Here is a 72,089-nt window from a genome sequence, read left to right on the forward strand (position 1 = left end):
AATAGGTTAGAAGATGGATACTGCTCAGGAAATAGTGTTGACACACTGACATTTTGAACATGTCCGCCACATCTGCTGTGTAGGTCTATATCCCGTCATTCTGGGAAGCTACAGTATCTATAGCTGGAGGACAACAATATATGAGGTTATTGTAGGTTGCTTCCCATCTTTACTTATGTGTCAGATGCAAGGAGAACTGTTAATAGAAATAAATCTGGTAGCTGTGTCCCTGCTCTTTGCCACAGAGATGCAAGGTTATCCCCTGCATTAGGCCCCAGAGAGGCTTGGATAGTCAGGTCAGAACACTTGCGTGGTTTGTGGTGGCTCTGACGTGTGTAATGGTGCATTGTTTTAAGCGCTAAACCCCACTTTTTTCCCCCCGATAAATTACAGTGAAATGTGCATTATCACAATACTGTTGCTCTAATCCGCGTGTCTTAAGTAGATAAGCACATCCGTGGATGAACGCTCTTTTCGCAATTAGTAGCCTCTTTTCGAAGTGGTGAATCGGGCCATTGTTTTTATTAAAAGTGCAGCTCGGCCCAGTGACAGTGGACAGATTACACTAGAGCACAGAGAGAGGGAATAACTGGGACTACTGTGGGAGGATGGGTGGGATTCCTATGGCAAATGGAGAATAATGGAATTTGCCAGATTGTGTGTGACGGAGGGGGTTTGGATAATGATAATACGGCGGGCATTGTGCATTATCCCACAGCTCATCCTTGCCTTACAGGGCTCTGTGTGACATGACAGCCAGGCAGGCATCAACATCTATCTCTGTTCTCTGCCATTACATTAGCCGCCTGCCTACACAGCAATACGCCAAATTGCTTCTTCTTGGTTTTTTTTATTGTTTTTCATTTGTTGGTCTGGGTGGGATGTTTTTAAACGGAAACTAGTGTGTTGTACACTGTTCTAATCTGTAACACCCCTCAGTTGTGACTCACAATATCTGGGCCATATTCACAAGTGAACATAGACAGGACAAACTGCATGACATATTGGTGGTGGATGAATATGATCAATAAATGATGAATACTTTCAAACAAAAATAAAGTGGTTTTGGGGATCCTAAAATAACTGCAATTGATTTAAATGTTAGTTTCCATCATGAGGGACAGACGACAAGCAAAATGGGACACACACAAAGAGTAACGTCTGGTACTAAGGACACAAGCAGGGGCTGTTTTCACTGTTAAGCTACAAAGCAGACTGCAGACCAGCGGTGATAACTTTTCACCCTTTTGGAAACAGATGCAGCTCATAGCCAGGCAGCCGGTAGAGACAGGGGAAAATATCAGTGTATCTGGGACTGTACTCAGGCTAGTTTTAATAATAACAGCACCCACACAGACAGCTCTCTTCAAAGCTGGTCATTTCCCCCAACACCTCCTCAGTCCAACAACTTGCCCACACTAGTCTGGGACTTATCTGTCTGGGGCCTGGCAGGCGACACCTTTTCAGTCAAAGATCCCTCGCTATCTAAAAGGACAGTAATACACTTACACAGGGACGGTTGATATGCACATACACACTCCCTCTGTCAGCCTGTCTGATGAAGGTGTGTGTGTGTGTGTGTGTCTATGCAGTCAGTGCCATTACAGAGGGTGTTGGCTTAGCGACAGTCACAAACACTTCACAGCCACTCACGGTTTGAGACCGAGGTGTTTTCATCACTTAATATGAACCCAGTGAAAAAAACATATACCGGAAACATGCCAAAACCACAAAAAAACTACAAGAGGGGAAGATAAAGAGGAAGAACACCTTAACAGTGTATCGCCCAGTTGGGGTCAATTCCCATCTTTGGTGAACTGGTTTTGAAAAGGAATTATACCCAACTCAAGATGGTAATAGAATATAAACTCAGCAAAAAAAGAAATGTCCCTTTTTCAAGACCCTGTCTTTCAAAGATAATTTGTAAAAATCCAAATAACTTCCCAGATCTTCATTGTAAAGGGTTTAAACACTGTTTCCCATGCTTATTCAATGAACCACAAAAAATTTATGAACATGCACCTGTGGAACAGTCGTTAAGACACTAACAGCTTACAGACGGTAGGCAATTAAGGTCACAGTTATGAAAACTTAGGACACTAAAGAGGCCTTTCTACTGACTCTGAAAAACACGAAAAGAACGATGCCCAGGGTCCCTGCTCATCTGCGTGAACATGCCTTAGGCATGCTACAAGGAGGCATGAGGACTGCAGATGTGGCCAGTGCAATAAATTGCAATGTCCGTACTGTGAGACGCCTAAGACAGCGATACAGGGAGACAGGACGGACAGCTGATCGTTCTCGCAGTGGCAGACCACGTGTAACAACACCTGCACAGGATCGGTACATCCGAACATCACACCTGCGGGACAGGTACAGGATGGCAACAACAACTGCCCGAGTTACACCAGGAACTGAGAGAGGCTGGACTGAGGGCTTGTAGGCCTGTTGTAAGGCAGGTCCTCACCAGACATCACCGGCAACAACGTTGCCTATGGGCACAAACCCACCGTCGCTGGACCAGACAGGACTGGCAAAAAGTGCTCTTCACTGACGAGTCACGGTTTTGTCTCACCAGGGGTGATGGTTGGATTCGCGTTTATCATCGAAGGAATGAGCGTTACACCGAGGCCTGTACTCTGGAACGGGATCAAGCTGGAGGTGAAGGGTCCGTCATGGTCTGGGGCGGTGTGTCACAGCATCATCGGACTGAGCTTGTTGTCATTGCAGGCAATCTCAATGCTGTGCGGTACAGGGAAGACATCCTCCTCCCTTGTGTGGTACCCTTCCTGCAGGCTCATCCTGACATGACCCTCCAGCATGACAATTCCACCAGCCATACTGCTCGTTCTGTGCGTGATTTCCTGCAAGACAGGAATGTCAGTGTTCTGCCATGCAGCGAAAAGCCCGGATCTCAATCCCATTGATCACATCTGGGACCTGTTGGATCGGAGAGTGAGGGCTAGGACCATTCCCCCCAGAAATGTCCGGGAACTTGCAGGTGCCTTGGTGGAAGAGTGGGGTAACATCTCACAGCAAGAACTGGCAAATCTGGTGCAGTCCATGAGGAGGAGATGCACTGCAGTACTTAATGCAGCTGGTTGCCACACCAGATACTGACTGTTACTTTTGATTTTGACCCTCCCTTTGTTCAGGGACACATTATTCCATTTCTGTTAGTCACATGGAACTTCTTCAGTTTATGTCTCAGTTGTTGAATGTTGTTATGTCCATACAAATATTTATACATCTAAGTTTAATGAAAATAAACGCAGTTGACAGTGAGAGGACGTTTCTTTTTTTGCTCAGTTTATGTAGTGCAGCAGCACATCTGCAGCTGGCTGGCTATGGCCCTTCGCCTCATTTATTCTGGATGGTACCATGTAGGCAGGCTAGCGTAGCACATCGGTAGCTAGCTGCCTATAGTCTCTCTCCTCAATTCTCAGAAGAGGTGCGTTAACAACAGACACGTTATTCATAGCCACATCACACCGGTGTGTGTATGTGTGTGTGTGTGTGTATGTCAGACAGCCTCCTGTGTTAGTGTGTGGAGGGAAAGAGTGAGTCGTTTCCCTTGTGGCCTGTGGATGTTTAGAAAGGACTGATTAAGGACTTAGTCTGTTCAGAGCTCATAGGATGTACAGTTGAAGTCGGAAGTTTACATACACTTAGGTTGGAGTCATTAAAACTCATTTTTCAACCACTCCACAAATTTCTTGTTAACAAACTATAGTTTTGGCAAGTCGGTTAGGATATCTACTTTGTGCATGACAAGTAATTTTTCCAACAATAGTTTACAGACAGATTATTTCACTTATCATTCACTGTATCACAATTCCAGTGGGTCAGAAGTTTACATACACTAAGTTGACTGTGCCTTTAAACATCTGGAAAATTCCAAAAAATGATGCCATGGCTTTAGAAGCTTCTGATAGGCTAATTGACATAATTTGAGTCAATTGGAGGTGTACCTGTGGATGGATTTCAAGCCCTACCTTAAAACTCAGTGCCTCTTTGCTTGACATCATGGGAAAAATCAAAAGAAATCATCCAAGACCTCAGAAAAAAAGTTTGGAAATTTCTCCCAAGGATGAACCAAACGCCTGAAGGTACCACGCTCATCTGTACAAACAATAGTACACATGTATAAACACCATGGGACCACGTAGCCGTCATACCACTCAGGAAGGAGACGCATTCTGTCTCCTAGAGATGAACGCACTTTGGTTGCGAAAAGTGCAAATCAATCCCAGAACAACAGCAAAGGACCTTGTGAAGATTCTGGAGGAAACAGGTACAAAAGTATCTATATCCACAGTAAAACTGGTCCTATATCGACATAACCTGAAAGGCTGCTCAGCAAGGAAGAAGCCACTGCTCCAAAACCGCCATAAAAAAAGCCAGACTACGGTTTGCAACTGCACATGGGGACAAAGATCGTACTTTTTGGAGAAATGTCCTCTGGTCTGATGAAACAAAAATAGAACTGTTTGGCCATAAGGACCATCGTTATGTTTGGAGGAAAAAGGGGGAGGCTTGCAAGCCGAAGAACACCATCCCAACCGTGTAGCACGGGGGTGGCAGCATCATGTTGTGGGGATGCTTTGCTGCAGGACAGACTGGTGCACTTCACAAAATAGATGGCTTCATGAGGGAGGAAATGTATGTGGATATATTGAAGCAACATCTTAAGACATCAGTCAGGAAGTTAAAGCTTGGTCACAAATGGGTCTTCCAAATGGACAATGACCCCAAGCATACTTCCAAAGTTGTGGCAAAATGTCTGAAGGACAACAAAGTCAAGGTATTGGAATGGCCATCACAAATCCCTGACCTCAATCATTAAGAACATTTGTTGGCAGAACTGAAAAAGGCTGTGCGAGCAAGGAGGCCTACAAACCTGACTCAGTTACACCAGCTCTGTCAGGAGGAATGGGACAAAATTCACCCAACTTATTGTGGGAAGCTTGTGGAAGGCTACCCAAAATGTTAGACCCAAGTTAAACAATTTAAAGGCAATGCTACCAAATACTAATTGAGTGTATGTAAACTTCTGACCCACTGGGAATGTGATGAAAGAAATAAAAGCTGAAATAAATCACTCTCTCTACTATTATTCTGACAATTCACATTCTTAAAATAAAGTGTTGATCCTTACTGATCTAAGAAAGGGAATTTTTACTAGGATTAAATGTCAGGAATTGTGAAAAACTAAGTTTGTATATGTATTTGGCTAAGGTGTATGTAAACTTCCGACTTAAACTGTATTAGTCTATTATAATATGGAAACATAATTAGATATTGTACATAATATTAGCATCAACATTGTCACGAGAATTTTCATCCCAATGTTATTAACTCAAAACTCACTATATCCTTTGACCAATTCCCCAGGGGTTGTAAGGTCCCGGTTAATAGAAGAATTCGACAAAGTCCCAGAAGTCTGCAAAAGGTTAGTTCTTTATTCAGAGAGCTCTGAATATCATACAATGTACACAGCCTTTTATACCTAACATTTGGTCATACCATATGTCATACTCCTTACAAATGCCCCTCTTCTTTAACACTGTCAATGCTTTTTTACAAGTCTTCTCCATCACATACATTGCTTATCATATCCTGCCCCATGTTACATAATCTACTGCAAACCCAATGGTTTCTCCCCTCCCTGGGTGGGGAGACCTCTTTCCTGTTATTAGTTTCACAGTGGTCATAAATTGTCTGCTGTCTGTTAACAGTTCCCCTTTTCCTTGAATGTCTTACTTAGTGCATGTACACTTCTGACCCACTGGGAATGTGATGAAAGAAATAAAAGCTGAAATAAATCACTCTCTCTACTATTATTCTGATATTTCACATTCTTAAAATAAAATGTTGATCCTAACTGACCTAAGACAGGGAATTTTTACTACTATTAAAATGTCAGGAATTGTGAAAAACTGAGTTTAAATGTATTTGGCTAAGGTGTATGTAAACTTCTGACTTCAACTGTATGTTAAGTTTGCATGTTTCTGTGACAGCTTGCACGTGAAACCTGCTAGTCCTAAATGGAGGCCGTTGCAGAGTTGCGGGTTATTTGTGAAGTTATAGAGCTGACAAATTCCTCTAATGATTTTCCAAGAGAATTTCTCAATATTCCTGGAATCAGATTTACTGTGGTTGAAAAAAATGGTTGTTTCAAAACAGATCTTTCAAATAGCCAATACATTTCCTCCTTGTTGGGCTTTCATATTAACTCTAAAGAATACAAATCTGGGTGAAAAAAAAATTCAAAAAAAAATTACAAAAAAATAATAAAATTTAATTGAAAAAAAACAAAAAACAAAAAAGAAAAAAATTGCAGGAAAAAGTTTAATGCCATTTACACTATTACGTTTCTCAATAACTGGTTTCTTACTTTACTTCAATCCATATTCATCCTCATAAATATTTGACCCCGGGATGATACAGGTCACATCAAAACAAACCACCTTATAAGAATATCAAATGTCCTCCATCTTGTTGGCTAAGTCTACCTCCTCAGTGACAGGCGAGGAGGAGAGGAGGAAATGAGTGGCCCGTCTCTCACCTCCATGATTTTCCTCACCTTGGAGGCCTGTGCATGTCTCTATTAAGGAAGTCTGCTCCGTGTGGGTGCACAATAGTGATGTGGGGGGGTGATAGTTACATATTTGGCTATTATTTCTTACAATATATCGTATCGTTTTGACAATATCGCAATATTATTTTTGTGCTAGTTGGCTGTACCTGCACCAAAACTCAAGTATTTAATTTCATAGCCTGTTCTCCATCTTCTTTTTAAAATAGAGAGCAACTTTTTCAACACTTTTATTTCCATGACGATCAAAACTTGTTGTTTTCTCATGGCTCTCTCTTGTCCCTTTGCAGCAGACATATGGTGAGCAATATGTTTGGAACATCGAATTGCAATAAAAATCACAATACATATCGTAGCGGCACCTAAGTATCGTGATAATATTGTATCCTGAGGTTCCTGGCAATTCCCAGCCCTAGTGCACAAAAGGAGCTATGTGTCCTGTAATTGTGGGACCTGGAGAGAGTAGTGTCCTGTGTGAAGCACCCACCCTGCTCATCAAATGTAAACAGCTCTACACTTCAAATGAAATATTTCAACACCCACAACACAAAGACCTGCATTTCATATTTCAACATCCACAACACAGATCCTAGAAAGACCATTGGTGCAGAAGTTGTCAGGACTTGGAATTGACTGGAGCGTTTTAAGAAGAGAATAGCTGTAACACCCTGGTAAATCCTGACATCTAGTGGGGGACAAGTAGTACTGGAAGTGAGATACGATAACATCTCTGTGGTCTGTTGTCGTTGTATGAACATCTTTCTATTGACTTCAACACCAGTTGGTTGTGTTACAGGTGGTCTTTGTTACAGGTGGTCTTTATGTTACAGGTGGTCTTTACTCACGGATATGCTCCAGATTTGCATCCCGTCGGCGTAACCAATCATGAGGCAGAGAGGAGGGTCACTGCTGCCACTGTGCATCTCCAGGAACTCTGGGGAGCGGGACGTATCTGATGGACACACAGGAAAACACACAGGGATGTTATACATTTCTATACGAATAAAAAACATGAGCTGGAGCACACCCAGAAAAATGTGTTTGTGTGGAGGTGCTGACTAATGGCAAATAAACTATTAAAACTACCAAAATAATAAAAATATCTCATCACCTGTTCAAAAGCCTACGTAGTACTAACGAAAAGACAATTAAAACAACGCATAGCTGAGCACCACAGCTCAATCAGGTGTAAGAGCACTGACTATCCAGTAGCAGCTCACTTTGTTGAAGCTAACCATCCCATCTCCTCCCTCAAATACACAGGCATGTTGCTCTACCATGGAGATGAGGTAACACTGAGATCCAACTACTACAAAGGGAGGCTTACTGGATATCCTATCTTAAAACATTGACCCCTAGTGGTCTCAATACTGAGTTTGATCTCAAGCACTTCATATGAACAAGTCTTATAATTGTATATATTCTTTCTACAGCTTATTAGCATACACCTAATATGTTCCCCCTGTTGATGCTTATTATGCATTAAGGTTGAACCAAAAGATTACATGGAACAAATATGAAATGAAATACCAAACAATTAAACATGTGAAATTGAATAAAACAATAATGTATGCTGATGCTAATATTATGTACAATATTCAATTATGTTTCTATATGATAACAATAGCCTAATATATTTCATATGTCATAAACTATTGTTTTTTAACAGTTTTACTAATTAATTCGAATTAACTTAATAATTATGACACACCCCTCACTATTGTCTTTGGTAGCACTAATTGCACTGTTTGTCTACATAACCTGGTTCAAGTATTCATGACATTACCCTGAAGGCACATGATGCGGAAACTTTGGTAAATACCCAATAAATTACTGGGAGTTTATATATGGAGTGTGCGACTCTTTATTTTTGATAGTTTATACGTCTATTCAGTCAACTCTGTAGACTGATTAAAATGTATTTTTATTTGAATTGACTATCAAAATTGAGCTGCCTGACAGTGATATTTACAATATGTTCAAATCAGTGAAGAAAGGAGGGGGGAGGGGGTCTAATCCAAACCAGGGCATTTCTGTAGCGGGCTGCATCCCAGACATCACAACTGTTCTATGTGCCTGTGTCGTGTATGTATCACTCCCCACAAACATACAATGAGAATACAAAACACTAGGAACACCTTAACATTGAGTTGCACAACCCCCCCAGCACCTACAACCATAACCCTTTTGTCTTTCCCATTCACCCTCTGAATGGCACACACACAATCCATGTCTCAATTGTTCCAAGGCTTAAAAATCCTTATTTTAACCTGTCTCCTCCCGTTCATCTACACTGATTAAAGTGGATTTAACAAGTGACATCAATAAGGGATCATAGCTTTCACCTGGATTCACCTGGTCACTCTGTCATGGAAAGAGCAGGTGTTCTTAATGTTTTGTATATTCTGTGTATAATCAGTTTATAAAATACATTTTACTGCTATGTTTGTTGCTGCTATCTAAAATGATGAATCCTGGTCCAAAGAAACATGTTCAAGTTCAACAATATTTTTGAATGAACTGTTTCACATTGTAGAACAATGGTTGGGGTTTAAGTGTTCCAGTGCATTCTTTTAAATAATATTCAACTCTAGCTACTTTCAATGCGTGTCAACTCTAGCCGCTTTTAATGCATTTAAATGATTCCTTCCTTATGGAACCATTTGCTTTACATTGACCATAGCGTAAATAACATTAAAATGGTAGAATGTTTAATAAACACAGCCAATGATGCTGTGTCTAATCAACACATCTGCTGTCAGATTGAGGGAGAGATCTGGTGTGTGCGCACACACACACGTGCCGTTGAGATACATCAGACCTGTCACTCAAAGTCCTTACAAGAAATGAACCATCAAATGGTTGACAAACAATGCCTGCCAAAGGAACTATTAATGTGTCATATTTAAACTGTTTTCTTCCCAGGCATTCTAAGAGGCCACTTATCAGCATATTTGAGTACACTCCAAATATACATACATACATACATACATACATATAGTTGAACCTAATCTGTAGATTTAAAATACCAGATAATAATGAGGCAAGTTATCACTTGTTATCAAAATGTGTGCCCCCACCTCAAGGGTGAACAAAAGACAGTCGAGGGGGGAAGCTTTGAAACTGTTCTTAGACTTACCATTGAGGTCAGCTTTCTCAAATCTGACCCAAACTATTTTCTCTTTTTCATCAGTTGGGGGTGCACCTGTGTATGCCTTGAATAGACAAAATTAAATGAGATGAAATTATTACTGCAGTCTATTCATGTCATAGAATTAAATATAGGAACTTCAATAGGATCTCTGTGGATAATGTGTGATTTAGTTAATAATATAGTTATTACGCCCTATAAAATACCATTGACAGCCTGAGTAAACTAGTCAATCTGGTTAATGGTAACATGTAAATGTAATATACATTGATGTTACTGGAGAAAAGACAACAATCAATTGAAACAGTCTTACCTGAGGGACCACATCTTGGAGGAAGGTCACAACACTCTCCATATATGACTGCTCACTGTAATAACATAAGAGCATTACCTTGCTGAATGTGTACAGTACCAGTCAAAAGTCTGGACACACTGACTGAACTTGAAGAAACTTTCAAAGTTCTTGAAACGTTCCGCATTGACTGACCTCCATGTCTTAAAGTCATGATGGACTGTCATGTCTCTTTGCTTATTTGAGCTGTTCTTGCCATAATATAGACTTGGTCTTTCACCAAATAAGGATAGCTTCTGTATACCACCCCTACCTTGTCACAACACAAGTGATTGGCTCAAACACATTAAGGAAGAAATAAATTCCACAAATTAACAAGGCGCACCTGTTAAATGAAATGCATTCCAGGTGACTACCTCATGAAGCTGGTTGAGAGAATGCCAAGAGTGTGCAAAGCTGTCATCAAGGCAAAGGGTGGCTACTTTGAAGAATCTCAAATACATTTAGATTTGTTACTACATGATTCCATGTGTTATTTCATAGTTTTGAATCTTCACTATTATTTTACAATGTAGAATATAGTATAAATAAAGAAAACCCCTTGAATGAGTAGGTGTGTTCAACTGGTACTGTATACATACCTATAAGTATAATGTTTAAAATGATTGCCATGAAGGTAGTGTATGCATAGGTATAAGTATTGTCTTTGCACTTAATTCAGTCAAATTGGTTGTAGATAACACTCTGTAACGCAATCTCTACCTCAGAAAAGTGGTAAGGAAATATATTGAACCAGATCATATCGATCCATAGCACTGAAGCATGTCTGAAACCGATGGTTAATAACAACCATCATGTGATGTTAGGTAATGTCATGTCTTTGCAAGGGGAAACTTGTATTGGTTGGCAGCCCAGACCCCTCCGGTGGAATAGATGAAAACCTATTATTTTTGTTTGTGTTTGTGTTTGTGTTTGTGTTGTGTGTGTGTGTGTGTGTGTGTGTGTGTGTGTGTGTGTGTGTGTGTGTGTGTGTGTGTGTGTGTGTGTGTGCTTACGTGGCAGCTTGTGCTCGCACCACAACCCCTCCAGCACAGCGGCTTGGTCTGCGCGGGGAGTCTGATGCCATTTTGTCTCCAAGTCTTTATCCTACAGAGGAAAGAACATGACCATAAAACCCTGCTATTAACTGATTGTAATTTAGGTCTCTATTTCCATAAAGGCCGAGACCAGTAGACAATCCATATAGGGCATAGAATGGACACAAAAGGTCTAAAACAGATTCCTACCACTTTTGGTTGTACTAATAGAACATTTTGCACTGCAAAAATGTAGGCCTTCCGGTAACCCTGACAGGCAACACAGTAAACCCCGTCCCCGCCCAAACAAACCTGCCTGATATAACCAAGATTAGGGACAAATCACACTCCTATGAGTTCTAAACACATTACATTCAATAACTAGGATGTAGGTCTGTTTTTATTTTCAATACGTTTCCTGTATCACATACCAATATGAGATATTACCTTTGCTAAATAAAAGTATCTAAAGGTTGTCATTAAAGCAACAAAGAGTAAGAATGTTGTTCATTGACTACAGCTCAGAATTCAACACCATAATGCCCTCCAGGAACATCACTAAGGTAAGGACCCTGAGACTGAACACCTCCTTCTGCAACTGAATCCTGGACGGGCCGCCCCAGGTGGTGAAAGTAGACAACACATCTGCCACGCTGACCTTCGACACTGGGGCCCCTCAGGGGTGCGTGCTTAGTCCCCTCCTGTACTCCCTGTTTACCCACGGCCGCGTGGCCAAGCACGACTCAAACATCAAGTATGCAGATGACACGACGGTGGTAGGCCTGATCACCGATGACAATGAGACAGCCTATAGGGAGGAGGTCAGAGACCTGGAAGTGTGGTGCCAAGACAACAACCTCTCTCTTAACATAAGCATGACAAAGGAGCTGATCGTGGACTACATTCACATCAACAACGCTATAGTGGAGCGGGTCAAGAGCTTCAAGTTCCTCTGTGTCCACATCACTGATGATGGTCCACACAACAACACAGTCATGAAGAGGTCTCGACAACGCCTCTTCCCCCTCAGGTGGCTGAAAAGATAAGGTATCACCCCTCAGATCTTCAAAAATGTCTACAGCTGCACCTTTGAGAGAATCTTGACTGGCTGCATTACTGCTTAGTATGGCAACCGCTTGGCATCTGACCAGAAGACGCTACAGAGGGTAGTGCGTACGGCACAGTAAATCACTGGGGCAGAGTTCCCTGCCATCCAGGACCTATATACCACGTGGTGTCAGAGGTAGGCCCTAAAAATTGTCCAGCTACCCAAGTCATAGACTGTTCTCTCTGCTACTGCACGGTAAGCGGTACCAATGCACCAACTCTGGAACTTTGTTATGAGACTACAATGATCTCCCTTTTGTGTCTAATTTGAAACTGTGCCATGCAAAAGTGACTGTCTTCTAGGTAATGTGTTAGTATTGCTAGTTACTGTTAATTGTAAATGTAGTGGCTAACTGTTCTCTTTCCTTGTGTAGTGTTGTTAGCCAGCTGTCAGTCTGTGAAAGCACTTGTTAACCAGTAGGAGAGTGGGGTAAGTTGAATTTTTTACATTCAGCATCACTCCGTCAAGGGAAATATAGTATTGTTTCTAACAAAGATATCTAGGCTACATATATTTCAGGATGTTGTGTATCCCTGGAAATAATCTGAAATCAAGTAAACGTTACAGTTTTGCCCCAAAAAAGTGGTCTCCTGGCACAACTTACCTTGGGTATGGGATAAGTTGAGCTGCAGGACAGTATACGTTATGCCGCCTAAAAATATCTGTAAATTAATTAAATATTACCATTACCTTTTTAAAACCATGTCCATCTTTATTTCCCAAACACAATTCAACACACCCGCTTTTTGTCTTAATTTTAACCCCGTTTCATGCTAGGTTTAGGACCTCATATTGAAGCTTATAGGAGACCCCAACTGATGTATAGAAATGATCTACTTTGGTTTTGATACAAGTATTACGAAAGGGTCCCGTGTGGCTCAGTTGGTAGAGCATGGTGTTTGCAACGCCAGGGTTGTGGGTTCGATTCCCACGGGGGACCAGTAAGAAAAGAAAAAAAAAGGGAAAAAAATGTATGCAATGTATGCATTCACTACTGTAAGTCGCTCTGGATAAGAGCGTCTGCTAAAATGACTAAAATGTAAAATGTAATGAAACATCTAACAATAAATGAATTTGACTTGGTGAAAATCTTTGTTATTTTACTTGCTGAGCACCATTCCATGTGTTGTTTTCCTTCACAGACTCCATGAAATGATGACCTCTAAACTAAATACTTGGTCAAATGACACCTTTTGTGTATGGTTTCATAGAAGGGTGGCTCAACTTACTTCTTGAGCTCAATTTACGCCACTCTCCCCTAGTAACGTTAGCTAACTTAGAGCCCTCTTGCGGTTTGGTTTTATGTTTGTAGCTAATAAGTTTCCCGACAAATGGTTATAGGAACTTGGGTTAAATTAACGAACTAATAATGAACAGGTAACGTTGCACGAACTACTGTTAGCCTTGCTATTTGCCAAGGATTGCGACATTTGCTATCTAACGTTATCTAGTTAAAGTTGGTTCCTCCAGCTAGGTGGCCAGCCTCAAATCACCAACCGAAGACGACTTAGTCAGCTAACAAGCAAGCTAAATACCTGCTGATATGAATAGTTTGAGGGGTAAAATGCCAACATTGTTTGATAAATGTAGCTATAGTAGCTTGCTAGCTGTGTCAAGAACAAGAGTCAGAGTCCTGTGTCTGAGACAGCAGGTAGCTAACCACCACCAGACAACATAAATTGTCAAACACCAGAAGCTACATCTATTTATTAAATATCATTCGCTTAACAAATAAATGTATATGGTATTCAATACGTACCTAGTGTGTTGTTTTCTAGCTAACGTTACCTTCTTTAGTTCAACGGAGCTCCTTAGCAAATGCAACAAAACAGTGGGAAAACTGTAGAGGTGTTGAAGAGACCAATGGCAGCATTCCTGTGCATTCATCAAGCCAATCAGGGTATAAGAGAGGCGGTGTTGTAGGTCCTCGACCAATCAGAGTGAACAATAATACTGTTTCTTGTGGTCTGTAAGCGTGGTCGCAATATTGGGGATAGCTCAGTGAGATCTGACCTTCCCCCTGAGCCCACTCAGACACTCTTGACACCCATTCCAAATGGGAAATACAAATATGGCGCATGCGCCAAGTGCAACAGCACTACAAAAACATCCTTCTTCAGACACCCACATACGGGTCGAAAAGTCCCTGTGAGGGGTATCATCTCATGCAAGACAACGGGAGTTATATATCTCATCACCTGTTCGTGTGGGAAAGCCTACGTAGTACTAACGAAAAGACAATTAAAACAACACATAGCTGAACACCGCAGCTCAATCAGGTGTAAGAGCACTGACTATCCAGTAGCAGCTCACTTTGTTGAAGCTAACCATCCCATCTCCTCCCTTAAATACACAGGCATTGAGCATGTTACTCTACCAAGGAGATGAGCTAAGTGGAGACCCGCTTACTACAGAGGGAGGCCTATTGGACAACATCTCTAAAACCATTGACCCCTAGTGGTCTGAATATGAACTTTAATCTCAGGCCCTTATGACTTTTTTTTATGAACAAGTCTTATAAATTAATATATTCTTAAAGAAATTGGAAACAATTACATATATGTGAAATTAATTTAATGATGTATGTTTGTAATGGAAATTATATGATTAAAGGTTTGACTAAATGATTTCACCCTGAAAATGTATAACCGAGTGATTATAAGATGAATGTACTAATGTGTGTGTGTGTAGGAAAGGTTTAAGCTTAATGATTTAGCAATGTAAGTAAGACATTCAAGGAAAAGGGGAACTGTTAACAGACAGCAGACAATTTATGACCACTGTGAAACTAATAACAGGAAAGAGGTCTCCCCACCCAGGGAGGGGAGAAACCTTTAGGCTTGCAGTAGATTATGTAACATGGGGCAGGATATGATAAGCAATGTATGTGATGGAGAAGACTTGTAAAAAAGCATTGACAGTGTTAAAGAAGAGAAGAGGCATTTGTAAGGAGTATGACATATGGTATGACCAAATGTTAGGTATAAAAGGCTGTGTACATTGTATGATATTCAGAGCTCTCTGAATAAAGAACTAACCTTTTGCAGACTTCTGGGACTTTGTCGAATTCTTCTATTAACCGGGGCCTTACAACCCCTGGGGAATTGGTAAAAGCATATAGTGAGTTTTGAGTTAATAACATTGGGATGAAAATTCTCGTGACAATGTTGATGCTAATATTATGTACAATATCTAATTATGTTTCCATATTATAATAGACTAATACAGTTTAAGTCGGAAGTTTACATACACCTAAGCCAAATACATATACAAACTTAGTTTTTCACAATTCCTGACATTTAATCCTGTAAAAATTCCCTTTCTTAGATCAGTAAGGATCAACACTTTATTTTAAGAATGTGAATTGTCAGAATAATAGTAGAGAGAATGATTTATTTCAGCTTTTATTTCTTTCATCACATTCCCAGTGGGTCAGAAGTTTACATACACTCAATTAGTATTTGGTAGCATTGCCTTTAAATTGTTTAACTTGGGTCTAACATTTTGGGTAGCCTTCCACAAGCTTCCCACAATAAGTTGGGTGAATTTTGTCCCATTCCTCCTGACAGAGCTGGTGTAACTGAGTCAGGTTTGTAGGCCTCCTTGCTCGCACAGCCTTTTTCAGTTCTGCCAACAAATGTTCTTAATGATTGAGGTCAGGGATTTGTGATGGCCATTCCAATACCTTGACTTTGTTGTCCTTAAGCCATTTTGACACAACTTTGGAAGTATGCTTTGGGTCAATGTCCATTTGGAAGACCCATTTGCAACCAAGCTTCAACTTCCTGACTGATGTCTTGAGATGTTGCTTCAATATATCCACATAATTTTCCTCCCTCGTGATGCCATCTATTTTGTGAAGTGCACCAGTCCCTCCGGCAGCAAAGCACCCCCACAACATGATGCTGCCACCCTCATGCTTCACGGTTGGGATGGTGTTCTTCGGCTTGCAAGCCTCCCCCTTTTTCCTCCAAACATAACGATGGTCATTATGGCCAAACAGTTCTATTTTTGTTTCATCAGACCAGAGGACATTACTCCAAAAAGTACCATCTTTGTCCCCATGTGCAGTTGCAAACTGTAGTATTGCTTTTTTATGGTGGTTTTGGAGTAGTGGCTTCTTCCTTACTGAGCGGCCTTTCAGGTTATGTCGATATAGGACTCGTTTTACTGTGGATATAGATACTTTTGTACCTGTTTCCTCCAGAATCTTCACAAGGTCCTTTGCTGTTGTTCTGGGATTGATTTGCACTTTTCGCACCAAAGTATGTTCATCTCTAGGAGACAGAACCCATCTCCTTCCTGAGCGGTGTGACGGCTGTGTGGTCCCATGGTGTTTATACTTGCGTACTATTGTTTGTACAGATGAACGTGGTACCTTCAGGCATTTGAAAATTGCTCCCAAGGATGAACCAGACTTGTGGAGGTCTACAATTTTTTTTCTGAGGTCTTGGCTGATTTCTTTTGATTTTCCCATGATGTCAAGCAAAGAGGCACAGAGTTTGAAGGTAGGGCTTGAAATACATCCACAGGTACACCTCCAATTGGCTCAAATGATGTCAATTAGCCTATCAGAAGCTTCTAAAGCTGTTTAAAGGCACAGTCAACTTAGTGTATGTAAACTTCTGACCCACTGGAATTGTGATACAGTTAATTATAAGTGAAATAATCTGCCTGTAAACAATTGTTAGAAAAATGACTTGTGTCATGCACAAAGTAGATGTCCTAACCGACTTTCCAAAACTATAGTTCGTTAACAAGAAATTTGTGGAGTGGTTGAAAAACAAGTTTGAATGACTCCGACATAAGTGAATGACTCCGACATAAGTGTATGTAAACTTCCGACTGCAACTGTATATTCCATGTGCTGTAAACTATTGTCTTTTAACAGTTTCACTCAATTCATTCTAATCAACCTAATAATTACGACACACCCCTCACTATTGTCATTGGTTGATCTAATTGCACTGTTTGTCTGTACAACCTGTTTCAAGCATTCATGACATTACCCTGAAGGCATAGTGTTGGTGTTTTACACAATAAATTACTGGAAGTTTATGTATATATAGAGAGAGAAACAGTGTGCGACTCTCTTTATTTATTTATTTAGCTGACTGTAATGTTGTGTCCCATGGTATAGCCTACAATTAGTATACATGGGCTATTTTAAGGGATTTCTACACTGGCAATTTTAGAGGCTTAATCTGTGTCTGGGAAACCGGCCCTTAATGAGCAAGTACCCCAGTACCCCAGGTCAATAGCAAGTGCATTTGACTGCTTGGCATATTGTTTACCCAGTAACTTATATGAACTGATGTACATGTATAGTCTAATCCTTTTCATATTGTTTACCCAGTAACTTATATGAACTGATGTACATGTATAGTCTAATCCTTTTCATATTGTTTACCCAGTAACTTATATGAACTGATGTGCATGTATAGTCTAATCCTTTTCATATGGTTTACCCAGTAACTTGTGAACTGATGTGCATGCTTAGTTTAATCATTTTCTGTACAGTGAGTGTTTTGTCCTTTATGGGATTTAATCAAATTCTGTTCTTCACATTCTTACTGACAAAAGCAACATAAAGGTTGAAATAGGCAGCTTGGGTTGGTATCTTATGTCCTTATCAGGATATTAATTCCTTGGACCATGTTGATCATGTTCAGCTTCGTGTAGGAGAAGTGGTATTTCGATTGCATCCACATCTTCAGCAATAACAAAGGCAAATGCCATGTCTGCCATTGTTGCATTTCCAAGAAACAGCACAAGTTGTCTGACTTGCTGTCGGTGCATATTTACCCCCTTCCGTCTACAGTCGGCTCCTTTTACCTTACCACTCAAACACGCCAAGTGAATCAAGTTGTCTCCATTTTAACCAGATATTCTTTCTGCAGTACATGCCTTCAAACTACCTTAAACCCTTAAATTATGCCCTTACCTAAGGAAATGTTTGAGGGACTCTATGCAACATAATTCCCTTAGGTATGGTAAACCTTGAAGGGAAACACAAAGATGCACTATGCAGAAATCGCTCCACTAAAATTCTAATAGCTCGCCTAATAACTTAACAAGAAGCATAGAAACAGTGCACATAAAACAGATCTATCCCTTCTTAGAGTTCCTTTCAATGAGAATGACATAACTATAATTTAGTGGGCCGCCCAAAAAGTTACATATTGCAGCTTTAAAATGTTTTATGCAACTGGACCATGTTGTGCTAGTTGGTCGTCACTAGTTACCACAGCCACAAAGTCATAAACCCTGCTTATTTATTCAATATATCTTCTTAAAATGTGATTTTAAACCTAACCCAAACCACACTGCTAACCTTATGCCTAACCCTAACCTTAAAACCACCAAAAAGCACATTTTAGTTTCCATATTTTTTAAGACAGCGACTCTAATCTCAGAATGCTGAAGAAATTCAGCGTGTCCCAGAGGGGCCTTACAGTGTTCTACAGGAGCACCATCGAGAGCATACTGTCGGGATGCATCACAGCCTGGTGCAGCAACTCTACCACCAAGGACCGCAAGGCGCTACAGACGGTGGTACGCTCAGCCGAACACACACTGCCTGCCCTCCAGGTCACCTACAACACCAGGTGTTGCAGGAAGGCCAAAATAATTATCAGGGACCCCAGCCATGGCCTGTTCTCCAGTTTCCATCACTCGGACATGGGCAGTATAGGAGCATCATGGCAAAAACTGTAAGACTGGCCAATAGCTTCTACCCCCAGACCATCAGGCTGCTGAATAGCCACCACTAATCAGCTACCCCGTTTCACTGTACCCTGTAATTACATCTGCAACCCTGTACATGTGACTATTAAACTCATCAAAAATCTAATTATGATTTTGTGGCTGTGGTAACTAGTAGAAACCCTGCTAGTCTGGCTAGTGCCGCATTCAAAACAACTGGGAATCTCAGACTTCTGAGCGATCAACACAACTGTGAACACCTAATGGTCATTCAAATCGGAATTCCAAGTCAGACACTCAGCATCTTTCTAGAACGCCAACTTTCCGACCTGAAGCTCACTGACGTCATGAATTGACAATTTTTCCACCCAAGTTTAAAGTTATCTTGAAAGCACCCTGCGCTGTGAGTCACGTGGGTCGCGTCTTCTTTAATTATTTCCTTCTCTCCTCTTTTGTGTTTGTCAAGTGATCTATGTGTATGGGCTGGTGGGACCTTCAGCCTGTGTATTTGTAATTTGACAATTTAACAATTACTGTATAAAAAAAATATATATTCTACATTGAATGATTGGGCCTTAGGAGTTCACATCAGTGTCTAAGTTGGTATATAGGTTACGGTCTCATGTATTATCCAGGTAATGCTCCAAATGTCACCTAATAAAATAACTATTGTTGTTTAATTCTATGAGCTGGACATGGGAAGAAACATGTTAAATCAAGGCACATTAGGCTTTTTAGTCTGAAAAGGAACATTACAACCTTTTCTATATAATTTGTGCTACATAGGTGCAGACAGCAAAATGGATGTATTTTCAGTCACATTGGGTGCATCCAAATAGCCTCTCCATCAAGTGCACTTGTTCACTTCCCTTCACTGATATGAAAGGAAATGTCTGGTATTATACAACGGGTGGGTCTAATCCTGAATGCTGATTGGTTAAAAGCGCATTTCAGCTGGTGTCTATTCCACAAGTTACCACCGGCTAAATCTATGACGTTAAAATGCCCATTTACTCTGTTCCATCTGACTGCGCAATCCACTGTCTCATCAGCCCAGCCAGGCAATTTATAAACTTGATCTCCACTATAAAAAGCATTTAGACATGATCACACATTTCTTTTAGACTTACATTTAGTTTAACAGTGGAGATTTGTATAAACCTTGCTGTCTGTCTCGCTGACATTTGCAACATTGTTTCAATATTCAAATTCTATCTCCAACTGTCCCATAGTAATGTAATGAACGTGTAGGGGTCGGCAGTAGGGATGAGAGAGAGAGAGAGGCAGGTAGCATTTCTCAGCCAGTCGAAATCATGAATCGGCTGGCATCATTTTTATGGATATATACAAAGGTAAAACAAAACGAAGTGCACCTAGCTTGAAGTCTTTGCTGCTTCAGTTAGAAGTTATTGTGTTAGCTGTGTTGTTGGCTAGCTCCTCTGAACAACAGTGTCCTAACGAGAGAGAACATTTTCTATGCCAGGTGAAATCGTGCCTCATTATCTCATTGTGTCGCGTCGTTAGATACAGAACAAAAAGAACGAACGACTTGGTCGCATCTCTAGCGACCCTAGATTTTTGTCGGGACTATATCTTGTGGAAGGATGAAATTGTACGAATAAAAGTATAAAAATAAAGTTTTTAATGAAAATATGTCGATCATTATTTGAATATGTTGGTAACCCGTATACAAGTGATAATGCCCTCGAAGCTAGTGTTTGTTGGATATATTGGCATGGTTTGCCGGTCCTCGACTTGGTCTCGTGCCTAACAACACCGTGCCAATATATCCAACAAACACCGGATTCTCGGGAATTATCACTAGAAATATGGAAACTCCCAATAGCCCAGGAAAACAACAAGCCAATGCTTTTAGATTTGTGGGAAGTAGTGATTAAGTGCACACTTCAGCAGGAAGGCAAGATTATTGGGCCATACACCCTGGCCCTCTGAGGAGGTTCCTTCATGGATATGATCTCATCCAGGTGTATTTAGTTAGGTCTCCCCACAGGTTACTGGGGCTTTGCCTGTCTTGGAGCACTGATTCACCGAGGAGCCCAGCTTATCGGCCAGCAAGAATGGGCTGAGGTGGCCGTACTGAAAAGGGAGAGCAGAGGACACAGTTCAGGATTCAAATGATCCTGAGTAAACGCCAGTTGATGTATTTGCAGAGTAGCATTATCTCCTATGATAATAAACAGTCCCTGATTGCTTTTGGGTACCATGTTACAATTGTAATTACATTGCTATTATAGAGCTATCACAGCAACAACGCTAACGTGTTACCTTTGTAAAGTGTTACCTACCTTCTGGATGCAGAAGTCTGGGGAGAAGAGAGAGCACTGGAAGATAACAGCCATCTCCCCATCGACCCTAGGCGTCTTTCTGCACAACACAAAGTAAACATCAAAGGGACTATACATTCACTTAGCATATCAGACAACCCACACAATTTGTGCATTGACCTAATGTAGTGTGGAATCCATTTTTAGAAATGTCTGTAGCAATATGAATACACAAGTAAAACACTTGGGAACAAAATGACTTTTCTACATAAACAGAAACAACCAATGCTGCCTTTATGAAAAATGCTTAGGTGAGGGCAGTCCTATTATGAGCTGTTCCTGAAGAGCTACCCTCATGTAGGTTTTCACTCCAACCCCTCTTGTAACTAACCTGATTCAGTTTATCAACAAGCTAATTATTAGAATCAGGTGCGTTAGATTGGGGTTGGAGTGAAAAGCTATGGACGGTAGCTCTCCAGGAACAGGGTTGGAGAGCCCTGCCGTGTTTGCACTAACATACCTTGAAGCAGTGGGAGGAGTCAAACTCCAGCTGACACGGGTAGTCAGACACAGTCCCCTTGTAGGTCACTATTGCGCTTGACATCTCAAGCTTTTGGGGCAATTTGAAGAGCCGGTAAGTGCCAGATGCATAGCTAATATCACCTTCAACACATTGGAAATGGAAGTGACTGCCTAGGCTTTGGGTTGTTGCGGTGACCACATTACTGCCACACCGGCGTTCACGAGTCATGAAGGCAGTCAAATTCCATGTGACCGTTTAGTCATGGTAATTAGGCTTCTCCAAGCTCTGATGCTGCTGATGTTCATTAGTAGCCTACCAAACGTTCTAACTGCCTGGTACTCAGCACTCTATTGTCCCTCTAATCACTCTGACATCAATGCAAATGTAATCGGAAATCTAATCCAAAAACTTCATGAGAGCCCATGAGCTCATGTTGCGCAACCTTTATTTAGGCTATGCAATTGCGTGAGAAAACTGAGGATCCCATCAGCTTTCGATAGGCTAGGCCAACTATATTTATTTCTCAACCTTCCAAATTTTAAGAACATTGCTTATCTTTAAAACAGGAGTATAGCCTACCTGGCTCGCATAAAAATGAAACATGGGAAAAGCATCCTCCATTCACTATTTAAGTGCATACACATGTATTTTCCCCCGCTGCCCCTGTTTTGAGACAGGTGCATGATAATGGTCCATTCTAAATCAAAACAAATTTCACACATACAGTACCAGTCAAAGGTTTGGACACACCTACTCGTTCAAGGGTTTTTCTTTATTTTTACTGTTTTCTACACTGTAGAATAATGGTGAAGACATTAAAACTATGAAATAGCACACTCAATGCATTATCTCAACCAGCTTCACCTGGAATACTTTCCCAACAGTCTTGAAGGAGTTCCCACATATGCTGAGCACTTGTTGGCTGCTTTTCCTTAACTCTGTGGTCCAACTCATCCCAAACTATCTCAATTGGGTTGTCGGGTGATTGTGGAGGCCAGGTCATCTGATACAGCACTCCATCACTCTCCTTCTTGATCAAATAGCCATCCCATCTGTTTTGCACTTAGTGGGACTATCATTTGTTTTTCAACAGGACAATGACCCAACATACCTCCAGGCTCTAATGAACTTATTCTCTGCAGCAGAGGTAACTATGGGTCTTCCTTTCCTGTGGCGGTCCTCATGAGAGCCAGTTTCATCATAGTGCTTGATGGTTTTTGCGACTGCACTTGAAGAAACTTTCAAAGTTCTTGACATTTTCCAGATTGACTGACCTTCAGGTCTTAAAGTAATGATGGATGATTCTCTTTGCTTATTTGAACTGTTCTTGCCATAATATGAACTTGGTCTTTTACCAAATAGGGCTATCTTCTGTATACCACCCCTACCTTGTCACAACACAACTGATTGGCTCAAACGCAATAAGGAATGAAATTCCACAAATGAACATGGCATACCAGTTAAATGAAATGCATTCCAGGTGACTACCTCATGAAGCTGGTTGAGGGAATGCCAAGAGTGTGCAAAGCTGTAATCAAGGCAAAGGGTGGCTACTTTGACGAATCTCAAATATAAAATGTATTTTGATTAGTTAAACCCTTTTTTTGGTTATTGCATGATTCCATATGTGTTATTTAATTGTTTTGATGTCTTCTCTAGTATTCAACAATGTAGAAAATAGTAAAAATGAAGAAAAAAAACCCTGGAATGAGTAGGTGTCCAAACTTTTGACTGGTACTGTATATTATTTAGAATATGTTACGTTTAAATCGAAAATAGTCTGATGGGTGACAATATTAGCTTGTGAATGATATATTACGGCTTGTGAATGATGCCCAGCTTAAGGCAAACAGCGCATGCTTTTCTTTGCAACTTTTTCTAATCAGTCACACACCTCATGTAGCCTAGCCCATAGGTCTATATGTTTTGATAAGGTTTGTATCACAACTAAAGTGGCAAAATAACTTCTTAAAATTAATCCGATTTACAATGGGTGTAGAGCCTGACATACAGACGCAGCACGTGAGTTTCAAGTTTGGGGAAGATAAAAATGCTCCTTTATAATAAAAGTATTACATGCATAATCTCATTTGTGATCACTTTTGAGAATGGTGTTTTCCCGGTAATGGTGTTTTCCTGGTAATACTGCTGTGTGCACATTGCTGAGCTTATAATATGAAGAAATAGCCTAATAGTTTATCAACATTTTAAGCTAACCGTTCTCATCTGTTGCATCAGGCTCACAGCTTAAACAGTTTTTTTAATGCTTGTGGTTGTATTAATTTGGGATAGTAGATTGACTTAGGCTAGTGCTTTTGCTTTTCGTTAGGCCTACTCATCTTGTTGGCTGACGAAAAAGTAAAATGTGGACAGTTCTTCCAAAATCTTCAATATGCGCCTCGTAATTGGATAAGGATGCACGCAGTTGCCTCTCCAATGTGTCTGTCTTCACTTGTAGACTGTAAGAAAGACCCGATCACGTGACTGAGAGCCATGTGAGTGAGAGGTGCTTCGGCACGCAGCGGGGAGAAGGGGATCATAATTATTATATTCTGCCCAAGGGCACAACGGCCACTGGCCGCAAAAGGCATGGATATTTGCAGGGGGATTATGGCCACACAAAGGTGATGCAGCCGGGAAATTTGAGGCATTATCAAGTGCTTGTCAAATTGTGAATGAGAGACTGATGAAGTGTGTACAGTCTGCACAAAAAAGAAAGCAGAGCTCATGCCTTTCATGCAACTTTTTTCAAATCATCATTAGAGTCGCATCATGCAGCCTTAGATTGTATTAAACATCTAAACATATAGCCCAACATTTGTATCACAACTAAAGTTGCATAAATAACTCTAAATTAAGCATATAGCAGTACCCATTTCTTTGTTAACTGCTCAACACAGAATAGCCGCATATGCGCACTCCCTCAAATCATTTGTCGAAAATATATTTCCTATTTAATTCAGCTATTTTCAATTGCCACGTGAATCTAAGCAAAGAGGCGTCACTGCAGTATCGGGTTCGAATCCAGGCAGCATCACATCCGGCAGTGATTTGGAGTCCCATAAGGCGGCGCACAATTGGCCCAATGTCGTCCGGGGTAGGCCGTCATTGTAAATAAGAATTTGTTCTTAACTGACTTGCCTAGTTAAATAAAGATTTTTATTGGGTATATGTTGTGAAATTGTTAGGTATTACTTGTTAGATATTATTGCACTGTTGGAGCTAGAAACAAGCATTTCGCTACACCTGCAACAACATCTGATAAACACCTGTATGTGACCAATAAAATTAGATTTGAATATTACTAAGGTAAAAAAAAGTTATTTTGGATGCAGAATTTTCAGTATACTGCACTCTATCTAGTTATACTACAGCGTTCTTCAGTTATACTGCACACTGACGGCACTTATTTTTAGTAAGGGTAAACGTACCTTGACATTGTCATGCACTTATTTTGTTACAGTCTGGACACAGAAATGCGGACTGTAGTGGAGGGGTAATGTCCGGGAGAAGTACTTAAGCTGTCCTCTCATCAGTTAGTGCTAAAATACGTAATATTTTGAAAACTTTTGGTTTCTTTTCAAAATGTGTAGAACAATTAGTGCAAGACAGTGGCGACAGCAAACTATGCAGAAAAATCAGATGCGAGAACTTGGTGCGCCACTTTTTGCGCATGCCTGGGCTTCTTCTTCGGTGGGTTTATCTTCGGTTCACAATCCAACGTCATGGTGCATTACCGCCACCTACTGTACTGGAGTGTGGGCCAGAGACAGGGAGAAACGAAATCCTGCCAGCCCCGTTCATCTTAAAAAATATAAAATATTTGAGACTAACTAATGAAGTTCTACTCAATATACTTTTAAAACTAATTTCCTGTATCTCCTTCTCCTCATACTAGCTCTCATCCTCTCTTTTTCCTTCTGATACTGCCCACACTGTAGCAATGTATGCTCCACTGTCTCTGTTTCCTGGCAATAATCACACTTTCCTGTTGGATGATTTCCTATCCCATTTAAAGTCTTATTCAACCGGCTGTGTCCCACCCTTAACCTTGTAAAAATAGCCTTCTCTCTTCTGCCCCTTCATGCCGTCCTCCCCTCCCAGACTTTCCTCTGTACTTGAAATAAATCCCTGCCCTTAGTAGCTCTATTCCACTGCTCCTGCCATCGTGGCACCATCACTGTCAATATCAGGCTTTTTGCCTCTGCCTTGCTCATTGAAACTATAAAATCCCAACTACTAAGTGCTTGTTTAGCCAGTACATCAACTGCCTCATTCCCCTACACCCCCACATGGACTGGGACCCAAGTAAATCTGATCTGTATACCAATCTGTCTAATCATGCCATGAGTTTGTAGTGCCTCATAAAGCAGGTATTGTCTGCTACATGACCTAAAGGACTGCAGACTCATCAACACCTCACATCAATAACAGCAAATAACTACTCTGTCTGGCTTGACTTCCTCCAACCACTGCAAGGCCAACAGTATGGCCATCATCTCCGTCGTATATACAGCCAGGTGATCTGTAATACGTTCCTGCACTACAAAAATGCTGACCCAGTATGTCCTGTTCTTGGATCTTTGGAACAATCTGTGTAAATGGTCACAAAATCCTGATACACAGTATCCAGACGTCTATTAAACAAATCAGATGGATTTAACACTCTCCCTATCTTTCTGTAGTCTCTTCAACACTAGTAGATCAACTACTGGAGGTGGGAGTAGCCATGGTGGATTTACAGGAATAGCTGCATGCCTTGTCTGAGTGTCGGTACCATGGTAGGTATTTAAGGATATACAACGTCTTACTTTAGCTACGTTTAACAATGAGTGTAGCTACATACATGGTTGTAATCTGATAACAAACCTACATCGACATTGTCATGCACTTGTGTTGACAAATTTATGTTTTTTTTAGAGGCAGACACAGGTCGAACTTTGAAACCCAAACATCCTGTCCAAGTGACGAAACTTCCGTTTCTTCATCCGGAGACTTTGAATTAGTGCGCTTGTCTTCTACGTTTGTGCATATTCTTGCGTAGCCCCCTTTGTTTGTGTAGTTTGAAATCCATCAAACAGCGTACTGTACGTTCGTGAATTCAAGGGAAGTGCGGGCAACGTGCGGTGTCGTTTACACTGCGTGCTTTGGGCAGGAGGAAGGCTAATCAACACAATCGTGAAAAGCAGGGAAAAGTTCATATCATTTTTACCGAGAGATGTTGTTATAATCGTATGCAAACCGAGGCTATTTCCAATACGAAGCAGTTGCCCTGGACGAGGTACGTTTTGCCAGGTCCTCTGGTTGTGCAATTGATCTGGTTAGCATTAGCAGACTAACGTTAGCACTTTCATTCTGGGCCTTCACAAAAAAAAGTTGTTGCCCAACTAATAACTACTAGCCAACTAACGTTAGTTGGCTAAATCAAATCACGTATGATAGGTTAGAATTGTATTACTCGATTGGTTAACTAATTTGCCCACCTGTGCTTTTCCCCATTGTGTGTGCGCTAACGACACACTTGAATTTGTATGCGTGCTACAGCTAACGTTATAAAACATCCGCCAATTAAGTTAGTTAGCCAGCGACCTAGCTAGCTTTCCAGACTTTGCACTGCTCAAGATTTCACCTACTAGCTAAAATAATGAAATATTGATCTATATTGAAAATTACTCACAGTTGATTTAGTTTATTTATATTTACCAGAAAGCAGCAGCCATTGTAAACGTGTTGGTAAATCGAAACATTTCATGATGAATTGAGCACAGAAAGCTAATGCATTACTTGTTATTGACACTCATGGTATATGTTCCTTGCTGAAGTACTACCTAACTAATAATACATGATTCTTGTTTGACCCTTTTTATTAGTATTTTAAATTATAAATCTTTCTAGTTGTGAGCCGCAATGGCAGCTGCATTCCCTTATAGAGGGGTACCTGGTGGAATGCCCCCAGGTATCCATCCCCCAGCCCAGGTTCCAGATTACATGTCTGAGGAAAAACTGCAAGAGAAAGGTGGGTTCAGCTCAAGGGGATCGTTTGATCAATGTGTTTTATCTAATGTACAGCTATTGGACTGGTCTCATGTGTCTGTCATCTACCAAAACACATAACATTTCATTGCCCCTTTGCCAATGATTTCCATGGGGTTGTTATTCAATTCATGAAATAGAAAATTACATTGCATGAAACTATAATTCAACTATTATTGTTATTTTCACAATACAACAGCCAGAAAATGGCAGCAGTTGCAGGCGAAGCGCTACTCTGAGAAGAGGAAGTTTGGGTTTGTTGACGCCCAGAAGGAAGACATGCCACCTGAGCATGTCCGTAAGATCATCAGGGACCACGGTGACATGACCAACAGGAAGTTCCGTCACGACAAGAGGGTCTACCTGGGGTATGAAGCAACTTCTCAGTGACTCTATGGAACTCTGGTGAATTGGGAAAATGTTATGTGTATGATATCCAGGGGTGAAAGTACGGTGGTACGGCGTCCCTGCAAAATAAAAAGTGGTGGTATGCTGTACCGGCAAAACATGAACCTATCACAATAATTAAAACAATTATAGTTTGTAGTTTGCTAACCATGGCCCCCCCTTTCCTCTTTTCACCCATCTCCCAACACACACACCTTCCTCACTGTCTCCACTTCCCTTCCCTCTTTGTGCGGTCTTCTCCACAGAGCCCTGAAGTACATGCCCCACGCGGTGCTGAAGCTACTGGAGAACATGCCCATGCCTTGGGAGCAGATCAGAGACGTGCCTGTTCTATACCACATCACCGGAGCCATTTCCTTTGTCAACGAGATCCCCTGGGTCATAGAGCCTGTCTACATCGCCCAGTGGGGGTGAGATGGGCAAATATTCTGTTCAAGCAATTTTTTATTTCTGTTTTTGTATATTTTTAAAGTGAAGGAACAGTTGAGGTCTGTTTTTGAATTGAAGTATGCCTAGTTTCCATAAAGTCCTCTCTACGAATTGTTAGAAACTAGTTAGCCATAGATGTCTCAAACCACCTAGATGATCCTTGTTCTCTCTTCTCTCCATAGCGCCATGTGGATCATGATGCGCCGTGAGAAAAGGGACCGTCGTCACTTCAAGCGTATGCGTTTCCCTCCCTTTGACGATGAGGAACCTCCGCTGGACTACGCTGATAACATCCTGGACGTGGAGCCACTGGAGGCCATCCAGATGGAGCTGGATGCAGAAGAGGACTCCTCCGTGGCGGAGTGGCTCTACGAACACCAGCCCCTTAAGGACACCAACAAGTGAGTCACAGCAAAACCTCATTTGGTTTCTCTCTGGACAGTCCTGATGCAGAAAGGACACCTGCACACAGCGTTTTGCTTTATTTTCAAATGAGCATGGTTTAAACTATTGCCTGGTGGTCATCAGAACATTATCACAGCGTACCAAAGACCTGAAACCTATTAATGTAACCCACAATATTTAAACACAAGTCTTGGTTGGTTTAGCACAAGTTCTGGGTAAGTTGAAATCAGTCAAGTATTCTTCAAGACAAAACATGACTGGAATGGATATACATTTTCTTCTAGAACTTATATGAACCTGCCTTCCTCTCCTTCCCTCCAACTCCAGGTATGTGAACGGGACCACGTACAGGCGCTGGCAGTTCACCCTGCCCATGATGTCCACGCTGTACCGTCTGGCCAACCAGCTGCTGACTGACCTGGTGGACTACAACTATTTCTACCTGTTTGACCTGAAGGCCTTCTTCACCTCCAAGGCCCTCAACATGGCCATCCCTGGGGGACCCAAGTTTGAACCCCTAGTTAGGGACATCAACCTCCAGTAAGAGCCTGGGTCTTTAGGCTGTTAGCCCTTAGTGGTAACAGCCTAGTACTGTCTACCATGTGGTGGTTTTTGGGCATTTCACTGTTGAAGTATCTGTTCCTCAACTCTCTTCTCCCATCTCAGAGATGAAGACTGGAACGAGTTCAACGACATCAACAAGATTATCATCAGACAGCCAATCAGGACGGAGTACAAGATTGCCTTCCCATACCTGTACAACAACCTTCCCCACCACGTTCACCTCACCTGGTGAGAAAGATGCCCTCTACTGAGAATCTCATACAGGCCCCAGAACAACCTCCCAGACTCCAGAAATGGAAACCTATTGATATGCACACATTTGGGTGATAAGCCACCAATGCTAACTAGTGTTTCTGTAGGTACCACACTCCCAATGTGGTTTTCATCAAGACTGAGGATCCTGATTTGCCAGCGTTCTACTTTGACCCCCTGATCAACCCCATCTCCCACAGACACTCAGTCAAGGTATGTGTTGTTTTTAGTGTACTATACGTAATGCACTACAGCCAAATTGCCCTTCGGTGACAAAGTTCTCTTGAATTGTAATGAACCCTGCCCCAGCAGTGCATTTAACGCCGTCTAGACTAGGGCACAAAAATGTTTTCTCAAAGTATATCTACCTAGCTACGAGCCCTCCTACAAAGACAAGCAAACCAATGCAAGTGCGTAACGACCGAAGGAGAATTGAATGGTGGGTTACTGGTTGAGCTGAACCTGTGCTGCAGTTAGTCCATCAGCATTCAAACACTTATTTTGAGAATGGGAGAGTCAACTAATAGTGGATACCTCTATTGCAGTGTGTGTGCTCCAGTTGCTGTCCCCTCACTCGCTCTTTCCCCCCCAACTTCTTTCACACATACTCACACCCCTACAGAGTCAGGAGCCTCTGCCAGAGGATGACGAGGAGTTTGAGCTTCCAGAGTACGTGGAGCCCTTCCTGAAGGAGACGCCCCTCTACACAGACAACACAGCCAATGGAATCGCTCTGCTCTGGGCGCCACGCCCCTTCAATCTGCGATCTGGGAGGACCAGGCGGGCCATCGACATCCCACTCATCAAGAACTGGTGAGGATACACTCAAAGAACATTATTTGGTAATGTTGATGTAGTCTGGGAATTGTTATTGCTGTATAAAAGTATTTATCGCCTTTTTTAATTTATTGGAAGTTATTGGAAACATTTCTCTAATACAATAAAACTAAGTAACTTGTCCTACATATAGCAGTCATCTTCAGTCATTACATGTCTATCTGTGAACTCTTGTCTCTGCTGATATTGTAAACCTAATAAAGATGGCATATTAATACTAAATTAAAATCTAATTAGTGAGTGTCTGCCTGACTGCCTCCCCTATCAGGTATCGTGAGCACTGCCCGGCCGGCCAGCCAGTGAAGGTGCGTGTGTCTTACCAGAAACTGCTCAAGTATTACGTACTCAACGCTCTCAAACACAGACCACCCAAGGCCCAGAAGAAGAGGTAAGCATCAGTGATGATTCTCAAGTTCTCAAATTACCGTAAGAACCATGAATTTCGGCAATGTTTGTTTGTTGGTGTTTCATACGAAAAAATAACTGGAATGTACTATTTGCACCACCATTTTGGGGGGAAAAATGTACAACAGAACCTGACCAGCCTCCTCTGTCCTCCCCTACAGGTACTTGTTCCGTTCCTTCAAAGCCACCAAGTTCTTCCAGTCGACTAAGCTGGACTGGGTGGAGGTGGGCCTGCAGGTGTGCAGACAGGGCTACAACATGCTGAACCTGCTCATCCACCGCAAGAACCTCAACTACTTGCACCTGGATTACAACTTCAACCTCAAGCCTGTCAAGACCCTCACCACAAAGGTAACCAGTCAAGCTAGATGCCAGCTGATGTAAAAAGGTGCAAGACAGAGCAAAGTAGACCCAAGTCTGGTCCAAAAATATCCCCTTGCCCTGGCTTACCGCGGCCCTTCTTACTTAGATGTCTAAGTTGCATAACTAAATCCTAATCTGTAGTAGCTCAATATCAAGGGGTGCTTGTGTCATGCTACATTGCAAGCATATTTTATCTAACCTGCACTGAGTTAACAGTTTAGGGGTTTTCGGGGCCACGTTCAGTTGGCAAACTTTGTCGAATGTTGGAGATAGAAATATGATATATAGAACGAACATGCCTCTGACATGTAGAATAAGGAATCATGCCAGCTCTATTCATGGCAGTTCTATCTAAACGAGTTCCACAACGTTGTACCATGCTGAATGCGCCCGTGGTGTCTGTCCCTTCAGGAACGTAAGAAGTCCAGGTTCGGGAATGCCTTCCATCTGTGCAGAGAGGTGCTGCGTCTCAGCAAGCTGGTGGTGGACAGCCACGTACAGTACCGACTGGGCAACGTGGATGCTTTCCAGGTCAGTAACACACATTTGAATCACATTAAAGCTCCAATAAAATCTTTTTTTATGTGGCGTTTAAATAGCATGATTTGATTTTGGCTAAATTCATGTTTTAAGTATCCCTATATTTCTGTTATTACGGGGCTATCACTCTGTTATTAGTGCGCCTGCGCAGCAATCTCGTTGATGAACCTGGCCTGAGTGCAATGGCAACCATGTAGTGTGCTAATACAGTATAGTAAACGTTGTTAAACTATAACCTTGTCGTTGTGTCATTTCGAGTTACCAGGAAGTACCTGTTTTTATTAAATGATTTAAAGTCTTTCCTAATATGTATTGTTTCTCCCTACTTCCTCCTTGGTCTGTAGTTGGCAGACGGGCTGCAGTACATCTTTGCCCACGTGGGCCAGCTGACTGGCATGTACCGCTACAAGTACAAGCTGATGAGACAGATCCGCATGTGCAAGGACCTCAAGCACCTCATCTACTACCGCTTCAACACTGTGAGTACTGAGTATACACACAGAGACAGATCTATGTAAATGCACACAAACATTACCTTAATTGCAGATTTAGTAAAGGAAACATGTCTGAAACACCACTAAGTAACACATCTGCTCTATAATGTATTGGTTATTTTGGGACAAAACTAAAGCCTGAGTTTGTTGTTGAAGGTGTGCGTTTTCCTGTGTGTTCTCAGGGTCCGGTGGGTAAGGGTCCAGGCTGTGGGTTCTGGGCCCCAGGATGGAGGGTATGGCTGTTCTTCATGAGGGGCATCACCCCCCTGCTAGAGAGATGGCTGGGCAACTTGCTGGCCAGGCAGTTCGAAGGTAAGGCTTTTTAACTTCCCTTTTGTCATAGGTCATGTTAGAATTGTTTGTGTGAAATTAATCATTATCAACTAATGCGGTATGGCCCATCAATGAACTACCGTAATTTCCGGAATATAAGCCTGTAACCACTGAATTTAAAAAATATATATTATTTTGAACATAAATAAGCCGCACATGTCTATAAGCCGCAGGTGCCTACCGGTACATTGAAACAAATGAACTTTACACAGGCTTTAACGAAACACGGCTTGTAACAAAAATAAATAGGCTTTAACGAAACACGGCTTGTAACAAAAATAAATAGGCTTTAACGAAACACGGCTTGTAACTAAAAATTAGCAGTAAGCTTTAGTTGTCTTTTTGCACTGAGTCAATTCCTCATGCTGCTGTTTCCAACGTCTTATCATCGACTCATTAAGACCAAGCTCCCGTGCAGCAGCTCTATTTCCTTTTCCAACAGCCAGATCAATCGCCTTCAACTTGAAAGCTGCATCATATGCATTTCTCCGTGTCTTTGCCATGATGAGGGTGACAAAATGACTACCGTAATCAGAATGATGGGAAGTTTGAGAGCGCTCGATTTAATCTGAACAGTAAACAAAAAAGTTGTTTGACCTTAACCCGTTCGGCAATTTCATTGGTCTAATGAAAGCTTCATGCCGCCAAAAAACTGAGCACGTCACAGAATGTGTTTTTTTTTGGAGAGAAAAAAATTTGAAAGCGGGAAAAATCCATATATTAGCCGCGTCATTGTTTAAGCCGCGGGGTTCAAAGCCTGGGAAAAAAGTTGCGGCTTATAGTCCGGAATTTACGGTACTTGTTTGCCAAGTTGCTTTTGTGCCCTTGAGCAATTGTCAATATTTCGATGTGTCCCTGTGAAGGGTTATGAAAAGGGAGGAACATGAACTGTGACGATAAGAAAACCGTGATGAATTAACTATGGATCATTGATTTACTCACATGAGAAGCTCTTGTACTGATGGTGTTCTCAGTCTATCAACCAATCGTGAATGTCCCCTTCAACAGGTCGTCACTCCAAGGGCGTGGCGAAGACTGTGACGAAGCAGCGCGTGGAGTCCCACTTTGACCTAGAGCTGCGTGCGGCCGTGATGCATGACATCCTGGACATGATGCCTGAGGGCATCAAGCAGAACAAGGCCAGAACCATCCTGCAGCACCTCTCTGAGTCGTGGCGCTGCTGGAAGGCCAACATCCCCTGGAAGGTATGATGACAGAGGGGATGTATAGGGATGAGGAGGCAGCATATAGAGGGAAAGGAATGTTGGGGCTTCATTCCAGGTGTGTGTGTGCTTGGTTTTACTGCCGAAAAGGTAGGGGCAGTTCAGGGAATGGAGAGTAGATGATGGCTTTAAGAATATTTATTGGTGACATGTTATAGAAATATCATCTTTCATCAAACGCAGTTGTCTTCAGCAATAATAATTTTGTAAGCAGTAAACGCAGTTTGATTCCCTGGAATGTACTTCATTTACACCTATCCAGTACTGACAGCTTTTGCTCTGTCTAATCTGTGTCCTCCCTCCAGGTCCCAGGCCTGCCCACCCCCATCGAGAACATGATCCTACGGTATGTGAAGGCCAAAGCTGATTGGTGGACCAACACGGCCCACTATAACCGCGAGCGAATCAGGCGCGGCGCCACCGTGGACAAGACGGTGTGCAAGAAGAACCTGGGCAGACTGACCCGTCTGTACCTGAAGGCTGAGCAGGAGAGGCAGCACAACTACCTGAAGGTAATACAGCACACTATGGTCCTCATTTATGGGAAAGAAGGCACTAGGTAACTGCATAGCTGATGCAACCATGGAAGTAAAACACAGTTTTATCTCTATGGTGCAACTACCTACTCTGCTGTGAGAAGTGTAGACAATTCAGATATGCAACAGCAAACCAGCAGAGTTAACAGGGCCACCAGTCTCTGAAGAACAGGCTGAGTCGGTAGTATAATACTCTGACACTTGTGTTCCTGTCTTTTTCTATCATTTAAAGATATCGTTATTATTTGTTTAAAACTGCTAACTTGGTTCCTATGACTTCATATTGCCATATCTATTTAGAGCAGTGTGTATAATATGTCATCTGTGTCTCCCAGGATGGTCCATACATCACAGCAGAGGAGGCTGTGGCCATCTACACCACCACAGTCCACTGGCTGGAGAGCAGACGCTTCTCCCCCATCCCCTTCCCCCCGCTGTCCTACAAACACGACACCAAGCTGCTCATCCTGGCCCTGGAGAGGCTCAAAGAGGCCTACAGGTAACACACCAACTCCCAGTAGCCTCCTGTTAGGGAACATGTACTGTAATGCTAAATGCTACCTTGGATAGCTTATCGGGTAATGAGATGCCTGTAGATTCTTTCTGCTGAGGTATGTTATTTATTTGATCTTGCAGTGACTTGATTGTGTGGTTGTTTTCTCTTTCCAGTGTGAAGTCCAGGCTGAACCAGTCCCAGAGAGAGGAGTTGGGGCTGATAGAACAGGCTTATGACAACCCTCACGAGGCCCTGTCCAGAATCAAACGGCACCTGCTCACACAGAGAGCCTTCAAGGAGGTTAGTCCCAGGACCAACTCTATATACACACTAAGCTTTTTGCCTCATGATCGGTTTATTAGCAACTTAAGTTACTCTGAAAACACAAGTTAACCTCTAGGTTCCCCCCATTTCTGTCTAACGAGATGGAGATTATTTGAACTTTCAGTTGACAAAGACAACTGTATCAATACCCAAATCTATCTCTGTTCTATGAACATAATCACCTATTCCTCTCTCCCCTCCTCTCTAGGTGGGCATAGAGTTCATGGACCTGTACAGCCACCTGGTGCCTGTGTATGATGTGGAGCCCCTGGAGAAGATCACCGATGCCTACCTGGACCAGTACCTGTGGTATGAGGCTGACAAACGACGTCTCTTCCCCCCCTGGATCAAACCGGCTGACACAGAGCCTCCTCCACTCCTCGTCTACAAGTGGTGCCAAGGTGAGGACTATGTTGGGTAGACAACGTTGCTTTCAAATGTCCCAAAATGTTGAGTGTTGCTTATAGTAGTTGTATATGTGTATTCACAAAGCCAATGCTGTCAATGCATATTGTATAATAGGAAAACGTATCGACAACCACTTCAATTGTTTCTGTTAGATGCTTTCATTATATATCCATTAATGCTGGCCAAAAACACTCTGTTTGTATCCTATGTTTTGTTGCCAGGCATCAACAACCTGCAGGATGTGTGGGAGACGATGGAGGGAGAGTGTAACGTGATGCTGGAGTCTCGCTATGAGAAGATGTATGAGAAAATAGATCTGACGCTGCTCAACAGACTGCTGCGTCTCATCGTGGACCACAACATCGCTGACTACATGACCGCCAAGAACAACGTGGTCATCAACTACAAGGTGAGAACACCTTGCCATCTCGAGGAGGGGATTGTTGTGAAGGGTTTAGATCAATTTCATTTCAGTCAAGTCAGGAAGTAAATTGAGTTTCCAATTTTCCTCATTCAAAAGCAATGAGGAAGATATTGTATTTGCATTGTGAATATGTTTTTGTTGTTGAACGATGGCATTGTTCGATTTCATACCTTGTACTTCACTCTTCCCTACTAACTGTTTAGTTGTGAATATATAGACCGAACGTCATATCCTTCCTCTCTCCCATCCCAGGACATGAACCACACCAACTCGTACGGTATCATCCGTGGTCTGCAGTTTGCCTCGTTCATCGTGCAGTACTACGGCCTGGTCATGGACCTGTTGGTGCTGGGGCTCCACAGGGCCAGTGAGATGGCCGGACCCCCTCAGATGCCCAATGACTTCCTGTCTTTCCAGGATACAGCCACAGAGAGCGCCCACCCCATCCGCCTCTACTGCAGATACATTGACCGCATACACATCTTTTTCAGGTATACAAATTAGACCACACCTTAGATAGGAGGTAGTACTCCTTAACTGACTCTACATCAAATACCTGAGTAGAAGCAGAAGACACGCACACACAGTTTTACTTGGTGCAGACTAACAGCTTAGACCATGTAGGTATCTGTAGAAGCTCAGTGGTTGACATGTCCTCCTTGTTTCTCCTTCCAGATTCTCAGCTGATGAGGCCAGGGACCTGATCCAGAGGTACCTGACGGAGCACCCTGACCCCAACAATGAGAACATTGTGGGCTACAACAACAAGAAGTGCTGGCCCAGAGACGCCAGGATGAGACTGATGAAGCACGACGTCAACCTGTGAGTCATCCCCCCCGTTGCTAGTTCTTTAACATGGAGTGTATATGGAACCGTAGTTGAGTAGCTGAGGAAATAATGCAGTCCTTGTGTGAGATGTACTGACGTGAGACCTGCACGTGTTATTTTCCCTGCGATACTTACATCTTGTGAAATAATAGTGGTCCCTCCCTGTCTGTAACCGTCCAGGGGTCGTGCTGTGTTCTGGGACATTAAGAACCGCCTGCCTCGCTCTGTGACCACGGTCCAATGGGAGAACAGCTTTGTGTCCGTCTACAGCAAAGACAACCCTAACCTGCTCTTCAACATGTGTGGCTTCGAGTGCCGCATCCTGCCCAAGTGTCGCACCAGCTACGAGGAGTTCACCCACAAGGACGGAGTCTGGAACCTGCAGAACGAGGTGAGAGGGATGTCGTATCTTTGGCATCATTAAAACTGAAGACTTATTTATCAAATACCTCTCTAATTATTATTACGCGATTAAACTGATTAATCATGTAACTGTAATTAACTAGGAAGTCGGGGCACCAAGGAAAATATTCAGATTACAAAGATAATTTTCAGATATTTTAATATCTGATCAATTAGTCTTCGAATTTATGAATTATTATTTACCTCACGTTAGTCTCATTCCAAACGTCGTAAATTGTTGGTTATCTGCACGAACCCAGTCTTCACTATGAGTCATCCATACATCAATTGTCTTAAATCCTTTATATACTAACTAAGTAATTCACAGAAATGCATAACAAACAGTAGATTATAGGGGAATGTGCCCTAGTGGGCTAAACCAGCATCACGGCTTGGTGGACAAAAGGGAAGAGGGGGTCGACTGAGATGAGACACGGCAAAGTTGATAATTATAACCATTGCAATGCTACTCCTTTGCACATGAACGCTCACTCATCCGGGACTAATTGCAATCAATATATATATATTTACACTCAGTGTGTCTTCGGGATCTCTGTTGAAAAGTTTGTTTCTATTGGAGAGTTTGTCCGCTCCCTCTCTTTCTCTCTCTCTCTCTCTGCCGTGGTTAGAATGGATAGCTCAGAGTAACATTCATTCATGTCGTTATAGAATAGATGTTTCGGCGGTTGTCGGCTTTCGCGTTCAATGATACCGAATTCCTAGCTGCAGACTAGTAATTAATATCAAAGACTTGTTCTTATTCTTTCGGTATCGATAGTCAAAGAGTTTAACAACGTGGGATGGTTAAAAGATTCAGCAATCTACTCAAACCCTTATTTCCCTCTGTGATAGAGGTTCTGGTCTGGTCTGGTCTCAAACCTTAGCCCTCGTTATCGAGGTAAGCTGGTCTGGTGATATAAAACCCCCACCTGGGTTTTCTTCGGCTAGCAGAAACGGGCCTGTCCCATGACGCCAGACCATAACTGTGCTCATGGGGCGGTCCTCTGATTTAGTTAAACTCCAAAGGGAATTGGAGTTTCCTTCATTAAACAGTCTAAAATCACATTACATAATTTCACAAATTGTTTCATCTTTACTCATTCATTTTATACAACCATTAGATGTAAGCCTCATAATGGAGACTCTTGTATAAACGAGAGAAGGGACTGAGGAAGGGTGATGTTACTTGGTTTCTACGCACACCAGTTGACCCTGTCCTGCGTCTCCATGGTGATACAGGGGAACAGTGGCATGCTAAACAATCATGACAGCCACCACCAGATACAGTCACACCTTCATCACCGTGGCTGACTGGAACTGATACACTGATACACTTTTGTCCCTTGTACTAAGGTTTTATGAATTGCCAGGTGCTTGAACACTATTTTTGTGGAAACTATCCCTTTAACTGTAGGATAAATGTGGTGAGAAGGCTGTGCTTACTGTGTCCATCTGTGTGTCCGTCTGTATGTAGGTGACCAAAGAGCGTACGGCCCAGTGTTTCCTGCGTGTGGATGATGAGTCCATGCAGCGGTTCCACAATAGAGTGCGACAGATCCTCATGGCCTCAGGATCCACCACCTTCACCAAGGTAACTCCTTTACAAAACACCACTGTTCCTTTCTTCACTGAGATTGTTTTTCTCACATTAAAACCTCTCTGGGATATGTGGGACGCGTCCCACCTTGCCAACAGCCAGTGAAATTGCAGGGCGCCAAATTCAAACAGAAATCTCATAATTAAAATTCCTCAAACATACAAGTATTATACACAATTTCAAAGATAAAATTCTTGTTAATCCAGCCACAGTGTCTGATTTCAAAAAGGCTTTACGGCAAAAGCACACCATGTGATTATGTTAGGTCAACGCCTAGCCACAGAAAGCCATACAGCCATTTTCCAAAGAAGGAGAGGTGTCACAAAAGACAAAAATAGCGTTAAAATTAATCACTAACCTTTGATGATCTAAACCGGATGGCACTCCCAGGACTCCATGTTAGACAATAAATGTGTGTTTTGTTCGATAAAGTTCATCTTTATGTCCAAATACCTCCTTTTTGTTTGCGTGTTTAGTCCAGTAATCCAAATGCATAAGGCACATTCAAAGTCCAGACGAAAAGTCAAAAAAGTTACATTATAGTTCGTAGAAACATGTCAAACAATGTATATAATCAATCTTTAGGATGTTTTTATCATAAATCTTCAATAATATTCCAACCGGACAATTCCTTTGTCTTTAGAAAGGAAAGGGAACGGGGCGCGCACTCACGGCCGCGCACGATAAACAACTCAAGGCTTTCAGCCAGACTCCTGGTTCAAACAGCTCTTATTCACTCCCCTTTCACAGTAGAAACCTGAAACAACATTCTAAAGACTGTTGACATCTAGTGGAAGTCTTAGGAAGTGCAATCTGACCCCATAGACACAGTATATTGGATTGGCAATCGCTTAATAAACTACAAACCTCATCCAACCTGGAAGTGGGAAATCTTTCTCAGGTTTTTGCCTGCCATATGAGTTCTGTTATACTCACAGACATTATTTTAACAGTTTTGGAAACTTTAGAGTATTCTATCCAAATCTACTAATTACATGCATATTCTAGCTTCTGGGCCTGAGCAGCAGGTAGTTTACTCTGGGCACCTTATTCATCCAAGCTACTCAATACTGCCCCCCGTTCCCAAAAGTTAAATATAATTGTGTATAGAAGTATACCAACTAAAGAAATGTATTAAAATGAATTGAATCATTAGTTGGGTTCATAAATGTAGTCTATAGTTATGAGAACTGTACTAATGTTAATAATTGAATCTCCCGTCAGATTGTGAACAAGTGGAACACGGCTCTGATAGGGCTGATGACGTACTTCCGCGAGGCGGTGGTCAACACCCAGGAGCTGCTGGACCTGCTGGTGAAGTGTGAGAACAAGATCCAGACCCGTATCAAGATTGGCCTCAACTCCAAGATGCCCAGTCGCTTCCCCCCTGTCGTTTTCTACACCCCCAAGGAGCTGGGAGGGCTGGGCATGCTGTCCATGGGACACGTCCTCATCCCACAGTCGGATCTGAGGTAAGCGCAAAACGCAGAATATGTAGAAGCTAAGATTTGTCTAGACTGTTAACCTCATACAGGAACTTCTATGGCCCAAAGTCCACTTGCTGCAAGCTTTGATAACCTTGAATTGATAGAAATGTAAGCCTCAGAGCTGGATAACGATATAACGTTTCTAGTTAACTAATGAAGATAGACCTGGCTACATTACTGCCTCCTTGAAATGTCGCTACTACCGATTGATATTACCACTAACCCATCTTGTCCTGCCCCCCTCCCTCTCCCTCAGGTGGTCGAAGCAGACTGACGTTGGCATCACCCATTTCCGGTCCGGTATGAGCCACGAGGAGGACCAGCTGATTCCTAACCTGTACCGCTACATCCAGCCCTGGGAGAGTGAGTTCATCGACTCCCAGAGAGTCTGGGCAGAGTACGCCCTGAAGAGACAGGAGGCTATCGCACAGAACAGGTACTGAACACCTCCTACACAGGTAAGACAGTTGCCCTATCTCAAATCCAACCCCTTGTCCCTACGTAGGCTGGATTTAAGCTCCACTCGGCGTACCTAATCACACACTGCACGGGTGGCTCCACATGGACATTTTGGTGCATGCCAGAATGTGTAACTCAACATTTGAGGTTTTTCTAAGGAGAACACTTGGTGGGGTGTAAACCCAGATTTAGCTGCATGGTCTGTAACCAGATGGTCAAATGGTTCAGAGGCTTAGGACTATGAGAGTTGATGATGTGTTGTCCCTGTCAGGCGTCTGACCCTGGAGGACTTGGAGGACTCTTGGGACAGAGGTATCCCCCGTATCAACACCCTGTTCCAGAAGGACAGACACACGCTGGCCTACGACAAGGGCTGGAGGGTCCGCACTGACTTCAAACAGTACCAGGTAAGACAGGAACCAGTGGGTACTGCAGATCATTTTTTTATGAGCTCTAACGAAAGATGGACTTGGACATTTACAAATACATTTCAATTCTGGTAAATGCCTAAAGCATTTGTCCAAACATTAATGTTATGCTCTTTCTCATAGTCTCCTAGGTTGTGAAGCAGAACATTAACTCTATTCTGTCTGATTGTCCCGTAGGTTCTGAAGCAGAACCCGTTCTGGTGGACCCACCAGCGGCATGACGGGAAGTTGTGGAACCTCAACAACTACAGGACAGACATGATCCAGGCTCTGGGAGGGGTGGAGGGCATCCTGGAACACACGCTCTTCAAAGGAACCTACTTCCCCACCTGGGAGGGTCTGTTCTGGTCAGTACCACACACTCATTCACTATATGACTTAATTGTTATTGTTGCGCGTGTGCATACACTACCGGTGAAAAGTTTAGACACACCTACTCATTCCAGGGTTATTCTTTATTTTTACTATAAAGAATGTTTTCTACATTGTAGAATAATAGTGAAGACGTCAAACCTATGAAATGACACATTTGGAATCATGTAGTAACCCAAAAAAATTCAACAAATCAAAATGTTTCATATTTGAGTTTCTTCAAAGTAACCACCATTGATGACTGCTTTGCTCACTCTTTTCAAACATTTTCAAAAGTATTTGTGGTATGCATGCTCAAAGACACAGTATAACATCAGTAATGTAGATGTGAGGTATGGGGTTTTACCTCGCTAACCTCCAGCCTGATCTCCACTTCACCACAGGGAGAAGGCCAGTGGCTTTGAGGAGTCCATGAAATGGAAGAAGCTGACCAACGCCCAGAGATCTGGTCTGAACCAGATCCCCAACCGTCGCTTCACCCTCTGGTGGTCTCCCACTATCAACAGGGCCAACGTGAGTACCCGACTACACGCACACGGATGCATTTCCCAGATGTTGTTTTGCTACTCTTGACAATCACGCTCCGTACTCTGTCCTCTCTAGGTGTACGTGGGTTTCCAGGTGCAGCTGGATCTGACTGGGATCTTCATGCACGGAAAGATCCCCACCCTGAAGATCTCCCTCATCCAGATCTTCAGGGCTCATTTGTGGCAGAAGATCCACGAGAGCGTCGTCATGGATCTCTGTCAGGCACGTTACTAGGAGCTTATATCTCAGCTTGATGTATTTGGTTCAATCAGGGATCACAGGAAGTCTGAAGACCCTGAGACATAACTGTAAACTCCAATGATACGTTTTGTGTACCTTTTCCTTCACTGCCTTTCTGGGCAGCAAAAACCAAATGTCACTGCATTTTTTTCAAGGACATTCTCTACCAACATCACAAAACAACGTGGTTGAAAAGTCCATTTTGATTGTATAAAAACTTTTCCATAAAATAATGAGTTTCCTCTGTCTATGTAGGTGTTTGACCAGGAGTTGGATGCCCTGGAGATTGAGACCGTGCAGAAGGAAACCATTCACCCCAGGAAGTCCTACAAGATGAACTCTTCCTGCGCTGACATACTACTCTTCGCCTCCTACAAGTGGAACGTCTCACGCCCCTCGCTGCTCGCTGACTCAAAGTACGACACTACAGTCTTTAACTTTGTATCACGTTAACACTGAAGCCTTTTCTTAGTTTGTCGGATATGAACGATGTTTCGCAGATATCCATTTTTAATATGCCTTCTCAAAATGGAAGCGGCTTCCAAACTTCGATGACATAATAGATCCAAGTTTGACAAGAAGCCAAGTTCTTGCAATTTATAAAGACCTTATTTCTTTCTTAGTACTAATTAATCCTTGACCTCTCTCTCTTCTTCAGGGACGTGATGGACAGCACCACCACCCAGAAGTACTGGATTGACATACAGCTTCGCTGGGGAGACTACGACTCTCACGACATCGAGCGCTACGCTAGAGCCAAGTTCCTGGACTACACCACCGACAACATGAGCATCTACCCCTCCCCCACCGGGGTGCTCATCGCCATCGACCTGGCCTACAACCTCCACAGGTTAGCATAGCTACGCTAACATTTCTGCTAATATCTGCATGATAAGTAATGGAGAAATGTTCTAGCCTGTTGACATGAGTTCTAGCATTTCAACTAATGTCCACATGATAAGTGCTGACGTTTTGTTAGCGTAGCTTGTAGTCTTGTATGGTTGTCAACCGTTGCCCTCTCAACTCAAGGGGGTTATGGAACACGTGTCTGTTTACGTCTGTTACATAACATATGAACTCATCATCCACCCTCTTTTCTCTCTCCTCCCTCCAGTGGGTATGGTAACTGGTTCCCGGGAGGCAAGCCTCTGATCCAGCAGGCCATGGCTAAGATCATGAAGGCCAACCCTGCTCTGTACGTCCTGAGGGAGCGCATCCGTAAGGGTCTGCAGCTCTACTCCTCAGAGCCCACTGAGCCCTACCTGTCCTCCCAGAACTACGGAGAGCTCTTCTCCAATCAGATCATCTGGTTTGTGGACGACACTAACGTCTACCGTGTCACCATCCACAAGGTGAGTGAGAAGTCAGACATTCTGAGATTGGTGTCAATGTTCTAGGGATTCCAGTTATATGGGTTGGATTCTGTCTGGCACAACAGTGTACCTCTAAAATAGCTTTTCATGCAGAGTGAAACATTTTCAGACAATTAAACATTTGTGAAAAGATCTACTGTTAGATAGCTAGTCTCGGTGTTCAGCATCCTCTGTCTTCAGTCCTTTAAATACTCCTGCTCTGTCCTTGCAGACGTTTGAGGGTAACTTGACCACCAAGCCCATCAACGGAGCCATCTTCATCTTCAACCCCAGGACAGGCCAGCTCTTCCTCAAGATCATCCACACCTCTGTGTGGGCCGGACAGAAACGTCTGGGACAGGTACGTCTTCAAATGAAAAAGACCTGTCACTCTCTTTAGCAATGCACATGGCAATAAAACTCTCTGGAATGGAGCAAAACAAATATGCATGGAAGGCTAGTTATGCTCATTGGGGTCTAAGGCACTACATCTCAGTGTTAGAGGCGTTACTACAGACCCTGGTTCAATTTCAGGCTGTATCACAACCGGCCGTGACTGGGAGTCCCATAGGGTGTCACACAATTGGCCCAGCGTCGTCAGGGTTTGGCCGGGGTAGGCCGTCATTGTAAATAAGAATTTGTTCTTAGCTGACTTGCCTAGTTAAATAAACAATCTAATAAATAAAATGTCCTCACCTTGTTCCCTTCCCTCTTTCTTTCCTTTCCTTCCTCTGTTCCCTCTCCCTTTATAGCTGGCTAAGTGGAAGACAGCTGAGGAGGTGGCTGCTCTTATTCGTTCCCTCCCTGTGGAGGAGCAGCCCAAACAGATCATTGTCACCAGGAAGGGCATGCTGGATCCCCTCGAGGTGAGACCCCATAACTCACAATCACATCGATTGCGCTTCACACTCCACCTCATTGATGTAGACATAGCATTAATCTGCCCAATTTACACATCAGTAGAGATGAAGAGGACTCAGTTGAACTTGACTGAGATTATAAATATTAACTATTGTGATGATCAGTGATGTGTTTTGATACGATTTGACATTATTAATATTGAAAGACTTGAGATGACCAATGTGGACCATTTTTATTTTTATCCCTTCCTCCTCCCAGGTCCACTTGCTGGACTTCCCCAACATCGTGATCAAGGGCTCTGAGCTGCAGCTGCCCTTCCAGGCCTGTCTGAAGGTGGAGAAGTTTGGAGACCTAATCCTGAAGGCCACCGAGCCTCAGATGGTCCTCTTCAACCTGTACGACGACTGGCTCAAGACCATCTCCTCCTACACCGTGAGTCTACTTTCTACTCTTTTTGTACTAAACTCAGCATAAAAAGAAAAGTCCCCTTTTCAGAACCCTGTCTTTCAAAGATAAATCGTAAACATTCAAGTAACTTCACAGATCTGTATGGCTCTGTTTCCTGTCTCTAGGCATTCTCCCGTCTCATCCTGATCCTAAGGGCGCTCCATGTGAACAACGACCGTGCCAAGGTGATCCTGAAGCCTGATAAGACCACCATCACAGAGCCTCACCACATCTGGCCCACGCTGACCGACGAGGAGTGGATCAAGGTGGAGGTGCAGCTCAAAGACCTCATCCTGGCCGACTATGGAAAGAAGAACAAGTGAGTGTCTGTAATGGCTTTGGTGGCCTTCGTAAAGCTTTCATGAAGCTTCATAATGCTGTCATACGTATATTAACTTCCATTTGCCATTATGAGAGATCAGAACACCTCTCAAAGAAAACTCTTAACAATCTCAATAAGCTAATGCAAAAATGCGTAGGACTATTTTTGTGGAATCAAGTAGCATCTGGGATTCCCACTGCAAGCGAGCATTTATTTCATTCCCAAACTTCTCTCAGCCATATGACTTCAACTCTGTCCTCTCCAGCGTGAACGTGGCGTCTCTGACCCAGTCTGAGATCCGGGACATCATCCTGGGCATGGAGATCTCTGCTCCATCCCAGCAGCGCCAGCAGATCGCTGAGATCGAGAAGCAGACCAAGGAGCAGTCCCAGCTCACCGCCACGCAGACACGCACAGTCAACAAACACGGAGACGAGATCATCACCTCAACAACCTCCAACTACGAGACACAGACCTTCTCCTCCAAGACAGAATGGAGAGTCAGGTATGTAGGGGGAGACTATTTGCATTTTAAATGTTGTAGTTTCCCTATATTTTTACAATAATATTACGGTGATATGATTGTGACATTGGAATTAGGTTTATATATCCTTCCACTCACACATGGTGCTGACAAAGAAATGTAATAAACTTTCATGGAGCTTTATGACTGTTATATTATAGTTAGTCCTCAAAGCGGGAGTTGTAAAATCAAGGCCATAGCTTCAGAAGTTAGAGCGTCTATAATGCTATTTGATAACTTGACCTTTTTAAGAATTATTTTCTGTTTCTATTGTCTTGTCTGAAAGTCCTAACGTGGTTCTTCCTTGTCCTCCTGCAGGGCCATCTCTGCTGCCAACCTGCACCTGAGGACCAACCACATCTACGTGTCGTCTGATGACATCAAGGAGACAGGCTACACCTACATCCTGCCCAAGAACGTCCTCAAGAAGTTCATCTGCATCTCAGACCTGCGAGCCCAGGTCAGTAGCCTACGGTTTATCCTGTTTGTATCAAAGTAAACTTCTCCCAGTTGTCTCTGCTTGTGACCCTTGTGATAAAAGTCCTACCATGATGCTAAAACAGTCAAATCACTTTACCTTCATATCTATCAACATCCCATTATTATTGTAATCCTCTTATATGAATGAAGTGCTCCTGGAACAGATGTCTTATATATCTGTAAATCTGAATGTGTGTTGCTGACGTGTACATCCCCTCTGTCTTCAGATTGCAGGTTACCTGTACGGCACCAGTCCCCCTGACAACCCCCAGGTGAAGGAGATCAGGTGTATCGTTATGGTACCCCAGTGGGGAACTCATCAGACCGTCCACCTACCCAATCAGCTGCCTGGTCACGAGTACCTCAAGGTACAGACTTTGGGGATAAGTACACACACAGGGACACACATGCATATAACACGATTTGATTCCATGTAATGCATGCTGTTTACTGGATCACGTCTCAGACTTTGGAAGTGATAAACCATGGACCATTACTCATTTTCCTTGTGTTTTTATGTATGCCGTAGCCTTTGAAATTGGAAGTGTTGAGTTCCTGATGAGGGCAGAACACACACACACCTCTCTACTTCCCCTGTGTCTCACCTCTTCTCTACCCTGTATTCCCCCCTACAGGAGATGGAGCCCCTGGGTTGGATCCACACCCAGCCCAACGAGTCTCCCCAGCTCTCCCCCCAGGACGTTACCAGCCACGCCAAGATCATGGCTGACAACCCCGCCTGGGACGGAGAGAAGACCATCATCATCACCTGCAGGTAGGCCAGATTGTTGTACTTGCTTTTTTCTTTACACTTACCAGCAGTGAGTTTGCATATACAGTTGAATTCGGAAGTTTACATACACTTAGGTTGGAGTCATTAAAACTTGTTTTTCAACCACTCCACAAATTTCTTGTTAACAAACTGTAGTTTTGGCAAGTCGGTTAGGACTTCTACTTTGTGCATGACACAAGTAATTTTTCCAACAATTGTTTACAGACAGATTATTTCACTGTATCACAATTCCAGTGGGTCAGAAGTTTACATACACTAAGTTGACTGTGCCTTTAAACAGCTTGGAAAATCCCAGAAAATTATGTCATAGCTTTAGAAGCTTCTGATAGGCTAATTGACATCATTTGAGTCAATTGGCGGTGTACCTGTGGATGTATTTCAAGGCCTACCTTCAAACTCAGTGCATATTTGCTTGACATCATTGGAAAATCAAAAGAAATCAGCTAAGACCTCAGAGAAAAAAAAATTGTAGACCTCCACAAGTCTGGTTCATCCTTGGGAGCAATTTCCAAACGACTGAAGGTACCACGTCCATCTGTACAAACAATAGTACGCAAGTATAAACACCATGGGACCACGCAGCCGACATACCACTCAGGAAGGAGACGCGTTCTGTCTCCTAGAGATGAACGTACTTTGGTGCAAAAAGTGCAAATCAATTCCAGAACAACAGCAAAGGACCTTGTGAAGATTCTGGAGGAAACGGGTACAAAAGTATCTATATCCACAGTAAAACTGGTCCTATATCAACATAACCTAAAAGGGGGCTCAGTAAGGAAGAAGCCACTACTCCAAAACCACCATAAAAAAGCAATATTACAGTTTGCAACTGCACATGGGGACAAAGATGGTACTTTTTGGAGTAATGTCCTCTGGTCTGATGAAACAAAAATAGAACTGTTTGGCCATAATGACCATCGTTATGTTTGGAGGAAAGGGGGGGGGGGCTTGGCGGTGGCAGCATCATGTTGTGGGGGTGCTTTGCTGCAGGAGGGACTGGTGCACTTCACAAAATAGATGGCATCATGAGGAAGGAAAATTGTTGATATATTGAAGCAACATCTCAAGACATCAGTCAGGAAGTTAAAGTTTGGTCGCAAATGGGTCTTCCAAATGGACAATGACCCCAAGCATACTTCCAAAGTTGTGTCAAAATGGCTTAAGGACAACAAAGTCAAGGTATTGGAGTGGCCATCACAAAGCCCTGACCTCAATTCTATAGAAAATGTGTGGGCAGAACTGTAAGTGCGTGTGCGAGCAAGGAGGCCTACAAACCTGACTCAGTTACACCAGCTCTGTCAGAAGGAATGGGCCAAAATTCACCCAACTTATTGTGGGAAGCTTGTGGAAGGCTACCCGGAACATTTGACCCAAGTTGAACAATTTTAAGGCAATGCTACCAAATACTAATTGTGTGTGTATGTACATTTCTGACCCACTGGGAATGTGATGAAAGAAATAAAAGCTGAAATAAATCACTCTACTATTATTCTGACATTTCACATTCTTAAAATAAAGTGGTGATCCTAACTGACCTAAGACAGGGAATTTTTACTAGGATTAAATGTCAGGAATTGTGAAAAACTGAGTTTAAATGTATTTGGCTAAGGTGTATGTAAACTTCCCACTTCAACTGTAGCAGCTAATTTGAAAAAGGTTTTACTTCATGATAGAGGGCATTGTATGTTGGTTGGTGTGACTGTCTGGGTTTGAATCCAGGCAGTCTACTCGTCACTAGACTGGGTTAGCCTGTTGCGCTAAGGCACAAGTCTAGTTCACCGTCCCAACCACATTTGTAAACATTGATCAAGTCCACCTATACATGCATCTCTTCTTAACATTCTAGTTGCATCATGTATATTTATTCATTTCCAGTTTCACTCCTGGCTCATGCACTCTGACGGCCTACAAGCTGACTCCCAGTGGGTACGAGTGGGGCAGACAGAACACAGACAAGGGCAACAACCCCAAGGGCTACCTGCCCTCCCACTATGAGAGGGTTCAGATGCTTCTGTCTGACCGCTTCCTGGGCTTCTTCATGGTGCCTGGACAGGTTTCCTGGAACTACAACTTCATGGGTGAGTAGTGCATAGAACACGGGATTCTCTGCTAAGACTACACTGCTTGCAGGGCGGATTTCGCAGACACATATTAAAATCTATCCCCAGACTAAAACGCGTGCTAAATAGAGAATCTTGTTTAATGGCGAACCATCAGTGTCTTCAAATCTCAGTGTATTTGAAACCATTAAATTCAACATCAGTGAAATAAACATATTAGGAAAATTAAGCATTTTTACAATCACGTGCTTGCAGTGTGTTTGTCAACATACACTACATGGCCAAAACTATGTGGACACCTGCTCATCTTACATCTCATTCCAAAATAATGGGCATTAATATGGAGTTGGTCCCCCCTTTGCTGTTATAACAGCCTCCACTCTTCTGGGAAGACTTTCCACTAGATGTTGGAACATTACTGCGGGGACTTGCTTCCATTCAGCCACAAGAGCATTAGTGAGTTCGGGCACTGATGTTGGGCGATTAGGCCTGGCTCGCAGTCGGCGTTCTGTATGGCCCTCGCTTGGTGCACGGGGGCATTGTCATGCTGAAACAAGAAAGGGCCTACCACAAAGTTGGAAGCACAGAATAATCTAGAATGTCATTATGCTGTAGTGTTATCATTCCCCTTCAGTTGAGTTAAGGGGCCTAGCGCGAACCATGAAAAAGGGCCACAAACCATTAAAAAGGGCCACAGACCATTATTCCTACTCCACCAAACTTTACAGTTGGCACTATGCATTGGGGCAGGTTGCGTTCTCCTGACCCAGATTCGTCTGCCAGATGGTAAAGTGGGATTCAGCACTCCAGAGAAAGCGTTTCCAGAGTCCAATGACAGCGAGCTTTACGCCACTCCAGCCGATGCTTGGCATTGCGCATGGTGATCTTAGGCTTGTGTATGGCTGATCGGCCATGGAAACCCATTTCATGAAGCTCCCGACAAACCGTTATTGTGCTGACGTTGCTTCCAGAGGCAGTTTGGAACTCGGTAGGGAGTGTTGCAACTGAGGACAGATGATTTTTACATGCTTCAGCACTTGGCGGTCCCGTTCTGTGAGTTTGTGACTTCGCTGCTGAGCCGTTGTTGCTATTAGATGTTTCCTCTTCACAATAACAGCACTTGCAGGTGACCAGGGCAACTCAAGCAAGGCAAACATTTGACGAACTAGCATCCTATGCTCTTCAGTACAGGCCATTCTACTGCCAATGTTTGTCTGTGTAGATTGCATGACTATTTGCTCGATTTTATGCACCTGTCAGTAAATGCTGTGGCTGAAAAATAGCCAAATCCACTAATTTGAAGGGTTGTCCACATACACTACATTACCAAAAGTATCTCAATTATACATCCTCCTCTTTCAGGTGTCCGCCACGACCCCAACATGAAGTATGACCTGCAGCTGTCCAACCCCAAGGAGTTCTACCACGAGGTCCATCGCCCCTCTCACTTCCTCAACTTCGCCTCCCTGCAGGAGGGAGAGATCTACAACGCAGACAGAGAGGACATGTACGGTTGAGACTGGCGCTCTGCTCAGAGATGAGAGGATTACCTCTCTATTGTAGATATTCTATGACATGGACATCCTTATGCGGCCCTGTCTAGTACAGTCAAACAATTTGGGCCAGCCAGTCGTGAAGTTATGAATATAACTACTTCTCCCTGAAGGAGGGGAATCGAGGTACATCTATGGTGGTCTCCATAACTGTGATGGACCAAGTGTACCAACTGATAGGGATGGCCTGAAGATGTTGGAATTTGTATGTATGTAAGCCTAGGACCACCTTTTTTAGGACACAATGTCAATTTTTCTGGGTTTTCTGCTAAATTGTCTTTTTGAATTGGTTGGCCTCCCATTAGAGCTCTCCAATAAGGCTTCAGAATGTGAATTCTAATGCATTTCATTTATGGCTTTCCTTTTGACACATTGCTGCTAATTTGTACTGGTATTTGTGTCTCGTCAGTCTAGTAGTTGATATAGCTGTAAAATGTATTTGTGGCATTTCTTTAAATTGGTAGTTAATCATTAATACACTTTTCTCCCATAGAAACTGAACTGTAATTGAAAATGGAATTGGTATGTCCTGTGTTTTTTATGCTAGCATTCTGTTACCCATTTGCTATGTTGTGGAGACTGTAGTTTGGGTTTAAATAAAGATTGACATTTTATAAGTATTTGCCCTTGTTTGGTTGTCTGTTTTTGTGAGTGCAGTGATCATGTATTTTGTGAATAGCACTGTCTTCTAGCAAGGACACACCTGAGATACTGACTGCCATTGTACTTAGGATCATGTCTGCAGTCAAACTTACTGGTGATGGACAGTGGTGGCTCAGCTGGAAGAGATTGGTCTCATGGGAGCTGTGGCCAAAGACGGATATACGTATTTTGCCTCATAGATGAAGACTAAGAAAGCACTCTTACCCTGCTTTGCAAACTGATTGTCATGTTAATGAAGCAAATGTGGATAGATTGTGTCCATCGATTGCATTTGATCTATTCCGTTTGTTACATACAGTACCAGTCAAAGTTTGGACACCTCATTCAAAGGTTTTAATTTTTACTATATTCTACATTGTAGAATAATAGTGAAGACAAACTATGAAATAACACAACCAAGAAAGTGTTAAAACCAATACATATTTGAGATAATTCAAAGTAACCACCCTTTGCCTTGACAGCTTTGCACACTCTTGGCATTCTCTCAACCAGCATCATGAGGTAGTCACTTGGAATGCAATTCAATTAACATGTGCCTTGTTAATTTTTTGAATTTATTTCCTTAATGCGTTTGAGCCAAACAATCGTGTTGTGACATGGTAGGGGTGATATACAGAATATATCCCTATTTGGTATATGACCAAGTCCATATTATGGCAAGAACAGCTAAAATAAGCAAAGAGAAATGACAGTACATTACTTTAAGACTGGAGGGGAACCTTTTTGTCATCAAGGGCCATTTGGATATTTATAAATTCATTCGGGGTCATATTAAAAGTTGCTATTTTCTGCTTTCATGTTTTAATGTGACGTTAATCACTGACATTGGTTTTATTGTTTAAATATGACTTGTGTTTCTTTCTAGTCCTATTTAAATAAATATTAGTATTGTTTATAATGTTATGATTACTTGTTCAAACTCACCTCTAATGCTTATCGTTGACGAGGGTTTGATGCCAGCTGGCAGTGAAGATGACGCTACTCGCAGCAGGTTTGTGTCAGTCAAACTGGCTTTGAGCTCGTCATTGCATTGCACCTCAATGACGTCGTGTTGTAGGCCGTCCGGCACATCCGCTAGTTCGACGTTAAACGGGGTTGCAAATATGTTAAACTGCAGTTGTATACTTTTCACATCCTTAAACCGCTCACAGAATGCCTTCGCGAGATTTCCACACTCACCGGCATATTCCGACGTAATCTCAGTCTCTTGTCCTTGCAGAGTAGGGAAATGCACTGTTACCCCTTTCTAGTTGGATTTGTCACAGCTTTAATTTCGTTGCGAACGATTTCACGTTTGACAGCAGATCGCTGAGAAGCTGGTTTGGCCCTTGAAGCTTGACGTTCAAGTCAGACAGATACTTGGTTATGTCCACCGTGAAGGCCAAATCACACATCCACTTGTCATCACTCAGTTCCGCGACAGGTTTCCCCTTCATGAGTTGTTTTACGTCATCCTTCAGCCCGTAAAACCGCGCGAGCATGTTTCCACGGCTCAACCATCGCACCTCACAACCGTAAACCAGATCACCATACTCCGATTCAAGATCACTCAACAGCTCTTTAAATTGCCGGTTGTTCAGCCCTTTGCTTTTGATAAAATTGATGGTCGACACTACAGTTGCCATTACGTTGTTCGGCTTCATCAGACTTTCTTGATGTATGATGCAGTTGCATACAATTAAATCACTTGGATCAAGACTGAGACAAATCATTTTTTTCGGTTAACCCTTTTTTCGAGCCAACCATGGCTGGCGCTCCATCTGTAGTAAGGCCACTTCATTTTTCAAACCGTAGCTCAAATTTGTTCATAGCCGAGACAAATCCCCACCTCTGGTGGTGCCATGCATGGCTTCCAAAGACATCAATTTCTCCCTTTGAGTCAAACTCAGCGGTAATCCCACGCACAAAAATGGCAAATTGAGCGGTATTTGTTATTACATGCCAAAAAAAAAACCTCGACATTTCTTGCGGAGTGCTTCAATGTTTTTTCGAAATCTTGTGCCATGTCAGCTGTCCGCTCCGTGGCGATTATTAGAGACAAACTGACACTTTGGAACAATTTAACTTTGTCTGGTGCTAGCAACTATTTTACAAATTCTCATTCCAAATGAGGCTTCAGTTTCTTTGCGATAAGATCGCTCATCGCATAACATTTTCCACATCCAAACGAGGTTTCGGAAAGGCGACTTGTTGGGCACTCGAAGTCCTTGCAACTCATTCAGTTTAGCATGTTTCGAGCTGTAATGACGCTCCAAATTGGCCTTTTTCATTACTGCAAGTGCATCCTCACAAACTAGTCATACAGGTTTGCCTTTGACTTCGACCCCCCAAAATATTAATTTCTCCATTTGTCTTGGAAAACGCGACACTCCGCATCTACTTTTTTATTTTATTTACGGTAGCCATGTTTCTAATGATGACGAGCTGTCTGGTAGGGCCATGGCTTTGGGGGAGATGGGTGGATTGATTTTTTAAAATGTTATTATTGTGGGAAAACGACGTCTAAAGCTTTTTTTAATTAACAAAAATGTATTTATGAATTGCCTCGGGGCCTGATCGTAGTGAGGCCTGATGTCCCCTACCCCTGCTTTAAGACATGAAGGTCAGTCAATATGAAACATATTTCAAAAAAGCCCAAATAAATGCTTCACAGAGTTCAAGTAACAGACACATCTCAATATCAACTGTTCAGAGGAAACTGCGTGGATCAGGCCTTCATGGTTGAATTTCTGCAAAGAAACCACTACTAAAGGACACCAATAATAAGAAGAGACTTGCTTGGGCCAAGAAACAACAGCAATGGATATTAGACTGGTGAAAATCCGTCCTTTGGTCTGATGTGTCCAAATTTGAGATTTTTGGTTCCATCCATTGTCTTTGTGAGAGGCAGAGTAGGTGAACGGATCTCTGCATGTGTGGTTCCCACTGTGAAGCATGGAGGAGGAGGTGTGGGGGTGCTTTGCTGGTGACACTGTCTGTGATTTATTTAGAATTCAAGACAAACTTAACCAGCATGGCTACCACAGCATTCTGCAGCAATACACCATCCCATCTGGTTTGCGTAGTGGGACTTTAACAGGACAATGACCCAACACACCTCCAGGCTGTGTAAGGGCTATTTGACCAAGAAGAAGAGATGGAGTGCTGCGTCAGATGACCTGGCCTCCACAATCACCCGACCTCAACCCAATTGAGATGGTTTGGAATGAGTTGGACCACAGAGGGAAGGAAAAGCAGCCAACAAGTGCTCAGCATATGTGGAAACTCCTTCAAGACTGTTGGAAATGCATTCTAGGTGCAGCTGGTTGAGAGAATGCCAAGTGTGTGCAAAGCTGTCATCAAGGCAAAGTCTGGCTAGTTTGAAGAATCTCACATATTAATATATTGTCATTTGTTTAACACTTTTTTTGATTACTACATGATTCCATATGTGTTATTTCATAGTTTTGATGTCTTCAAAATAAAGAAAAACCCTGGAATGAGTAGGTGTGTCAACTTTTGACTGGTACTGTATGCCGACTGTTAAACAACAGTACAGCATCCTTGATCGTTTCCCATGCCTTCAGATGAAATCTAATTTGTATGCTTGGACTGTTTTACTGTACGGTCGACCTAGCATACCAGTTCAACAGTACGCTATGCTATGTGGGTCTAAGAGAAGCTCACTCCTATTACGCTGGTCAGGAAAGTAGGAGGGTTCTTGAATGGTAAACAAGCCGAGCAAAGAGAGTGGGCTGAAATGTGGGCGTCCAGTCGACAGTACACTGCTTTGTCTTTTTAAGACGACTCGATGAGGAACTCTGTTCTTTAATTTGAATCGGGCCTCAAGTTAATGTTCTAGACTAGGGGTAAGCAAAATGTGAGGCGTATGCTCGAATGATGCTTGTTTTTGTCTGGATGACCAAGCATGCAACTAAATAAAGAGTCAAGTTCGAGCATAGGGTGACGAATAATGCATACATTTTAGATGCAGCAGCATATCGCGATATAGAGAAGACACCTGTTTATTTGAGAACACTTTCGCTTTAGTTGTGTTTCGACTATCGCTGGGGAACTGTCTTGTCACGCTGAGAACGACATTTTTCTTTTATTTCTGGGTATCGATATTAACGTGCATGCACACTGGTGCAAACATGGAGAATGATTGCGATATTAACGATCAAAAGCAGGACGTCAAGAAGACAGGGTGGTGTTTTGAAAGGACATGCTCAGCATTAACTGTGGATGATGTATACGAAATGGCTAAATTGATTGGCTCGGAAGTGGAAAAACTTATTGACAGCTACGGTAAAGAGAGCGCCACAGTACTGCTGCCTAAAATAGTCAAAGTTCTAGAGCTTTTGGAGAGCTTCGCCTCGCGGAACAATGTACACAAGTCAAAAGAACAAGAATTACTCAAAGCTTTCGAAACGCTACATGTACAGAAACAGAAGAAGACGAGATCTGTGAAAGAATACGACGAAAGCAGAAAGAATGAAATACAGCGGGTGAGTCGATGGTAATAACAACATGGTAACGTTAGTAATCCCTCCAGTGATGTTGTATCGTGTCAGTTAGCGGATTGTAACAACACTGAAGATATGTGATTTGGGGTTTCTGCTACATTGTAGGAATTGAATTGTTTTTACGGCTAGACTACGATTTAACAAGTAAGCTGCACGTCAGTATGCCACGTTATTCATAATGCCCATTCAGGGCCAAGTGGCAGCTCACAAAATATATTTGTTATCTGTGTGACACATTGTGTAGAGTGTATGCCTACCACTGGCAACTATTCCTCCACATAGAGAAGGCTACATTTTAGTGTTATTAGTAGCCTAAGCGAAATGTAGCCTATATGTCGTTTTTGTTATGTAACATCATGGAAAGATGTGTTCAGAATGGACGCTGGTGCCAGTGTCATTATGATGTCCCTCGTGTGTTTTTCTTGACAGGTCGCCACATTTGCCACTGTATGTGAAAGGTAAATTAGCCTATTTAGTAGTGCTGAGCGATTAGTGCTTTTTGAGGTCGGTTCGATTTTAAAACATTTATAACGGATTTCTGTTTCGACTTGTTTAAAATAAATGAAATGCACCTTGCGTTACGTGGGTTGAATGATGTAACAACGCAGAATAAAACAATCAAGCGATTCCGATGCAATGGATGATGGTCGTTGTAGTAAATTACCACGTTTTCTCCAATAAACTATGTAGAATTGGCTTGTTTGCAACTACAACTCTAGTACATCGCACTGTTCGGGCTTGATCTGATTTATCTCTGGAGAAACTGATATTTTAATATAAAATAGCCCAGGCTATATCGCAGTAGAATTTGGGAAATCACTTATCTTGTCTGTGATCTCAACGATCATAGATTTGATTTAATAAGAAACAGTATGTTAGTACTTCTGCTTGGCCCATTTATCTCCTACAGCTTTCACTGCACCACATCTCTATGCACCACACACATTCTTTCACACACCACACTATGAGCCCTGCTTATCCCAACATGTTGTTTCTGTCTCACACCTGACTACACTGTGTGTTATTGGTCTTGTTGGTATCTTGTTGTTATATTGGTAGTCACCATAACACTGAAATTGAAGTTATAAACATGCGCGTCATAGGCACGCTTGTTTTTCTCTTTCACTTGGAACATTCTTCAGCTAGCACTCAGTAGCTATCAATATCTTTGATTTAATTAGGAGGCTATTCTTCTTCACCACCAAGTACCTGTAGACTCCTCTGGCTGTGGGCAATGAGTTCACTAGAAGTCAATGGTTATGGGTACCATAGAAATAGAATGTCTAGAATGTCATTCTATTTCTATGGTGGGTATGCTGTGTGCCTCCTAACCCAGAGTCAGTGACAGCTTCTCCTCGTCCCCAACAGGAGGTGCAGCAGCAGGTGGAGGCAGAGAAGCAGAGGAGCAGGTGCGAGGAGCTGCAGGCCCAGGTGTTACATCTACAGACGGAGAATCAGGAGTTACAGAGCTGCCTGAGGGGAAACCATGCCCAGGAAGGTTGGTTTAAAACACATGTGCACACACATGATTGGTTTAAACAGCTGCCTTAAGGGCAACGATATCTATAGAGGTTGGTTGTTATAGAACAGCCATAGGGACACAGCCGCCTGAGGGTCAACCATGCTCAGGAAGGTTAGTTTAAACATCTGCCTTAGGGGCAACCATGCTCAGGAAGGTTAGTTTAAACATCTGCCTTAGGGTCAACCATGCTCAGGAAGGTCGGGGCATGGTACTTACCCTTTCTGTTGCACATAATATATCACACACCTCTTAGAAACAATCCCCTTCTCACATGCGTGTATGCAAACATACTATACACCACAACAGGTAAAGTACCCCAAAGTAATGCTTGTTATGAGAATGGAGTTACTGTGTTGCTGACACAGAGTATTTACTTCTGGTGGTAGTCACAGGGGAAAACATTGCTGACTGAGGAATCCCGGTGTTTGTTTATTTGGGAAGTGAATGTGTGACTGTAAATGTGACATTTGTTATGTAAAGACTGAAAGAAGAACAAAGCAGAATAGATACATATAAACTAATATAATACGATAGACGCATATCATTTGTATTATTACACTAACTTTTTAAGCATTCTGAAGTATTAGTAAGATATTCATTATTTATCTGGTCTCTGCCTAGTACTCTATACTCGCGCTGTGCTATAGAAGCGTCTAAGAGCACCAACCCTAATATCATTCAACAAATTAGATGCTCTTATCCTTGATTTACTCATTGCATATGAGCAATTTTCAAGGGCAGTTGAAAGTTTGTCACTGATAATGTCCACTATGGCTTGTATACTGTACCTCTTTACTTCAACGTAATGTAAACTGTTAATGCATACTGTTAATGCAAGTCTTGTGGTATTTTTTTCACTAGTTTTCAAGGAAGTGTCTGTTCAGCCGCAGGGGGCCTAAATCAGATACATTTTTCCCTGAAGAAGAAGACCATATTTGTGTCAAGAAACATCACAAAAAGGAAACAGGAAAAACTACTACTATAGAAAGCACAGAAAAATTCTAAAAAAAGATGAGATTCAGCTGAATGTGATTCAAAATCCTTGTTTATACCTGGTGCAAACACCGGTCCTTTGTCCTGATCTTGTCTACATTCTCAGAAAAATGTCTACACATGGTAGTAAAATGTGTCTCGAATCTATCCACTATCTGCATTGTGACCAGATTTCCAGCCACTAAAATGTACATTTAACTTTCTTCATTTTCTCAGGACTAGAAGAATAATCTAATTGTGCTCATAATTACATTTAGCTCAATTAGATTATATGACACCATACTACAGGAGTTTTCAAACTTTTCTTGCCCAGGGACCCCCTCCCAGGCAAACTGGTGACCCAGGGACCCCACCCAGGCAAACTGGTGACCCAGGGACCCCCTCCCAGGCAAACTGGTGACCCAGGGACCCCCGCCCAGGCAAACTGGTGACCCAGGGACCCCCTCCCAGGCAAACTGGTGACCCAGGGACCCCCGCCCAGGCAAACTGGCGACCCAGGGACCCCCGCCCAGGAAAACTGGCGACCCAGGGACCCCCGCCCAGGCAAACTGGTGACCCAGGGACCCCCTCCCAGGCAAACCGGCGACCCAGGGACCCCCGCCCAGGCAAACTGGCGACCCATGGACCCCCATCATATATTAGCATATGTTATTTTTACAAATAATTATACTTTATACAAATAATTATAATTATACTATATAAATATATATATTTTTTATATATATATATATATATATATATAACACTTAGATGGCCCACTTAAGAATTTTCTGTACAGAAAAAAACTTTAATTAGCACAATGACTGTAATTTCCTCCATATTAAATGGATAGTTCGAGATTTTGGCAAGCCATTTATCTACTTCCCCAGAGTTGAATGAACAGAAACAGCTAGCATGCTAACCGTTGCTGTAGACTTCCAGTCATTGCGCTAACGCTAGTTAGCATCTTTAAATTCCTTCATACTGGATGCTGAGACATAGAAATGGTATCCACAATTATATTATGTTGTAGTGATATTCATAAAATAAGAATTTATCACATAAAACAATTCCCCCAAAATATTTTTCAAAAAAATGTTATAAAACATTAGAGTGCGGATGCCCTTCAGTACCTCCACGGACACCAGTTTGAAAACCCCGGTCATACTACACACTGAAAACAGTTTTCCAACAAGGAGGCCCATGTTAGCTGCTTGCTGTTAAGTTTTATTGCACCAGTTTAGCCTAGGAACGTTAGTGTCTCCAATATCCATGCCATAGCTCCACCATAAGTTATGTATCAGTTATTAGACGTCCAGAGTAGTCTGTCTGAATCAACAGGTATTAACCAGACTGCTTAAAGATGACCGTGTGCTGAAGGATAATCCTTAAGTGTCTTTTCTGTTTAGCCTTAAGATACACTCCACTGAGCAGATTTGGCAGGGGACGTAGTCTCGGCCAACTGCTGATGGTTGATAAGCTACTGGGTCATGTTCATTAGGCACCCAACGGAAGAAAACAAACTGAAACAAGGAGGGACTTCCCAGACTCCGTTGATATTATTTATATACAAAAAAATGTATGCCCTAATGACGTTCTCTCTGCTCTGTCTGTTGACCATTGAATACCCACAGTGATGATGTTGCATTGTGGTCCTGTGTTCCAGACCGTGTCCAACGACAGGAGCGGGAGGTGATGCTGAAACTGAAGGAAGTGGTTGACAAGCAGAGAGATGAGCTGAGGGCCAAAGTACAGCAGATAGCCAGCATGTCTAAAGAGGTGGAGGCGGTAAGGACAAAAAGACTACATGTACAGTCCATCTGAATGCAAGTGTAGCCATGCACGCTTCAATTTACACACACACACACACACACACACACACACACACACACACACACACACACACACACACACACACACACACACGCCTGGGCACAGTGATTGTATCAATACTCTGAAGGTCAGCCAATAGCCAGTCATGAGTGGGGAGGTGTCATAAACAGCCGATAGGAAGTCTGTCTCTCAGCAGTGACCCAGACACGCTTCAGCTTACACACACACACACACACACATGTATGTATGTATGTATGTATGTATGTATGTATGTATGTATGTATGTATGTATGTATGTATGTATGTATGTATGTATGTATGTATGTATGTATGTATGTATGTATGTATGTATATGTGTGTGAGTGTACAAAACACTAGGAACACCTTCTTGATATTGAGTTGCACCCCCCCTCTCAGAACAGCCTCAATTCGTCGGGACATGGACTCTACAAGGTGTCAAAACCGCTCCACAGGGATGCTGGTCCATGTTGACTCCAATGCTTCCCCCAGTTGTGTCAAGTTGGCTGGATGTCCTTTGGGTGGTGGATCTTTTTTGATACACGCAGGAAACTGTTCTGCATGAAAAACCCAGCAGCGTTGCAGTTCTTGACACACTCAAACTGGTGCGCCTGGCACCTACTACCATACCCTGTTCAAAGGCACTTAAAACTTTTGTCTTGCTCATTCACCTTCTGAATGGCACACATACACAATCCATGTCTTAATTGTCTAAAGGCTTAAAAGTCTTTTGATAACCTGTCTACTCCACTTCATCTACACTGATTGAATTGGATTTAAGTGACATCAATAAGGGATCAAAGCTTTCACCTGGATTCACCTGGTCAGTCTACGTCATGGAAAGAGCTCGTGTTATTAATGTTTTGTACACTCAGTGTGCATTCATGTTACACACACATCACAACTGCTACTACCAGACTCCTATTATGATTGCTAAATACACCACAATTTAAATACTTGCCCCCCAATCGCCCCTTCCCCAAAACACGTGTAAATATTAGACTATAAATTGTATTATACTTAAGCTAAAATGTTTATTCTATTCTACTGAGCCATTTACTTTATGTTCATAGTCTTATCTTACGTTATTTCTTATTGTTGAGAATGAATCGGAAAATAAGCATTTCATTTGACAGGGTATACCATGTGACGGGGTATACCATCCCGTACATGCGACTAATAAAACTTGAAATTGAAATGGTACTGGCATAATAGTCATGGTTATTGTTTTGTGCTGAGCATCACCAACACCTTGGAGACAAGTCTGGGCAATGACTCCACCTTCCTATTCACAGCAGCTCCCTCTGTCACACAGTAATGGTTTTAAACTCCAGCTCGAGTTTGTTGATGTTTCTAGGCTTTTCATCTTACCTAAAGATGTGGGCCTCCTAAATTAAGTTTGCTCAAAATGATGCTTGAACATGTTTTTGTGTTCCAGGGAGTAACCAGTATTGTCCCCCTGTGTTTGTGTAATATGGTCCCCCTTACTCCCAATGAGTCCCTGCACCCCCACCAAGGCCAACTATGATATCTAGCATATCATCGTCCTGAGTGTGTACGTAAGTAATGTTAGTGTTGTTTCATACGTGTGTGTGTGTGTGTGTGTGTGTGTGTGTGTGTGTGTGTGTGTGTGTGTGTGTGTGTGTGTGTGTGTGTGTGTGTGTGTGTGTGTGTGTGTGTGTGTGTGTGTGTGTGTGTGTGTGTGTGTGTGTGTGTGTGTGTGTGTACAGCTGCAGGAGCAGTTGGAGCGCTTCATGAAGATGAATGGGGAGCTGAGACACAAGCAGCGCATCGTCACGGCCCAGATGAAGAGTGCTGTGGAGAGGAAGGCTGACATGGAGGCAGACCTCAGAGAGAAACAGAAAGAGATAGAATGCCTCACCACCCAGCTGGAAAAGACCAACGCTGCTGCTGGCACGGTAAGAAGTGTTTCTTTTTGTCCCTTGTTGAAAAGGTAAGCACTCATTTCCATTTTTGAATTGGTCTTGGACCTTCATATTGTATTTAAGCAGAAAGACCCGATGGGGTGTTGTATGTTGGCCATATACCTCAAACCCCTAAGGTACCTTATTGCTATTATAAACTGGTTATCACATAAATAGAACAATAAACATGTATTTTTGAGTCATACCCGTGGTGTATTGTCTGATATACTGTACACACAGCTGAAATGCTGTTTCTGTCAATCAGTATCCAGGACCCAAAGTACCCATTAATACTACATAAACATTAGTCATCCAGAGTGGTGTATTCTGACTCACTTTACTGACTTGTTTGTTACACCTTGTCATCATTTCTCTAGAGAACTTTTAGTGTCCTGCCCTCTCCCTCAGTTTATTTTGTAGCTGAACTGTAATCTTTAAACATTTGTTACTGTCCTCTCTCTGCCAAGTCTTACACTTGGCCTTTGTTTTTTTTAAACTCTTCTCCCTGTAAAAGAAACTGTAGCCATTTTGAAATATTTGTTATGACTAAGATAAGAGAAACTAAGGTCATATCTCTGACTTCTCTCTCTGACAAAGGAGTTAACTCATTGTTGTGAGAGGAAAACAGATACACCTTTGGCACAAGATGTACATGTATATATTGTCCACCTACTACAGTATAATGTGACTAAGAAATCTCACTACAAGAAATGTTTGTCTTTTTACTTTGTAATAGTCACACATAGCCAAATCTCATCATTTTGATGTGTATTATGCTTTTGCTATTGCTTTTAGACAATTTCATAGACTGTGAAGTTCACTAAATTTCTTATACCAGGTGAACAACGACATTTTGTTTCCCTTAAACACAACTGTCATTACATTAACACAATTGTGATAGTCCAGCTGTGTTTTCTCCACCCCAACAGGCCAGTCCATGTAGGACAGAAGTGGACCTGACAGGCAAGCTGGTGATAGACCTTAAGGACCCCAACAGACCCTGTTTCACCAAACAGGAGGTCAGAGAGATGCTGACAGAGAGGAATGAGCTCAAAGCCAACCTGTTCCTGGTGCAGGAGGAACTCTCCTACTATCAGAGGTAGATACTATAGGGTGTGTGTCTGTTTGTGTGTGTGTCGGGAGGGGGGGGGTTATGAGTGTGTGTGTGTACATGTTTACATGTTTGTTTAGTTTTATACCTGTGTGTGTATGTACTGACGTGTGTGTCATATGTGTCATCCACGCAGGGAGATCCTGAATGATGAGCGGTGTCCAGGATTCTTGCTGGAGGCAGTACGTTCTGCCATAAAGAAACAGAAAACTGTCATCAAGGCCAAGATGCTGGGCATGCCAGAGGATGAATGCAGCAGGTGACACTGACTCACACACACGTGTACACACACATACACATGTACGCACACACACACGCAGTGCTAACTTTGTGGATGTGATTTCCTTGAACAGTGATGAGGAGAAAGGCCCCCTGTTTGAGAGGAGAGCAGAGACAGAAACCGAGACAGACAGCACTGACAGCAAACCACAAGAGTCTCGCATCAGGAACCTGTAAGTATTACTGGCCTGTTTTTACTCATTTAAACAACACATCTATTAACATACAGTGGCAAGAAAAAGTATATGAACCCTTTGGAATTACCTGGATTTCTGCATCAATTTGACATAGAATTTGATCTGATCTTCATCTAAGTCACAACAACAGACAAACACAGTGTTCTTAAACTAATAACACTAATTATTGTATTTTTCTTGTCTATATCGAATACGTCATTTAAACATTCACAGTGTAGGTTGGATAAAGTATGTGAACCCCTAGGCTAATGACTTCTCCAAAAGCTAATTGGAGTCAGGAGTCATCTAACTTGGAGTCCAATCAATGAGATGAGATTGGAGATTTTGGTTACAGCTGTCCTGCCCTATAAAAAGCACTCACAAAATGTGAGTTTGCTATTCACAAGAAGCATTTCCTGAGGAGAACCATGTCTCGAACAAAAGAGATCTCAGAAGACCTAAGATTAAGAATTGTTGCCTTGCATAAAGCTGGAAAGGGTTACAAAAGTATCTATAAAAGTCATTCCACGGTAAACAAATTGTCTATAAATAGAGAAATTTCAGCACTGTTGCTACTCTCCCTAGGAGTGGCCATCCTGCAAAGATGACTGCAAGAGCACAGCTCAGAATGCTCAGTGAGGTTAAGAAGAATCCTAGAGTGTCAGCTAAAGAATTACAGAAATCTCTGGAACATGCTAACATCTCTGTTGACGATACTACAATACGTAAAACACTAAACAAGAATGGTGTTCATGGGAGGACACCATGGAAGAAGCCTCTGCTGTCCAAAAAAAACATTGCTGCACGTCTGAAGTTAGCAAAAGAGCAGCTGGATGTTCTACAGCGCTACTGGCAAAATATTCTGTGGACAGATGAAACTAAAGTTGTGTTTTTTGGAAGGAACGCACAACACTATGTGTGGAGAAAAAAGGCACTGCACACCAACATCAAAACCTCATCCCAACTGTAAACTATGTTGGAGGGAGCATCATGGTTTGGGCTGCTTTGCTGCCTCAGGCCCTGGACAGTTTGCTATCATCGACGGAAAACTTGGGAATTAATTTTATCAAGACATTTTGCAGGAGAATGTAAGGCTATCTGTCTGCCAATTGAAGCGCAACTTAAGTTAGGTGATGCAACAGGACAACAACCCATTAGACAGAAGCAAATCAACAACAGACTGCCTTGAACAGAAGAAAATACACCTTCTGGAGTGGCCCAGTCAGTCCTGACCTCAACCTGATTGAGATGCTGTGGCATGACCACGAGAGCGGTTCACACCAAACATCCCAAGAATATTGTGGAACTGAAACGGTTTTATAAAGAGGAATGGTCCAAAATTCCTCCTGACCGTTGTACAGGTCTGATCCGCAACTACAGAAAACGTTTGGTTGAGGTTATTGCTGCCAAAGGAGGGTCGACCAGTTATTAAATCCAAGGGTTCACATACTTTTCCCACCCTGCACTGTGAATGTTTACACGGTGTGTTCAATGAAGACATGAACAATTCTAATTGTTTGTGTTATTAGTTTAAGCAGACTGTGTTTGTCTATTGTTGTGACTTAGATGAAGATCATAACATTTTATGACAAATTTATGCAGAAATCCAGGTAATTCCAAAGGGTTCACATACATTTTCTTCCACTGTAGCTATTTACATACAGAAATATAAACATGTTTAAAGCACATTTACAACATTCATAGAAACCCAATCAGAAGATAGTTCTAGAAATGTGGTATGAATAGTTGCTTGTTACAATGTTGTTACTCTGGTAAACTGATGCAGGACCGTTCTGTTGGAGAATTCCTGCAATAGCCTAATTTGCAATGACAATGAGCCTCAGTTAAATATGCAGTGCCCTACCATAACCCTTACTCGAAGGCCACTGATTGTCTAGGCAAAGTTGAGGCAGGTCTATGTTTGGTTAGACCGGTTTGGCTTCTTTCATAGCCCTCCAGCATGCGTGAATCATTCCATCAACTTGTTGCTATGTCCTGAATCCTGATTATATTGTCTGTCTGTTAAACTACCTCTGGTCTCCTCAAATCAAATCACATTTTATTGGTCACGTACACATGGTTAGCAGATGTGATTGCGAGAGTATCGAAATGCTTTTGCTTCTAGATCCGACAGTGCAGCAGTATCTAACCGGTAATATCTAACAATTCCACAACAAACCTAATACACACAATCTAGTAAAGGAATGGGATAAGAATATATAAGTATAACAAATATGGATGAGCAGTGACAGAGCAGCTAAGATGCAATAGATAGTAAAGAATAGATAGTGAAGGATACAGTATATACATATGAGATGAGTAATGCAAGATATGTAAACATTATAAAAGTGGCATTATTAAAGTGGCTATTAAAGTTGCTGTTTCCTGAAGTCCATGATCATCTCGTTTCTTTTGCTAACATTGAGTGCGAGGTTATTTTCCTGGCACCACACTCCGAGGGCCCTCACCTTCTCCCTGTAGGCCGTCTCGTCGTTGTTGGTAACCACTGTAGTGTCGTCTGCAAACTTGATGATTGAGTTGGAAGCGTGCATGGCCACGCAGTCATGGGTGAACAGGGAGTACAGGAGGGGGGCTGAGAATGCACCCTTGTGGGGCCCCAGTGTTGAGTGGAGATGTTGTTTCCTACCTTCACTACCTGGGGGCGGCCCGTCAGGAAGTCCAGGACCCAGTTGCACAGGGCGGGGTCGAGACCCAGGGTTTCAAGCTTCATGATGAGTTTGGAGGGTACTATGGTTAAATGTTTTACTCACGTCGGTCACGGAGAAGGAGAGCCCACAGTCTTTGGGAGTGGGCCATGTCAGTGGCACTGTATTGTCCTCAAAGCGTGCGAAGAAGTTGTTTAATTTGTCTGGGAGCAAGATAATACTGTTGAGTGTCTATGTTTACTTCTAGGCAGACATACAAAAACTTGCCTCTGCTTTGTTCACTGTTCTGCTCTGTTTACCTTCAACCTATAGCTTTCACAGCACCTGCTGATACCTCTAAGGCCATTGATGTAAACATAGTCCCTGGTTACACCACCAGGGGGAGTAGTCTATCTCATATCTGCTCAATGTAGTACTGCATGTAATCTCAGAAACCCTGACCAGAACCACATTTCACATACACGCTTACCGTTAAATGATCACGGTTGGCCACAAGAGACTATGCGGTATGTAACCTCAGACACTGTAGTAGTGTGTAGGAACTACTAGGAAGCGGAACAACTCAGTCTTTCAGACAATATCTCTGACCTGTGAACTGTGTTGTGTTCTCCTCTCCTGTGTGTAGCTTTAGTTTCTTCTGGTAGTGAGTTAGTATATCTGATCCTAGACCTGTGTTGTCTCCTAGCTTTGGCTTCCTGACTCGCTCCGGCAGCAACCACAGCAGCCGTAGTCCCAGTGAAAACAAGGCTGCTTCTTCCTGGGAAATCATCGACGACACCAAGACCACCGCGGAGACAGAACCCAAATGATCACCATGACAACCCTCAACATCCGTCCAAGTACACTTGTCCTCCATTCTGTTCAGTTTTTACTGAATGTTTTATACTGGTTAGGTCTCCATAGCAGCCCTAAGAAAGGAAGAGCATTCTCTCATGCCTTCCCTCTTTCTTTTTTACTACCTCCTCGTCATTGCTCTATATACCTTTCTCTTTCTCTCCCTCTGTTTCTCTCAGAAATAGGTTCAGAGTGGTGAAATGGCGAACTGTACACTTTGCATTGACAATAACCATGCAGGACATTATTAAGAGGAAAATCTCTGTTGAATCTCTGAAGCAAATTTGTATTGCGATATTTTAATAAAGATTTTTAAATGTATTTTGACCACAGCAATCATTAGTATTCGCAGGAACACATTTGTGCCACAAGAGGGCATCCTAACTATTAACAACCATGGTGGACTTCCATGTGTTTAACATTTTACCTCCTGTGGTTGTTGTTGCCATGCCTTGTGGTTGCTGTAATTCTAATTCTCTGTCATGGACATGGTGTGAGTTATAGGGAACGTTTTACACTAAAGTACACTGTGTGTTGTTTCTGACCCTGAATGTATTGCCTCATAGTAACAGTCATTTATTGATTATACTTTATATTCTTAACCATCAGCTCATCTCACATATTTGATAGTCTTATTATGAGTTCAATCATGTCTTCCCAGGACCATGAATTGGACATTGGGGTTGATTATGTATGTGTCTGCCAAGTGTGTGTGTGTGGTGTGTGTGCCTGCTTGTCTGTCCTGTGCGTGTGCCTGCCTGTCTGTCTGTGTGTGTTCACTGGGGCACCAGCACCTGTACGTTGGTTGCTGTACGTACAGAGGAAGTGTGTGTTTCCTTGAAAGGAAATGGTGTGTGTGTGCTCTCACGCTCCTACCATCTCACCATGTCTTTAAACACACACACACACACACAACAATGGCTGCCGCTGCCCCCTACCATATCTTATCTGTACTCAGACCTCTCAGATTCTGATGTGGTTTTCTGACATTCTAAATGAATGCTGCTGGTGGTAGTGTGGAATGACATATTTTCCTGCAACACTGCATGTACATTTCATTTTTGTAAGCATGACTGTTTTTAATGGAGAAGCTTTTGTGCTACAAAAACGAAATAAATATCTGACATTAAATCAGAAGTGTGTTTTGTGGGAAAATGAGAGTTGGACTTTCAACATACATCAATTTGCCAAGAGAACATCCCACTTCGGATCTTTTTTACAAGTTATTGTGTGTGTATGTGTATGTTTGTGAGCTATAGGAAGTTATTGTGTGTGTATGTGTATGTTTGTGAGCTATAGGAAGTTATTGTGTGTGTATGTGTATGTTTGTGAGCTATAGGAAGTTATTGTGTGTGTATGTGTATGTTTGTGAGCTATAGGAAGTTATTGTGTGTGTATGTGTATGTTTGTGAGCTATAGGAAGTTATTGTGTGTGTATGTGTATGTTTGTGAGCTATAGGAAGTTATTGTGTGTGTGTGTATGTGTATGTTTGTGAGCTATAGGAAGTTATTGTGTGTGTATGTGTATGTTTGTGAGCTATAGGAAGTTATTGTGTGTGTATGTGTATGTTTGTGAGCTATAGGAAGTTATTGTGTGTGTATGTGTATGTTTGTGAGCTATAGGAAGTTATTGTGTGTGTATGTGTATGTTTGTGAGCTATAGGAAGTTATTGTGTGTGTATGTGTATGTTTGTGAGCTATAGGAAGTTATTGTGTGTGTGTATGTGTATGTTTGTGAGCTATAGGAAGTTATTGTGTGTGTATGTGTATGTTTGTGAGCTATAGGAAGTTATTGTGTGTGTATGTGTATGTTTGTGAGCTATAGGAAGTTATTGTGTGTGTATGTGTATGTTTGTGAGCTATAGGAAGTTATTGTGTGTGTATGTGTATGTTTGTGAGCTATAGGAAGTTATTGTGTGTGTATGTGTATGTTTGTGAGCTATAGGAAGTTATTGTGTGTGTATGTGTATGTTTGTGAGCTATAGGAAGTTATTGTGTGTGTATGTGTATGTTTGTGAGCTATAGGAAGTTGTGTGTGTGTATGTGTATGTTTGTGAGCTATAGGAAGTTATTGTGTGTGTATGTGTATGTTTGTGAGCTATAGGAAGTTATTGTGTGTGTATGTGTATGTTTGTGAGCTATAGGAAGTTATTGTGTGTGTATGTGTATGTTTGTGAGCTATAGGAAGTTATTGTGTGTGTATGTGTATGTTTGTGAGCTATAGGAAGTTATTGTGTGTGTATGTGTATGTTTGTGAGCTATAGGAAGTTATTGTGTGTGTATGTGTATGTTTGTGAGCTATAGGAAGTTATTGTGTGTGTATGTGTATGTTTGTGAGCTATAGGAAGTTATTGTGTGTGTATGTGTATGTTTGTGAGCTATAGGAAGTTATTGTGTGTGTATGTGTATGTTTGTGAGCTATAGGAAGTTATTGTGTGTGTATGTGTATGTTTGTGAGCTATAGGAAGTTATTGTGTGTGTATGTGTATGTTTGTGAGCTATAGGAAGTTATTGTGTGTGTATGTGTATGTTTGTGAGCTATAGGAAGTTATTGTGTGTGTATGTGTATGTTTGTGAGCTATAGGAAGTTTTTGTGTGTGTATGTGTATGTTTGTGAGCTATAGGAAGTTATTGTGTGTGTATGTGTATGTTTGTGAGCTATAGGAAGTTATTGTGTGTGTATGTGTATGTTTGTGAGCTATAGGAAGTTATTGTGTGTGTATGTGTATGTTTGTGAGCTATAGGAAGTTATTGTGTGTGTATGTGTATGTTTGTGAGCTATAGGAAGTTATTGTGTGTGTATGTGTATGTTTGTGAGCTATAGGAAGTTATTGTGTGTGTATGTGTATGTTTGTGAGCTATAGGAAGTTATTGTGTGTGTATGTGTATGTTTGTGAGCTATAGGAAGTTATTGTGTGTGTATGTGTATGTTTGTGAGCTATAGGAAGTTGTGTGTGTGTATGTGTATGTTTGTGAGCTATAGGAAGTTATTGTGTGTGTATGTGTATGTTTGTGAGCTATAGGAAGTTATTGTGTGTGTATGTGTATGTTTGTGAGCTATAGGAAGTTATTGTGTGTGTATGTGTATGTTTGTGAGCTATAGGAAGTTATTGTGTGTGTATGTGTATGTTTGTGAGCTATAGGAAGTTATTGTGTGTGTATGTGTATGTTTGTGAGCTATAGGAAGTTATTGTGTGTGTATGTGTATGTTTGTGAGCTATAGGAAGTTATTGTGTGTGTATGTGTATGTTTGTGAGCTATAGGAAGTTATTGTGTGTGTATGTGTATGTTTGTGAGCTATAGGAAGTTATTGTGTGTGTATGTGTATGTTTGTGAGCTATAGGAAGTTATTGTGTGTGTATGTGTATGTTTGTGAGCTATAGGAAGTTATTGTGTGTGTATGTGTATGTTTGTGAGCTATAGGAAGTTATTGTGTGTGTATGTGTATGTTTGTGAGCTATAGGAAGTTATTGTGTGTGTATGTGTATGTTTGTGAGCTATAGGAAGTTATTGTGTGTGTATGTGTATGTTTGTGAGCTATAGGAAGTTATTGTGTGTGTATGTGTATGTTTGTGAGCTATAGGAAGTTATTGTGTGTGTATGTGTATGTTTGTGAGCTATAGGAAGTTATTGTGTGTGTATGTGTATGTTTGTGAGCTATAGGAAGTTATTGTGTGTGTATGTGTATGTTTGTGAGCTATAGGAAGTTATTGTGTGTGTATGTGTATGTTTGTGAGCTATAGGAAGTTATTGTGTGTGTATGTGTATGTTTGTGAGCTATAGGAAGTTATTGTGTGTGTATGTGTATGTTTGTGAGCTATAGGAAGTTATTGTGTGTGTATGTGTATGTTTGTGAGCTATAGGAAGTTATTGTGTGTGTATGTGTATGTTTGTGAGCTATAGGAAGTTATTGTGTGTGTATGTGTATGTTTGTGAGCTATAGGAAGTTATTGTGTGTGTATGTGTATGTTTGTGAGCTATAGGAAGTTATTGTGTGTGTATGTGTATGTTTGTGAGCTATAGGAAGTTATTGTGTGTGTATGTGTATGTTTGTGAGCTATAGGAAGTTATTGTGTGTGTATGTGTATGTTTGTGAGCTATAGGAAGTTATTGTGTGTGTATGTGTATGTTTGTGAGCTATAGGAAGTTATTGTGTGTGTATGTGTATGTTTGTGAGCTATAGGAAGTTATTGTGTGTGTATGTGTATGTTTGTGAGCTATAGGAAGTTATTGTGTGTGTATGTGTATGTTTGTGAGCTATAGGAAGTTATTGTGTGTGTATGTGTATGTTTGTGAGCTATAGGAAGTTATTGTGTGTGTATGTGTATGTTTGTGAGCTATAGGAAGTTATTGTGTGTGTATGTGTATGTTTGTGAGCTATAGGAAGTTATTGTGTGTGTATGTGTATGTTTGTGAGCTATAGGAAGTTATTGTGTGTGTATGTGTATGTTTGTGAGCTATAGGAAGTTATTGTGTGTGTATGTGTATGTTTGTGAGCTATAGGAAGTTATTGTGTGTGTATGTGTATGTTTGTGAGCTATAGGAAGTTATTGTGTGTGTATGTGTATGTTTGTGAGCTATAGGAAGTTATTGTGTGTGTATGTGTATGTTTGTGAGCTATAGGAAGTTATTGTGTGTGTA

General features: G+C 42.1%; 3 protein-coding genes and 1 long non-coding RNA gene across 11 annotated transcripts in view; 2 read left to right on the top strand and 2 right to left on the bottom strand.

Annotated features, from left to right (window-relative positions):
* Positions 1-14,249, bottom strand: part of LOC106612862 (BCAS3 microtubule associated cell migration factor) — a 343,035-nt gene extending 328,786 nt beyond the window's left edge. The window contains exons 1-6 of one of the 7 annotated variants that reach the window (XM_045724535.1): positions 14,014-14,249; positions 12,830-12,887; positions 11,097-11,187; positions 10,063-10,117; positions 9,738-9,813; positions 7,444-7,550 (exon numbers count right to left, since the gene is read on the bottom strand). In XM_045724535.1, coding sequence (XP_045580491.1) covers positions 7,444-7,550; positions 9,738-9,813; positions 10,063-10,117; positions 11,097-11,167 — 309 coding nt within the window. In that variant the 5' untranslated portion in view covers positions 11,168-11,187; positions 12,830-12,887; positions 14,014-14,249. Of the gene's footprint in view, positions 1-7,443; positions 7,551-9,737; positions 9,814-10,062; positions 10,118-11,096; positions 11,188-12,829; positions 12,888-13,984 lie in introns of all 7 variants that reach the window. The other 6 variants (XM_045724533.1, XM_045724534.1, XM_045724532.1 and 3 more) reach the window with 6 other exon arrangements.
* Positions 14,250-20,218: 5,969 nt separating this feature from the next.
* LOC106612924 (uncharacterized) lies at positions 20,219-25,655 on the bottom strand. 2 transcript variants are annotated; one of them, XR_001330394.2, is made up of 4 exons: positions 25,170-25,655; positions 21,736-21,878; positions 21,237-21,315; positions 20,219-21,027 (listed from the first exon to the last, which is right to left on the bottom strand). It is a non-coding gene; the product is annotated as an uncharacterized lncRNA (long non-coding RNA). The 2 variants fall into 2 exon arrangements; XR_006756830.1 differs by lacking the exon at positions 21,736-21,878 and having other exon boundaries at positions 25,170-25,652.
* Positions 25,656-26,787: 1,132 nt separating this feature from the next.
* On the top strand, positions 26,788-51,564 carry prpf8 (pre-mRNA processing factor 8). The gene is made up of 43 exons (XM_014214438.2): positions 26,788-27,019; positions 27,634-27,754; positions 27,971-28,139; positions 28,425-28,589; positions 28,791-29,009; positions 29,341-29,553; positions 29,680-29,805; positions 29,937-30,042; positions 30,452-30,642; positions 30,935-31,054; positions 31,233-31,422; positions 31,846-31,965; positions 32,319-32,453; positions 32,651-32,780; positions 33,810-34,006; positions 34,330-34,536; positions 34,896-35,059; positions 35,230-35,356; positions 35,589-35,781; positions 36,010-36,197; positions 36,465-36,703; positions 36,888-37,034; positions 37,221-37,431; positions 38,917-39,033; positions 40,264-40,511; positions 40,783-40,962; positions 41,257-41,392; positions 41,591-41,760; positions 42,169-42,298; positions 42,389-42,535; positions 42,809-42,969; positions 43,212-43,403; positions 43,668-43,905; positions 44,138-44,266; positions 44,658-44,771; positions 45,025-45,198; positions 45,339-45,532; positions 45,801-46,040; positions 46,377-46,518; positions 46,766-46,906; positions 47,174-47,313; positions 49,207-49,409; positions 50,754-51,564. Exons 2-43 carry the CDS (start codon positions 27,646-27,648, stop codon positions 50,906-50,908), a joined length of 7,017 nt encoding a protein of 2,338 aa, XP_014069913.1. The 5' UTR covers positions 26,788-27,019; positions 27,634-27,645; the 3' UTR covers positions 50,909-51,564.
* A 3,769-nt stretch (positions 51,565-55,333) lies between these two features.
* LOC106612860 (RILP-like protein 1) lies at positions 55,334-67,769 on the top strand. The gene is made up of 8 exons (XM_014214437.2): positions 55,334-56,094; positions 57,481-57,610; positions 60,273-60,394; positions 62,188-62,376; positions 63,312-63,481; positions 63,630-63,752; positions 63,847-63,945; positions 67,300-67,769. The coding sequence occupies exons 1-8, from the start codon at positions 55,723-55,725 to the stop codon at positions 67,421-67,423; spliced, it is 1,329 nt and encodes a 442-aa protein (XP_014069912.1). The 5' UTR covers positions 55,334-55,722; the 3' UTR covers positions 67,424-67,769.
* Positions 67,770-72,089: the final 4,320 nt, after the last annotated feature.

This window comes from Salmo salar, chromosome ssa09 (assembly GCF_905237065.1).
Source record: "Salmo salar chromosome ssa09, Ssal_v3.1, whole genome shotgun sequence".
Classification (NCBI taxonomy): Eukaryota; Metazoa; Chordata; class Actinopteri; order Salmoniformes; family Salmonidae; genus Salmo; species Salmo salar.

Coding starts and splice junctions, on each gene's coding strand:
- prpf8 (XM_014214438.2), top strand. CDS start 27,646: ATGGCAGCTGCATTCCCTTATAGAGGGGTACCTGGTGGAATGCCCCCA. Junction 29,554..29,679: donor GTTAGGGACATCAACCTCCA/GTAAGAGCCTGG, acceptor CTCCCATCTCAG/AGATGAAGACTGGAACGAGT. Junction 49,410..50,753: donor CTGGAACTACAACTTCATGG/GTGAGTAGTGCA, acceptor CTCCTCTTTCAG/GTGTCCGCCACGACCCCAAC.
- LOC106612860 (XM_014214437.2), top strand. CDS start 55,723: ATGCACACTGGTGCAAACATGGAGAATGATTGCGATATTAACGATCAA. Junction 57,611..60,272: donor GGGAAACCATGCCCAGGAAG/GTTGGTTTAAAA, acceptor CCTGTGTTCCAG/ACCGTGTCCAACGACAGGAG. Junction 63,946..67,299: donor GAGTCTCGCATCAGGAACCT/GTAAGTATTACT, acceptor GTTGTCTCCTAG/CTTTGGCTTCCTGACTCGCT.